Source organism: Schistocerca piceifrons, chromosome 2 (genome assembly GCF_021461385.2).
Source record: "Schistocerca piceifrons isolate TAMUIC-IGC-003096 chromosome 2, iqSchPice1.1, whole genome shotgun sequence".
NCBI classification, from domain to species: Eukaryota; Metazoa; Arthropoda; class Insecta; order Orthoptera; family Acrididae; genus Schistocerca; species Schistocerca piceifrons.
This window is the reverse complement of record NC_060139.1, coordinates 361,687,853-361,754,424: the sequence shown is the minus strand read 5'-3', so window position 1 is coordinate 361,754,424 and position 66,572 is coordinate 361,687,853. Positions and strand designations below refer to the sequence as shown.

The 66,572-nt window shown below is 43.6% G+C and overlaps 1 protein-coding gene across 1 annotated transcript; it reads right to left on the bottom strand.

Annotated features, from left to right (window-relative positions):
* Window positions 1-19,462: 19,462 nt before the first annotated feature.
* LOC124775388 lies at window positions 19,463-62,098 on the bottom strand. The gene is made up of 3 exons (XM_047250222.1): window positions 61,823-62,098; window positions 44,975-45,565; window positions 19,463-19,855 (listed from the first exon to the last, which is right to left on the bottom strand). The coding sequence occupies exons 1-3, from the start codon at window positions 62,096-62,098 to the stop codon at window positions 19,463-19,465; spliced, it is 1,260 nt and encodes a 419-aa protein (XP_047106178.1).
* Window positions 62,099-66,572: the final 4,474 nt, after the last annotated feature.

Here is a 66,572-nt window from a genome sequence, read left to right as displayed (position 1 = left end):
TATTGTTGCCAAAAAAATCTGCACTTCCACACAACTGCTAACTGAACAATGTACATACTTCGCATCTGGCTGAACAGTTTTTGTACACTGTTATAAACACCACTCATCGCACTAACCCCATCATAACGCTGACCCACACACCTTTTTAAATCAATAGAAAATAATCTAATCATCTGACTGACTAAATCTGCTGCGCCATGTTTGATGATTGCATAAAAGCCGAGAAATAATTCTTTTACTTCCGTATCGATCGGTTTTCCATTTTCCGGTCTGGTTATTACTGCACAGCTCAAAACAATGCTTAGCTGCTCCACCTTCTATATATTCTGCGCAGTATCCATTATGATAGCGAAAAACGATGATGCTCTAATTTGTTCCAGAAGCTGAATTTCAAGTTTTTTTCCATAAGCATTCAATCAGTTTTAATTGAATTGATGGACTCAGATACCTTGTAGATCCTAAAAACAAAACGGTGTGGTTTTAAAAATGTTTTGGAACGTAAGCAATTGGAAAAAATGAACAAAAAATAAAATACTGAAAGAATTTCTTAGAAGTGAAAATGATTACCTTTGAGCATATCCAAAACTTCCCGCAAAATGTGATAATACTGGGCGCCGAGCTCTATAATGGACAGAAAATTGCCGTGGCGTTATTTCTTCTGACTTAAGGTCTCTCGATGTCCTCTGAAAGACAATGAACTTTTTGCTAGAGTAAGTACGATGTCGAATAACTTTGTAAAATCCATTTTCCAAAATTATGCTTCTTTAAGAATTTGATTTTCAGCTTCCTTGCCTTTTTCCAAAGTTTGTACACAGCACACGCTTCCGTATGGGCATTTGAGAAACTATGTTCTTTAATTGTTTCTGATAAGTGCTTCCAGTCCCGATTACCCGTACACTATACATTATTCCTTTGAGACGCAAACAACCAGCAAGGTTGACAATAGGCAGCACCTAGAATTTTGGGTTAACACAGCCAAAAACGATTAACTGGTCTATACTTGGAAACTGAAAAATAGTACGATGTTGCAAAACAACTGTTGTTCTGGTGAGGATCTTCATGAAATGGCCCTGAAGGCATAGCCGCCCCAACTCAAGATTTAGACGTTTTTCTTTATCACACAATGTCTTGTTCGCGAAGTTTCTATAGTCATAGGAAGTTTTATTTACCTTGTCGAAGAGGGTGTAGGTCGATGGTTATTTCCCTGTTTCGTATACCACGCAGATATCGTGGACATGATCGGTGGTGTCGTCGTGGCTGGTGGTATTTTAAACCGCAAGTATTGTCGAAATCTTTTATAGGCTTCCCAAAAGAGACCGCATTATCTGAGCCATAATCAACAAAAATGTTTGGGCCCGAAGTACTTGTAGAAGGCTGAGTAAAAAGTCTGTCAATATTTGTTTACGCTCTTGTTTTTCATGACGTTGTTTTCGCCTAATCGCACTACTGGGTTTCTTTTTCTTTATCCACGATTTTAGTTCACTTCAACAAAAAATTTTTAAACTATAAAAACAGTCCTAATGTTTGGTTACCCGTATGTTCCCCAAGCTTAAGGGCCCCCTCGGCCTCCACGACTTCACTGACTTTATATTGTATGTTGTTAAGAATAAATCTGATGTAAACATTGCGCTGTATATACTTCCGCGTTTGCTGTTGGCCTGTAGTTAAAGTGGAGCTTGAAGCACGCCCTACCGAGTGCACTCAAGTAATCACAAGACAAATTGTGTTATAATGTCGTCGATTAGATAAAAAAATGTCAGAACCGCACAAATATTACCGGCACATTTTCGCTGACTGGCCAGCCGTTCCAGCAAACACATAGTTATGTGAATACCTGCAGATAATTTGTAGAAACGACGACCAACAGAGAAAGAACAAAACAGCAAATACTAATTGATTTTAAGCCAATGAATTAAAATACGGTAAAACTTCGGGAATACTCACTTTAACAGCCAGGTCGAAAGCATATCAGCTCAGAAAAAGAGCAGGTAAAAAAGTGAAGCCACTGAAAGCAGTACTTACCGTCATTAGCTCATCCTGTAATCTTTTAACTTCCTCGATGGAGAATTCTGGGACCGTGCGGATAAAGGCACTGACAGACGCGGGGAGAAAAGGTAGGTGCGCGCAATACGTATCGTTTTCGACGCTAGAAATGACGCGAGGCAGCAACAATGGTCCGTAATAATACATTGCAGACACTTCATATTCAAATGTGATCATACACTGCATTGTCAAACATACAGATAGTAATTCAGCGCCCCCCACTGTTAGTTCGCAAAGACTGGCAGTCATGGCAACTCAGATCAACAACACCCGAACGGTGACAGGGTCCACGTCTTAGCGGACTCTGTTATGATTATGTTCGGTGGGGGAAATTTTTGTGATTTCGGTTCGAGCCGTTCGAGGTTTTTTGGTCAGGGTCCAAAAAGTTAAAAGTCGAAAGTTCTTGATTCAACTAAGATATAATTTTTTCAAACGTCGTTCATGGAGGCCGAGGATCCCCTTGAGTTTGGGGCCCTGGGGCACAGCCCCACTTAGCCCTATGGTAGCTAGGCTCGTCGATGCTTCACAAGGAAATGACTATCTCTAGTTACACAAACACTGCGTTGGGACAAAATATCAAAGTCACGGAGGTGTGTGCTACAGAGTCCAAGTTTCGGCGTAGCCTAAGGATGACTCCTGGCAACTGCAGGTAGTGTCGGAAATGAAGAATCCAAGCAGAGAGACTGGTGTCGGACGACAGGTCACCTAAGGATTCCAGGAATGCTTCTAATTCAGGAACCGTGGCAACAGTCAGCATAAAGCCCAAAGAGCTTGTCCCTGGGGAACTGACTACTAGTAACTACGGGCAAGCCTAAATACTGTCGAGGTGCTAGAATATCGTGAGATCTATTTTAGAGCACATGATCCTGAGGGAGCTAGTAGGTGTGTACTGACTACGCCCTGCTGGAATGATGCCGTTGCCACCTGTCGGTGAGGCATGCCTTCGAAACTGCAGTGGAAATGTTCGCTGTTGTAGCCCCTGCGGCTTTTGACATAGGCCACCCGTCGTGCAGCAGTGCTATACAGGAGGGCTATGAGTTCTGACTAAGCATGATGACACATCTTGGTGTCCCAGGAGATTCTAGTACTTGTGCCCGTGTCCTGTGGAAGAGGAGAACACGTGGACTGCTGTCAACACTCATGAGACTAGGCGTCTGCTTGATAGACTTTCTGCAGTGGGAGCCATCAGGCAGTTTGACTTCGATCATCAACCTGCCCAAAAGGTGTGAGACGTGAGCAGACCTAAGGGTTGGCGACCCTGGGAAAAAAACTAATACCCAATCTGCATCCCAAACAATACAGTGGTGATGGCAAAGACATCAGGTGTGGGGTGGGAGAGTGGTAGGGTGGATGGGAGACAAATAATCGATGCAGCTAACCATGGAGTTTTTCATCCAGGCTGGATCAGTCCTGTGGAGAGGAGCAGTAAGAGGCAAGAAATAAACTGAACACTCTATTGAGATCATGATGTCAGTTTAGTTTTGTCAGTTGACTTTTAAAAATGTGGATGACCCTCTCCGCCAGCAGTAAGAGGCAAGAAATAAACTGAACACTCTATTGAGATCATGATGTCAGTTTAGTTTTGTCAGTTGACTTTTAAAAATGTGGATGACCCTCTCCGCCAGTCCATAGGAAGCAGGGTGAAATGTTGCCATACGTGCCAAACTTATGTTATTCTTCACAAAACAAATACAAAATTTTGCTGATGTGAAGTTAGGGCCATTATCTTCCACAATGGTTTCTGAGAACCCTTCATTTTAGGAGACATGAGATACGGGCCTGGATGGTTTTTGTTGATGATACTGAGTACATCCATGAAAAGTATGGAAACTGCTGTCGGTATCTATCACAACCAACCAAGACTAGCCCAGAAATGGTCTTGCTTAGTCTGCATGATTACAAGACCACAGGGACGCTGTGTCAGTCCAAGGAAAATACTGACAGGCTGGAGCCACCTGCTCGTTTGAACCTGTCATGCACATCGCAACCATGTATTATGTCTCTTTGTTGCTCTCTCTCCAGGAGACATGTTGACAGGCCAACTTTTTGGTGAGGACCAGGTCTGGGTTCTCCATCAACCAATGAGCAATGATTGCAGCATGAGTCAGTAAGCTGGCCACCACTGCCTCAGCTTCTGCAATAATATGAAAGCAGACTTTAGGAGATGCAATAAATTCACTGTCTTGTCCCACTAGGAGATGTGATAGGATGTCTGAGGTGGCACAGTGGACCGATAACGAATGTAATAGCGACATCACAAGAGGAACAGTGTTCACCTATGCAGGCAACAGATGGTCCTGGAACAGTGGTAACAGAAGCTTACGATCCATTAATTGTATAAATCGCTGCCCATATATGTAATCAGGAAATTTCTTCAATGCAAAAATTATACGAATAGCTACGGCTTTTTTCGATTTGACTGTTATTTCGCTGTGCCTCCATTAATACTCAACTCGTCGAGTCTGCGAGAAAAAAGGGCGCCAAAACGCAATCGGATGTATCTGTCATCCCTACTGGGAACTTGGAAAGGTTGCATGTCATGAGGGAGCGGGCAGAGTAGATCCTACCCAGTCTCAAAAAACCTTGTCGTATGTGGAAGACCATTGCCACTTAAAATTCTTGTGGAGGAGCTTATGTGGTGGTTCAGCACTAGCTGCTGCTTGACGAATGAGTTTTATGTAGTAGTTCAGTTGACCTAACACGGATTTGGGTTGTTTGGCATATCTCTAAGCTGGTGGGTTTTGTATAACCTCAGTTTAATGTGTAGTGTGACGTATCCTGATGTGGTGAAAACATGTCCCAGATATTCCGCTTGTGGCACGAAGAAACAGAGTTTTTTCATTTTAAATACACCGATTGGAACCCGCTGAACAAGGAGTCTAAACTGATTTACTGATCCTGTGCATTTTTGCTAGTGGTAATGATATCGTTTAAATAATTCGAAATCCCCAGTACGTATGACGTGAGGTCTTTGAAATAGCTTTGGAATGTGGCTATTTCTGGTGCACTGGCGATGCTGAAGAGCAGGAAATTACACCGAAAAGACCAAATGGTGTGTTGAGGCTTCGTCTAAGGGGAGTTGCAACTATCCTCCAGGAGGATTTTTGCAAAAACTTTGCTTCCGACAAGGCGCGCCATGATATCCTCCACTACAGGACTAGGGTATGCATAAACAACGGCCTGGAAATTGATAGTTGACTTAATATCACCACAAATCCTCAACGGTTCCTTCGGTTTTTCACTGACTGTAATGTGGGTCACACTTCTTTCTTCTTGTAGGCGTTACAGCTTGAGAAGAAGCTTTTCGTGCAGACCAAAAGGAATTTTCGTGTTTTAAACAACCTGGACGTCACCGAAGGCAGGAAAGAGAAGTATGGTTCAAAGCTGGTGCATGTGAGAAAACAGAGGCATATTTTGAACAAATATTCTGCAGGTACAAGCTCGGGACGAATAGTTGGAAGCAAGTCATTGAATCGTGAACTTCTAAATGAAGGACACTGAAAATATTCAGACCCAAAATTTCGTGACCTCCATCACACTGACGACGAGAATGCAGGCTGACAGGGACTCTGATTGGTACTGGACCCAAGCACTGGACTGATTCTTTACCTCAATGGTGGTGTTACTGCAAGCTTTTCAACTGCTTAGAAGAAGGTTGTACTGTGGTTGAAGGACCAGTAATAATATTAAAAACAACTGGATGGCATTCATGACCACTTCCATTAATAACCTATTGGGGCTGCACTACGTAATCAAAAGTATCCGGACACCTGGCTGAAAATGACTTACAAGTTCGTGGCGCCTTCCATCGGTAAAGCTGGAATTAAATATGGTGTTGGCCCACCCTTAGCCTTGATGACAACTTCCACTCTTGCAGGCATACGTTCAATCAGGTGCTGGAAGGTTTCTTGGGGAATGGCAGCCCATTCTTCACCGAGTGCTGCACTGAGGAGATGTATCGATGTCGGTTGGCATGAAGTCGGCGTGCCAAAACATCCCAAAGGTGTTCCGTATGATTTAGGTCAGGACTCTGTGCAGGCCAGTCCATTACAAGGACGTGATTGTCGTGTAACCACTCCGCCACAGGCCGTGCATTATGAACATGCTCGATCATGTTGAAAGATGCAATCGCCATCCCCGAATTGCTTTTCAACAGTGGGAAGCAAGAAGGTGCTTAAAACATCAGTGTAGGCCTGTTCTGTGATAGTGCCACGCAAAACAACAAAGGGTGCAAGCCCCCTCCATGAAAAACACTACCACACCATAACACCACCGTCTCCGAATTTTACTGTTGGCACTACACACGCTGGCAGATGACGTTCACCGGGCATTTGCCATACCACACCCTGCCATCGGATCGCCACATTGTGTACCTTGATTCGTCACTCCACACAACGTTTTTCCACTGTTCAATCGTCCAATGTTTACGCTCCTTACACCAAGCGAGACATCGTTTGGCATTTAACGGCGTGATGTGTGGCTTATGTGCAACCGCTCGACCATGTCCAAGTTTTCTCACTCCCGCCTAACTGTCATGGTACTTGCAGTGGATCCTATTGCAGTTTGTAATTCCTGTTTGGTGGTCTGGATAGATGCCTATTACACATTACGACCCTCTTCAACTGTCGGCTGTCGACAGTCTCTCTGAATCAACAGACGAGTCGGCCTGTACGTTTTTGTGCTGTCCGTGTCCCTTCACGTTTCTACCTCACTATCACATCGGAAACAGTGGACCTAGGGATGTTTAGGAGTGTGGAAATCTCGCGTACAGACGTATGAAACAAGTCACACCCAACCACCTGACCACGTTCGAAATCCGTCAGTTCCGCATTCTGCGCTCTTACGATGTCTAATAACTACTGTGGTCGCTGATATGGATTACCTGGCAGTAGGTGGCAGCACAATGCACCTAATAAGAAATAAGTTTGTTTTTGGGGGTGTAGAAAGGATGGACTGAACGTGGAGGACGCAAGTACCATTGATGAAGGCGTCATCCAAATCAGAATCCAAGGAGCCCAGTCTGGCACAATCAACTTTCACCTTCAAGGACGACCGGCACGCTTCAGCTTCGTGTTCTTTCCAAAGGCTGTGGATTTGGCCCTACGAAAGCAGCACTGCTGGGGCCGATGTGCTGCAAAACAAGTACCGTATGAAGGTAATTGATGGGGCACCATTTGACCACAGCATCTCTGCCAGAGAAGGGCTTGTCCAGCAAAGCAGGCTGGCTTGGAGGATGGAGCCCAGTATTGGTCCAGTGAGTTGGCTGGGCAGCAAAGAACTGCGATGGGTCCCACAGAGCTGCTGAGGACCTGGTAGTCTGGTCAGAATCCCAGATGAGGGGAAGGTGTGTATGTAAAGATGGACTATCCAGCTTGAAGAGGGCATTCTAGAGTCTTTCATCTGAATCATATCTCTAACTAGCGATTCCAGCAAGAATGTTTGCGTGGAGGATTAGAATACTGGAAACGACAAACTGTAGAAACGCCTTGCAAACGTGCCATCCACTCCGTGTACAACGGTCGCCTTTTTAAGGCAGCTAAAAAGCTGAAAGCAGGAGGCTGCCATGTGCACTTGGGCATCAAAATACTCCAATAAACAGGAATTTAATAGTTCATAAAGCAAAGTATGAGGTTCGACCTCAGGACTAAGATACTGCGAGAGGTAGGAGATTTCTGCTCCTGCGAAGGCAAAAAAAAAAAAAAAGAAAAAAAATGCCACTGGTCATCACCTAAGATACGATGGGTAATAAAGTGCTGCTTAAGGCGGGCAACAACTGCCTTTTTGTCAGACTCTTGGAACTGTGGGAGCTCCATCTGGGACCCATTTACTAACGAGTCGATGTGAGACAACAGCTTGAAGATTTCTGGTGGTATGGTGGTGATGGCAGCCAATTTCTCTAAACTTAGCTCCTGAGACTTTTGACGTAGGCCACCCGTGGTGTATCACTGTTGAGATGAAGGACTAACAGCCCTGATATAACAAACGATGCACTCAGAAGTGGTACGGTGAGTAACACTTCTGGGTACAGCATCAAGAAGGAGGCCTCCGTATGTGAAGTATGTTAACGTTCATACATTGTACTCATCATCGTCATGTGAGCACATTACCCGAAAAGATGCTATGGGGTGCCATGGTTACCTCTGGTTTACATAGGGAATAATTTTGAAAGTAGGCGTTACTTTTCCGATGTGTTGAGGCCAGTGACTGTGCCTTGTTTCGAAGTTCTCTGTTACTCTATATTTCAACAAGATAACAGAATACCATATATTGTCCTTGCTGTCGTTACTTACGCAGCTCAATAAGAGAGTGTCCGACTGTTGGTGTGGCCAACAGGTTCTGTAGGCTTCTTATCCCTTGAAAACAGTTGGTAGTGGTTTGTCAAGAGTCTGGAATGCCACTATTCGCCAGTCGATACAATTCATGAACTTTGCACAGAGTAGCATGGAAGCACGTATCCATGTCTGAAATCGAATCTCAGTTCGACAAGATGCTCAACTGGGTTAGAGCCATTGTCGCCGTCAGAGGTGGCAGCTCTGTTTACTAGATTTCGCATGTTGTGTATCGCCAAACCACCAACAAATTAACTATGTACTCTTTCTGTTATACTGCTTAGCAACTGTAAGTAAAATTCGTTATACGGTACGTCTCATGGTGATGCAATTCTAATGATTAGCAGTGTATTATAAAAGTTCTTTTGGAACCTTATTGTTCACTCAGATCAGATCTCAGTTACGATTTTTAAATCGAACCACCCTGTTCTTTAGCTTCAGAATACCCTTACTCAGCGAAAAATATTATTGATATAATTCTTTTGTAGGTCTGATAAGAAATACAGAATAATGAATTTATGTTTTCTGTTGTTCTTGATAGGGTTGACTAATGCATCACACGAATTGTAATTGTACTTCGGTTACTAAGCTTAGGAAAATATGTCGTTTTTTCATGTTTTAAGACTTGCTCCTCTTGGCGAAGACATATTATCAATATCTGTAAAGTGTCTAGGGTAATAATAAACTGAAATTAAATCATTTCTTGACTAAAAAGTTCAGTTCAGCTAACAAGTCCTGCGAAGTGAGGCCCAACGTGTTTTCCTAAGCCCAGTAACGGAAGCGTTATTCAGTCTGCTGAAAAACAACAGAAAACGTAAATATTTGTACATTTTAATTTTGTGCTTCTTATAAAACATACAAAATAATTATACAAATGATGCATCACAAACCACCAGTCCGATATTCATCGAACTTTATTAATGTGTTCATCAAATAACATGTACCAAATGATTAAACTTCTCATTCTGTTCGGAACTAGCGTCCATTATTAACATCAATGTGCTGTCTGGCCCCGAGATCACGAATAAATTCTTGTAGTTGTTTTTCTGTGTAAGCAAACAGCCTCCAATGTAATCTTGTGGAATTTCTTAACATAAATGAAACATAATATGATATTTTAGTTCATGAAAACTGATGGCTGCAGGCTCGCATAAAACTATGCGCTTACCCGCCACATCTACATCTGTACTCTATAAACCACTATGAAGTGCATGGTAAAGGCTATGTCCCATAGTATCAGTTATTAGAGTTACTTCACGTTCCATTTACGTATGGAATCCGCTGTAATTATTTAATGTTGTCCTCACGATCCCTAAGTGAGCGGTACGTAGGGACGTAGTACATTCTTAGAGTCATTATTTAGAGCCGTTTCTAGGAACATCGTATCTGCCAGTTTAGTTTATTGAGCAACTCCATGACACTCTCCAACGGGTCAAACAAACCCGTGACCATTAGTGCTGCCATTTTCTGTATATGTTCAACATCTCCTGTGAGTCCTATTTGGTACAGGTCACGCACACTTGAGCAATATTTTAGAATGGGTCCCACGAGTGATTTGTAAGCAGTCTCCTTTGTAGCCTGATTGCATTTCCCCAGTACTCTGTCAATAAAACCGAAATCTACCACCTGCTTTACCTACGAGTGAGTCTATGTGATCATTCCATTACCCATCCCCACGGAGTGTTAACACGCAAATATTTGTATGAATTGGTCGATTCCAACTCTGACTCCTTGATATAGTCGTAGGATAATATGTTTCTCCGTTTTTTGAAGTGCACAATTTGACATTTCTGAATATTTTAAAGTAAGACGCCAGTCTTTGGACCACTTTGAAATCTTATCAAGATCTGAGTGAATTTTTATGTAGCTCCTTTCAGACAGTGCTTCATTATAGATAGCTGCAAAAAGACTGAAACTACTATTAATATTGTCCGCAAGGTCATTAATATACACTGTGCTACACTTCTCTGGGACACAACCGAAGTTATTTCTACATCGATCGATGACTCTCCATCCAAGGTAACAAGCTGCGTCCTCCGTACCAAATAAATCCTCAGTCCACTCCCAAATTTATCTTCATACCCGATATTATAGTACTTTTGACAATAAACGTAGATGTGGTACAGAGACAATGCTTTTCGTAAATCAAGAAATATTGCTTGTACCTGCGTCCTCCGTACCAAATAAATCCTCAGTCCACTCCCAAATTTATCGCCATACCCGACATTATAGTACTTTTGACAATAAACGTAGATGTGGTACAGAGACAATGTTTTTCGAAAATCAAGAAATACTGCTTGTACCTAACTGTTTTGGTCCAAGGCTTTCAGTATGTCACGGGAGAAAACTGAGAGTTTGGTATCACATGGTCGATGTTTTCGGAATGGATGCTTGTTAACATGGAGAAGGCCATTCTTACAGAGATACTCCATTATGCTTGAGCTCAGAAATTTTCTAAGATCTACAACAAACTGATGTCAAGGATATAGGATGGTAGTTTAGTGGATCACTTCTACCATTCTTCTTGTAAACGGGCGTGACCTGTGCTTTTTTCCAAACACTGGGCACGGTTCTTTGTTCAGGGATCTACGGCAGATTAAAGTTATAAGAGGGGCTAACTCAGCTGCCGATTCAATACAGAATGTAATAGGGACTTACAACGAACTCTGAAGCTTTGTCCGATCTTAACGATTTCAGTTGTTTCTCAAGACCACTGACACTAACACATATTTCTCTCGTCTTTTCAGTGATACGAGGATTAAATTGGGGTAATTCTCTTTGCTTTATCTTCGTAACGGAACGTTTGAAAATAAAGTTAAGCATTTCAGCTTTTACTTTGCTACGCTCAGTTTCAGTTCCAGTCTCATCCATGAGTGGCTGGACACAAACCTTGGTGCCATTAACAGCCTTTACATACAACCAAAATTTCTTTCGGTTCTGTGACAGATCATTTGACAGTATTCTGCTACAGCAGTCATTGAAGGATTCATGCATTGTTCTCTTGACAATCAAACGCGTTTCATTCAGCATATCTCTGTCTATAGCCCTACGCTTTGTTTCTGACTTGTTATGCAGTACTATCTATTTCTTTAGCAGTTTATTTACAGTGACTGCTTGCCAATGAGGTTCCCTCCCGTTATGAGCTGTTCTTCTGAGTACACATCTACCCATCCAGTGCGTGGTCAACTATTCTTTTAAGACTGAGTCATAGTTCCTCCACATATTCCTGCTCTGTGCTGGAAGTCTCAAGTTGCCATTGAGACATGACACCACTGTACTTTTTAGTTGTCCTTCAATCTTTGATAATCATTGTTGCCAAAACCGCGTCGTGGTCACTAATACCAGTTTCGATCAGAACATCCTTAAAGACTATAGGCCTATTTGTTGCCATTAGTTCTAATACAAATTCATCATGAGTGGGATTCTGAATTATGTGTTCTACATAGTTTTCAGAGAAGGCATTTGAGAATGTTTCGCAGTATGCCTTGCCATGGCTACGACTAACAAAATTGCAATTTTCCCAATGGCTTGATGGATGGTTAAAGACCACACATCTCAAAAACCCTTGCGTGCCTTCCAGGGTAGCAGCCTCTGATGTGTAGTGCACATACGACTCGTTTAGGCGGACCCTATACTTCTCGTCTCTGTGGCTCAAGTCCAGGAAGTCGCAGCCTAGCTTGTCACAGAACCATCGAAGTATCGTGTTCAGTCCTTCCACTCGACTCAGATCCAAGGGCCACGATCAGTTCTGGGATGGCTAAGAAATCTGGCAACTAGACTGGTGAGTCAAGTATCCGTACATGCCTCGAGGGACTCGTGGTGTGAACTGCTGTATTATTCTACAGGAATATGACATTTAGTATCCTGGTTTATCTTTTTTTCACAAACTGGTGAGCATTAAGCCTACTTACAGCAATCACCGAATCAATCTCGTTGCCATATCAAATCGTTCCCCACACCGCGTATCCAGGAGTTGGACAGGTATGAGTCTTGAGAATCACTGATTGCTATAATCTTTCACCAGACTGTCTGTGAACACGCTGGCGTGGATCATACCACCACAAACAGAAGCGAGACACTCTCTACAGCATGAAAGAATCTGAGGCCCATGGTATGATGTCAGCTGAAAACGAAGCACGGCAACCCGAGATCTCAACCCAACTTCAAGTAATCTGCTTCCGACAGTTTGTGGTGACTCCCTGTGTGTAACCTCCGCCTAGATTTCGACTGTTGGCATACATTTATTCGTCAAAGACAATCAAACGATCTGTTCATTATGTAGCCCTTCTGAGAGGACTGGTGTCACGCAGATATGCCGAGCCTATCTCGTCACCACTCGTTCTGCACTCACTGCTCTACGACCAACCGCAGTAGCCACAATGTAGTAATAGGGGCAAACGTTCGGAAGAAATCCGCCATCCCTACTAAGTGGGCAACTGCCGTCGCATTCCCAAGGAGTGCGCAGATATAAATCGCTTTTATTCGACTCTGGTCAATATTAAACCCCACTGAAGATATTGTAAGTCCCAGAAAGGAGATCTATGGCTGGGCAGAATTCACCTTAGGCGGTTTGACATTAACCTGGACTTCATGAAGGACTTCCTTAATATAGCCCAATTGCTATTCGACTAAAGATAGAAAAATTATCCAAGTAGTGATAAATGCAAGTCAACTTCAAATAAGAAAAAAAGCATTACCTAAAAGATGGGACAATCCTGCAGCTCTAGTCGAGCGTCCGAAGGGAACGCGATTGTAATCAAACAGGTTCCAGTCAGTCACAAAGGTGGCTATTGGTTTTGACTCCTCTACTAACGGTATTTGGTAACAACCCTAGTTAAGATCAAAAGTGGTGAACATCTTAGCTCTTTGAAACCACGAAGATCAGACCTGAAAATCTGTTAATGGTATGGACTGCAAGACTATGTTTTGTTGAGTGTGTGGCAATCTGCCTCAGTCCAAGCCCCACCCTGAGGTCGTAGAACCAGAAAAGTGGGAGACGAGTATGGAGATTTAGATAGTCTAATTACTCTTTTCTTCAGCAGTTCATTCACAGCGTCCTTTAATTGGTTCATACGCGGTGGAAATAGACGATACGGGGTGTCTAACTGGAACAGTTCTACTTTATACTTCCTGCACTTTACCAGCCCTAGCCGTTTGGTGAGAACAACCTTAAATTCTTCGGACAGCGCCTCCAACTGTTACCGCTGTTCGGGGCTCAAGTCACTTAGTTCGTAATCATATAGGGTTCTAGCATCACTATTACTAAGCACCTCGTACACACCGACTTGTGCAATGTGCTTACAAAATTCAGTGCCGGCATGAGGCTCAAAATCAAAGGAAAAGTTCTTCTCATACTAATTACGAACGAACCCAGCATGGCGAACATAATCCGTGCCCAAAATCATTCGTACGTATAGCCCTTCCGGGACCTTGAACTTAAATGCTCACGTAAATTTATTAATACGTAACCTAACCCCTGATCCCCCAAAAACGACATTTCACTCAAATTAACCACCTTACATGATTCCTTTTTTATGGACAGAGATATAAATTTACAAAAATTACTGGAAGACGGGTAGAGATATCAAGTAGGTGTGGTCGTTTACCGCTGACACCATATCACAGACAGCATAAACTTTTATGGTATAGAGCCGAAGCCAGCTGGGACACTGAGTGACATTCTATGGTGTTCTCGCTACAGTTTTTAGCAGTCAGATCGGCGGGAACGTATCTGCAGACGACCAGGTGAAAGGTAACAGGCAGAAGCGATTTTCGGGACCCATACCTCTCCAGTTCCTGGAATTATGGTGTGTGGAGCTATTGGGTGTGCCAACATGAATGATTTCGTAATTGCTGAAGGGAGACTAAATACGCATCAGTATGTTGCAAGAATATGGCATATATTACCTTCATAGCCATACTACAGCAGGGTAATGCAAGTCTTCCACCCTGAGTCCCCTGATTTGTTACCCATTAAGCATCTCCGAAATGTGTTGGGAAGATGTATACTTTCATAGTAGCTTCTAGAATTGACACAGTACGTTTCAGGCAAGAAAGCCTTCAAGATTACATTGTGAGACTATGATACCATGCCATCACGAATATAAGGGTGTATTTGTGTCTTATGTTGATGATGAACATCACATGAAAGAAATGGAAGTTTAATAATTCAATGACCACTATGTAAAAAAGGCTGCATAAATTTAAATAAATATCGGACTGATGCTTTGTTGTGTAATATATTTCATTTCGTAAGTGTACATAGTCATTAAACCTCCATTACACTCAATAAACAGGTAATTTTTATGTTTCATTGCTCTCATGCGTTCTTATCCTCTCCACTGGACTAAATGAAAGAGGCAAACCACTGCTTTTGTGATGGCTACTCAAACTTTGATATTCGTAAAGAGAGAAAACAACGTAGTTTTTTGTTTACTTCTTGCCAATTCAGTGTGATATGTGTACCATAATTTCTTCTGTGCATTCCTTGAATGGGTTTAAAAAGTTATAGGTAGCCAATAAAGTCAGTTGTTACAACCCACTGTTTAATATACAAAAAAATTGCCTGACGAATAAGTAATATTGACTGAATCTAAAATAATACAGGAACTAAATAGTGAGATCTTCAATACAGACCTTCATAGCGTTGTGAAAGAGCAATATATTCGGTCTTTATAGCACTGTGAAAGAGGAGTATATTCGCTGAAGGTTTATTGTTCAGTGATGAGACAAGCTTTTGTAAGAAAATACAGGATGTAAGTACTGGTTCTTGTGTTTACCGCTGTCTCTGTGTTCGACAAGTACCTCGTGAGAGCATTATAATTATTTATGTCTCAGGAAGAGAAAGCTGTACAGAAATCCATCAAACAACAACTGTTATCTCCCTGTCTCTCAGATTAGGTTTCTGCAACGACTGCAGAGCACATTTCCAGGAAGGTGCATCAGTTATAGGTGCACAGTATTTTATATCCTGACATTTACTTTGCGGAAACTGATCAAGAATGCTAAATGAATCGGTTCCCTTTCTCACAGCAACTGAACTTATTGAACCAATGTGTTTGTACTGAGCTTATATCTAGAATACCGAGAGAGGCGACATAAGAAGAAACGGATTACCGTTTCGATACCTCGTAAATTACCTGTGTACTTCCGACCAGTACTTTTAATGAAGAAGTGTTTCCAAGTGCTTTGTTTATGGCGGTTCAGTAAGGAATCAACGGTCTTTATTATTCTATAGATTATTCTATTTTTGAATGATGGTACAGTATTCAGATGTGTCTATGATCTTAAAATTTCCTGTAATTGATAACCCAACTCGTACCATCAACTAACAGATCTCTCGTCACGGATATATATTACCACGAATACTAAAGAATGTTGTTAATCGCGCAGGAAGATCGCTTTGATACACATACATCAAAAGAAGTTTCGAATCGTCCCGTTTCCCAGAACTTCTGAAGATGGACGTTGACTGTGGATATTGTATCACAGACACAGTCCCTTTGACTGTTCAGAGATGTCACTGAACCCGAGCAAAGATGTAAACAGCTATGCATGAGCAGCGCCTATTAGACGGAGGAGGTCCGACAGCCGATCAGTTCCAGTCATTCCACCAGGAAGGAAGTACTTGGCTCGTGTTGTCTGTAGCTCAACCATGCCTAGACGCTCCATACCGCGGTTCGATCGCGTCCGCATTGTTACTTTGTGCCAGGAATGGCTTTCAACAAGGGAAGTGTCCAGGCGTCTCGGAGTGAACCAAAGCGATGTTGTTCGGACATGGAGGAGCTACAGAGAGACAGGAACTATGACATGCCTCGCTCAGGCCTCCAAAGGGCTACTACTGCAGTGGATGACCACTATTTACGGATTAGGGCGCGGAGGAACCCTGACAGCAGCGCCACCATGTTGAATAACGTTTTTCATGCTGCCACACGTTGTGTTACATCTCAAACTGTGCGCAGTAGGCTGCATGATGCGCAACTTCACTCCCGACGTCCACGGCGAGATCCATCTTTGCAACCACGACACCATGCAGCGCGGTACAGATGGGCCCAACAACATGCCGAATGGACCGCTCACGATTGGCATCACGTTCTCTTCACCGAGGAGCGTCGCTTGTGCCTTCAACCAGACAATCGTCGGAGACGTGTTTGGAGGCAACTGCGTCAGTGTGAACGCCTTAGACGCACTGTCCACCGAGTGCAGCAAGGTGGAGGTTCCCTGCTGTTTTGGGGTGGCATTATGTGGGGCCGCTGGTGGTCATGGAAGGTGCCATAACGGCTGTACGATACGTGAATGCCATCCTCTGACCGATAGTGCAACCATATCGGTAGCATATTGGCGAGGCATTCGACTTCATGGACGACAATTCGCGCCCCCATCGTGTACATCTTGTGAATGACTTCCTTCAGGATAACGAGACTGCTCGACTAGAGTGGCCAGCATGTTCTCCAGACATGAACCCTGTCTAACATCCCTGGGATAGATTGAAATGAGCTGTTTATGGACGACGTGACTCACCAACCACTCTGAGGAATCTACGCCAAATCGCCGTTGAGCAGTGGGACAATCTGGATCAACAGTGCCTTGATGAATTTCTGGATGGCATGCCACGACGAATACAGGCACGCATCAATGCAAGGGTATTAGAGGTACCGGTGTGTACAGCAGTCTGGACCACTGCCTCTGAAGGTCTCGCTGTATGGTGGTACAACATGCAATGTGTGGTTTCCATGAGCAGTAAAATGATCGGAAACGATGCTTATGTTGATTTCTATTCCAATTTTCTGTACAGGTTCCGGAACTCTCGGAACCGACGTGATGCAAAACTTTTTTCGATATGTGTAGTAGTGTCAGAAATTCTCTGGGGACTCCGCCTTTTTGTACTGACAGACAAATAAGTGCATTTTCCGATGATAAAGTACAGTACGTACATCCACGTATTACGACAGACTTTTGCAAAATTCCACAGCAAACTGCTGGTTACAGCGAGGACGTCTGATAACTGCAGCTCATTAGAAAAAATAACAGTGACTCCGCACGAATTTATCTGAATGTTTCTGTTATCAGTACAGTTAAACTGGAAACGCGAATAGCCCAAGATAAGACCCTTGGCAGCACGAAAACATGTGACGACTATAACGGAGGCTAACATGTAAGATAGTGGGGAAACGATTCCTCGAAGGAATCGTCGGTGATAAATGTCAATGCTGTTTACAGTGATCATGAAAATCCCGCAAAACATATGTACTGTGAGTCATCATGCAGCAGGCATAAGGAAGTATGTGGTGTAAGGAAAAGCAGCAATGAGGAAAAAGACGAATTCAACCTTACAGTTTACGATTAAACTGTTCTAGGATATAATTATATCTTTTGCGTGTGTGTTTCGTTTACAATCCGATCTGTTCGCTTTATGATCTTTGAGATAAGCAAACTGTCCGTCAATGATGTCTTCAGTAGACACGTTGTGAGAATCCAACACTGCTACTATGTCCGAAGATGACGCCAATATGGAGAGCGATGCCAGCGTTTTCGTCGGTGTATCATTTACAACGATTCTGAAAGTTGTTGTTGGCAGTGGTTTAGATACATTTAGGCCAGCTGTATGCTCAACTTTGTATGAACTGCTCCGTGTATTTGTGTCCTCAGTAATAAATTTATTTGTTCCTCAGGAATTAACAATTCATAACAACTGCATTCAACAACAATGACCTCGCACTCAGCAACTCACATTTTTTTACGTGTGCTGAAAGATACTTACTTACATTCACTTGCACGTACGAAATGTGAAGTGGTTCAACTTCATTACTTACGTAAGAAACTTTTTTTACTGTAGCTGTATCCATCCAGGAACGATTCCCTGCGCTTAATGACATTTCAATGTACTCTTAAATTCGCTCAGCTGATAAGCGCTGGATCAGTAGTTCCAAAGGAACCAAATGTTTGGGGGTACATAACAATGTGAATAAAAGATATTCATTCAGTAATCTATCTCTTTATTATTCATTACAATAGTCAGTTTGACCAATATCCAATGTCATGCTGCACTATTTACCTGGCTGCTGAAGTACTTTCTCAGCAGATATGAAAGGCTGCAACATAGTGACACTGGGCAAATTGATACTGAAGATGAGGTACAACTCGTCATTCCACAGCAGCACCACTAATAAATAGCATCAACTTAACCGAAATTCCCGGAAAGTAAGATGTGTCCTACATTTTTTTTTGTTTGGTGTTGTTCCATAATTTGTCGTACATCACACAGTGCACGCAGCTCAACAATCTATTTGCGCACTGCTTCTTGAAATTTACGTTATGTGAAAAAGTAATGAACACATGAGTACAGAACTCGACAGCGAGAGTTGATAAATTTAACAAGTGAGTAAATACTGTGGAAACAGCTACTCTCGACACGCCATAGCAAAGATACTTCCTTAAAATATTTTAGTTGTAATGAGGTCCACAGCCAACACAGATTTTCTGAATTAGAAAAACCTGTTGCACTGGCGGTTATAAGCTGAATTAAAACATCCTTTTCTTTTTAATTCACTTCTACTGCGCAGTTTCGTCTTTGTAGTCTATTTCAAATGGTTGTATTGTATGAACCACGAAGTGGATGTACTTGTTTCAGAGTAGAAGTATTCGGTAAGCCATAAAATGGTAAAAACGTAGAGAATTTCTTAGAATTTACAATCGTAGAGGTGACACCAAATTGATCAGCTGTAACAAAGTACACAATTTAGAAGCGTAAGAGTGTAGAATATATACATGAATTGTACTGTACTACTACTTGAAAATGAGTACATATCCAAAACTGCTCAATAGCGGTGAATACAAAATAAAACGATGTATTAACCCACTTAACTATAGCCAGTGGGACGGATTGCTGTCATGTGGGGAAAAACAACCTTTATTCTGTGACACGCTGAACCGAGCTTATTACGCTCGCAGTTTAAGGTTATATTAAGAATTACTTCATTCCGAATGAGTGCAATCGCTATAGTACCGTGCCAAATTTTGGTGCGATAAGTATAAAAGCTATTATGCTATATCAATCGTACTGTGGTATCGCACCATATAGTTGCCATTATTCACAGGAGCCCCTTACTCTCGAAGTGGCGGATGGTGTACTGTATGTAGGCCCGGCAGTGTTCGTTGTCATAGATACCGTACAACGTGTCCGGCTGAAAATTGAGTTCCCGCAATGCTCGCTGGTATTTCTCTCCTATGTGTTCCGAGGAGACCACGACACCGCAGAATGTGGAAGTGTACAGGGCGAAGGGGTTCAGGTCCTCCATGTCCCTGAGCAGTTCGTCCAGCGGGTAGGCGTCCGCAGCAGCTGCCATCCCAAGCGCGCGCAGCGACGCCTGAAGCTGTGAGTGGTAGGTCTCTAGCAGCGAAGGCAGGCGCTCGTGCACGTCCACACCAGCATTTGCGGACAGGAAGTACACCAGGTCGCGTGCAGGGCTGGACACGTGCACCAGCTGTGGATGTCGAAGAGCAACACAACAAAGTGAATCCCACTGAATAGTGGAGTGACGGCTTAAAGCGCTCTACCTGCTACTCAGCTGTATAGCTGAATAAAGTAAGACACCAAGCTCACCAGAAAGAGTACACAGGTCGTTTTGGGTAGTTGTAGATAGTGCAGAACCGGCACCTTTTAACGCCGGAAGTGCATATCCTCATATTTCCATCTATTGTACTATAAATTTTTTCCTTATTTTGTTACCAGAAGATAAGACATTTCTGTGTCTTTATATATTGTAGTTGTTTTACAATTTGTATATATATATATATATATATATATATATATATATATATATATGCATTTATGTCGATGTACAATTGGTTTGTTTTGTAAATATTATTTGCATTTTTACGATGGGTCTCGACTAGGGAAAACTATGCTATCGAACGATTACATAGATAGGTCGTGTGGAGAACCAAAGTGTTTAGGATCTTTGGGAGCGTTAACTCGGCCGCGTGGAGCGCGGGCAGAGCAGAGGCTGGCTGGAGTAGGTCGGTGGAGCAAGTGTGTTGAGTGACGCTCCCGCGAGTTGCTGCGCTTTCGGGGTTTGACAGCATGTCATTGCGCTCGACTTGCTATGATAGTTTCTGGCACGGTGTCGCGGACGGGAAACATTAGCTGGTACACATCAAGAGCCCGTTTCGCCTGGTGACCGTGTCGAGAAGAAGGCGCACCAACATCCAGCTTCTGCAACAGCGACGGCCGGCAATAAGTGATTGTCGCCACCTCCTCGATCGTTGACTTCAAACCTTCAATCAACCAACAAGGAAGACTGAAAGTACGTTAAGTTTTAGAACTGTATGGCAGACCTCAGCTTTTCAAACTGTTCCATTTGCATCACTAAAATACAGCAACTTAGCATGACCCTTTGCTGCTCATTGTCCCAATTGCATTACCAAGCAGGGTCCGTTCCTTTTCCGAAATGTACCCGAGTGTCGTTGAAATTCAAACGCCAGCATTAAAGTAATATCATTCCATTTCACTGCTTTAATTTCAAAGTTCAGTTAAAGTATTCATAGCTGGCTACAATAAACAAACAGAACTATATTTAGATTACACAAGGACAAATTAAGAGTACGAGTTTTGTTACCATATTTTAGCTTACCTGTGACTGGAGCTCAGCTTGGTACGTACTAAATTTTACTATTGTTAATTGTTCATAATCATTTAATTCAAGTTCAAATTTAAATCTCTTATTTCTAAATTGCGTAGATTCAAGTTGCTTTTGAGATGATTGTTGAGGTAGCCCAAGACTAACCTTATTTTATTTGATTTCGTAGTGCTTCAGAAACAAAGTTCACTATTAATTTCAGTCACTAAATTAACTTTCAGTTTTCTGGTTTTATTAATTCTTTTGCTAAATTAAGTCAGAGTGTAGCGTAATTTATTACCTCTGACAAACATTCAGTTTCCACACAACACGTGTCAACCTTCAGTTGCCACCCTTTTAGTGCTAATTATATCTGCATTAGCCTTTCTTTTTTAGTTATCATAGTAGTTGTCCATAGAACTGGCGACTGTAATTTTCCCCAAATCTCAAATATCTAATTAACGCCAGTTAATTGTTAACGTAACGACGGCACATATATTTTCTTTATTAACTTTACCCTTTTTCAAAATTAATTTCCACCAATTTCATTTGCATTTTTCCTTTCATTTAGATGTAACCCTTCCTCCCTCTTTACCAACAGATTAACTTCGTTGACGATTGCTTTTCCCAAATTTCGATTAGGTACATGCGGTTTAATTTTTCGCTGTCATTAAGGTCGGTAAGAGAGCGGTAGCTTACAACCTCCACGTCTAACGCCAGTCATGGCAGTGAAGTGCTGTGCATGTTTAATCTGATGAATGGTATCAGTGTAGTAAGATGAAAGGATGTCGAGACGTTACAGAATGATACAAAGAAGCTTACATTTTTGGATGTGCCCGTGATCACACTGTGAATCAAATGTCACAATTTATTGCTGTATTTGTTGTATGTCCGATTTGGCTATAAGGAATCGTATGTCATTTATGGTGATGTCCAATGGTGCATGAACAGTGGTCGTAAAAAATCCTGACCGTCAGGAACAAGAGGCGGTTGTAACTCCTTGTTGTGTATTGTCAGTTTCGTACCCGACAGGAATTGCTGATGCCAATGACTGCAGGTCGATCCCTGCCAGTTTCTGAACGAACCTTGCGAAGGTAACTCCATTCAGTGGACATCTGAAGTCAGGAACATCGCAAAAGCCCATTGCTCACATCACCACATAAAGCTGCACGAGTTCAGTTGGCCAAACAACACAGAAACTGGACAGTATTGGACTGAAAATGTGTATGTGGGCCGACGAACCTCGATTTTGTCTCTTTTAAAATGATGCGAGGCGTTATTGAACTAACGACCCAGTAAACGGTTTAAGCTCGAGTGTGTGGAAGGTGCTACTCAGGCTGGAGGTGGTTCTGTGACTCTCGAGGGTGGTTTAAGTACAATGACTTGGCTCGTCCACTCAGGTTCTCTAAATTTTAGCCAGGATATTTATTCTAACACTCTTAGTGACAAAGTGTTCCTCTGCCTTCGACAGATTCATGATGAGTTTGCTGTGTAAGCTCCCGTCCTCCCAGATTAGAACAACTATGTTCACTGGGCTACAAACATACGTTCCTGGCTCAATAGACTCTCCAGCATCCTATCACACCTCGAATGGGACACCCACTGTTAATCCCATTCATATTACTGAGAATATCTGGATCAGCGGGTGAAATATAGCAATCAACGTCCCCACAGCTTGGCAGGTATATGGGATTAAATCACCAATGACTGGCCTCAGCTGGATATGGCATACATGAAGAATCTTGTGGACCCCCTTACTGCCAAACCATGACCGTCATCAAACCTAGAAGCCTTGTTACACAATATTTGCTGGTATCTCCTCGGGGGGTGCAAACTGATGTCGGGTATACTTACTTGTTTCACAGAAAGTTCATTGCAAATCGCTCATTTCATACCTTGCTGGTCCTGGAAGCTCCATTTGACTATTATACTCCATGTTTGGGAATTTAATTTGAGCTACGGTCGCAGGTTCGAATCCTGCCTCGGGCAAGGATGTGTGTGATGTCCCTAGGTTAGTTAGGTTTAAGTAGTTCTAAGTTCTAGGGGACTGATGACCTCAGATGTTAAGTCCCATAGTGCTCAGAATCATTTTTAGGTTGCGTCTTTGCAACTAATGTAAAGCAGTCTGTTTTTTTGCCATAAGCATTTCGCTTCTTGTATTTATGATGTATCTTGAGTAACCTGAAAATATATAAATGGCTTATATAGTGCAGGGTGTCCCACGAAAGACGCCCGGGAGGGTTGAGCGGGTCGCGTGGCGCGCTTGCCGACTGTTGCCGCTGCCTCTGCCGGTTGTCGCTATGCATAGTTCTCCAACACCAATAATTGGCTCATGCTCCCTAAACTTTGCGACTGAGAGTACCGCTTTTTGCTTTTGAGTTTTTTGGCAGGTTTAGTCGCTTCAGGTATTGTTGCTAGACGTCATTATCGTAACTGCGCCCAGGGCTTTCAGTGCCCTTATGTCGCTGGGCCTGGTCCTCACACAGAAACATCGTGCGCGTGTGTTCTACACTGTACGACTGAATGTTCGGATGTTTTGTTTTGAGCTTCCTGTCGAGTTTCCTTTCAGTATGGTATACACGAAGGATCAACGAGTGTTTCTTGCGTTGAACTATACAAAAACAGAATCGAAGAAACACAACCATTATATACAGTATGTGTGCTGCATCTCCTCCCTTATTTCTAATATGTTATTCTACAAGTAAAACTAAAGAAAAAAGTCAGATAAACATAGGTCCGCACATGTTTAGTTATGGAGTTACGGCTAATAAAAGATTTCACCTGAAATTTAGGAACTTCGCTAATATGAAGCCATCCCAAAACTGTACGAGGTTACAGTAAAGCACAATTACCATTTATTTTGTTGTTCTTGATGGGGTGAATCTAATAAAACATGTCACAGATGTGTATCTGAAGTAGTTTTCCAGAACATCCAGAGAAGCAAAGACTTAATTTGGTAAATTTTTTAATTTATTAAGTACTTGGCCCAATTTATTTTTAAATTCCAGACAACTGCACAAAGTTTTTAACAGAAGTTGTAGAGAATTTAATTTTGAAAAATTAGGGTAACAATGTTAACTGAAACTGTATGAATCTGTCAGATAATCTGCTTTTATTAATACCATAGCACACATGAATTCATGTTAAACTGTAAAAATAAAGCTCAGTGTTAAGGAAGTTGTACCGTGTACATACAATTTCACAATACATTCACAATAAATGTTCAAAAATGTCTCCATCGAGTTCAATGCATTTAGTTGCACGTGTATGAACAGATTTTGTTGCTCGTTTTAGTTTCACATGGTTGTTCTTAATTTCGTCTATTGAACTCATAATGCGAGAAAGTAATGCCTCACGTGTATTGACTTTGTCCTCATAAACTACGTTTTCATCCATCCCCATACACAAAAATGCATTGGTGTTAAATCTGGCGATCTGGGTGGCCACAGACATGTAGTACCCGACCAATCCATTTCTGGGGAAAATGTTCATTTAAATGTGTAATAACGGCGTTGGAGAATGTGGAGGCGCACCGTCATGTTGAAAATACATTTGCAATCGCGTAGCAAATGGAACATCTTTGAGCAAGCAGGGCATTTCTTCTGGAAGGAATTGAAAGAACGTCTCACCAGTTAAACGTCCTGGGAACATGAATAATCCAATAAAATTGTTTATACCATCTCGAGTAAACTGTGCCTCATCTGTAAATAAAATGTATTTGTTTAACTACTGAATAGTATTTAACCAGTGTCACAACTCCAAGAGAAGGGCAGGATCTCCGTATATAAATGATGCACTTTTTGTTTATGGTAAGAATACACATTATTGTACGCCGTACCTTAGATTGTGAAAGCCTAATCGCTGAGAGACACGTCGTGTACTGGTACCCTGGTTACGTTGAACAGCATCCATAGTATTCTCTACATCGTCTTCGCGTATCGAGATCTTGTGCTGATAATTAACGCTAGGTAAAGAACCTGTATTCCATAACACTCGAAATACTCCGCTACTGGTTCGTGCATTCAAAATCCTCCGAGTTGGGTAACGTACGCGATGTTCTTTAGCTGCAGCCATAGCATTACCATCACATTTGCCCTAAAAAAACACTACATCGGGGTATTCCTCTGACGTGAATTTGAAAGGCATCCCTATTTAATAAATAATCTATAAACTACAACAGTTACTATGTGGTTTCACTTAAATACACTGTTGTTATTATGTTCTTTCACTGAACAATACAGAAAACTAACTCGTTTCAAGCTTAGGAAACGACTGAAACAACTCACTAACGGTTGACAACAATGAAATAAACGTTTATACATTCTTAATGGAAAGTAAACAAATTTACTTGTATAATAATCTTTGCTTCTCTGGATGTTCTGGAAAACTACTGCGGATACATGTCTGGGACATGTTTTATTAGATTCACCAGACCAATAATAACAAAATAAATGGAAATCGTGCTTTACTTTAACCTCATACAGTTTTGCGATGGCTTCATATTAGTGAAGTTGCTAAATTTCAGACAAAATCTTTTATTACCCATAGCTCCGTAACTAAACATTTGCACACCTATGCTTATCCGAACTTTTTTCTTTAGTTTTACTTGTAGAATAACATATTAAAATATTTGCATAATTTCATGAATCACCCTGTATATATTTTTTAAAATTTTGTACTTATTACACTTTTGCAGCACTCTTTCTATCAGATGTTGCATATGACATGTTGTGTGCATATGACATGTTGTGGCCTGATATACATATATATATATATATGAAGGCATTATACAGGGTAAAAAATGACATTAATCATGGAATGGAAACACACAGCAACAGAAAGTACCAGCGTAACTTCACTTTGTTACAGGAAATGTTCAAAATGTCCTCCGTTAGCGAGGATACAAGCATCCACCCTCCGTCGCATGGAATCCCTGATGCAGGCAGCCCTGTAGAATGGCGTATTGTATCACAGCCGTCCACAATACGAGCACGAAGAGTCTCTACATTTCATACCGGGATTGCGTAGACAAGAGCTTTCAAATGCCCCCATAAATGAAAGTCAAGAGGGTTGAGGTCAGAAGAGCGTGGAGGCCATGGAATTGGTTCGCCTCTACCAATCCATCGGTCACCGAATCTGTTGTTGAGAAGCGTACGAACACTTCGGTTGAAATGTGCAGGAGCTCCATCGTGCATGAACCACATGTTGTGTCGTACTTGTAAAGGCACATGTTCTAGCAGCACAGGTAGAGTATCCCGTATGAAATCATGATAACGTGCTCCATTGAGCGTAGGTGGAAGAACATGGGGCCCAATCAAGACATCACCAACAATGCCTGCCCAAACGTTCACAGAAAATCTGTGTTGATGACGTGTTTGCACAATTGCGTGCGGATTCTCGTCAGCCCACACATGTTGGTTGTGAAAATTTACAATTTGATCACGTTGGAATTAAGCTTCATCCGTAAAGAGAACATTTGCACTGAAATGAGGATTGACACATTGTTGGATGAACCATTCGCAGAAGTGTACCTGTGGAGGCCAATCAGCTGCTGATAGTGCCTGCACACGGTGTACGGAAACAACTGGTTCTCCCGTAGCACTCTCCATATAGTGACGTGGTCAACGTTACCTTGTACAGTTGCAACTTCTCTGACGCAGACATTAGGGTTATCGTCAACTGCACGAAAAATTGCCTCGTCCATTGCAGGTGTCCTCGTCGTTCTAGGTCTTCCCCAGTCGCGAGTCATAGGCTGGAATGTTCCGTGCTCCCTAAGACGCCGATCAATTGCTTCGAACGTCTTCCTGTCGGGACACCTGTGTCGATACAAACGTACCGCGCCACGGCTATTGCCCCGTGCTAATCCATACATCAAATGGGCATCTGCCACCTCCGCATTTGTAAACATTGCACTGACTGCAAAACCACGTTCGTGATGAACACTAACCTGTTGATGCAACGTACTGATGTGCTTGATGCGGTGAATCGAAGAAGTACAGTACATATTGACGAAACTAAAATGAGCTCTAACATGGAAATTAAGCGTTTCCGGACACACGTCCACATAACATCTTTTCTTTATTTGTGTGTGAGGAATGTTTCCTGAAAGTTTGGCCGTACCTTTTTGTAACACCCTGTATAGTATAAGATGTCCCACGAAACACGCCCGGGAGGGATCCGCAGGTCGCGTGGCGCGTTTGCCGGCTGTTGCCGCTGCGCCCGCCAGATGTCGTTATGCATAGTTCTCCTACACCAGTACTTTCGCGTGCCCCCTAAGCTGTGTGACTGAGTGTACTGTTGCTTTCTTTTGAGTTTTTTTCTAGTTTAATAGCTTCTAATATAGTTGCTAGACGTCATTATTGTAACTGCGCCCAGTCCAGAGCTTTCCCTGCCCGTATGTCGCTGGCTCGGTCCTGTTACAGACCGTGCACGTTGGGGAAATTGATCTGAGATGCTTTTTTTCTGATGAAGCACATCTGCATTTGTCATGATACGTAAATTCTCAGAACAACTGACGTTGGAGCTCCGAAAATCCTCATGAATTACATCAACAACCTCTGCATGGTGTGAAAACAGGAGTGTGGTGTGCAATTAGGGCAAGACGAATGAGTGTTCGGGTGTTTTGTTTAGAGTTTTCTGTCGAGTTTCCATTCGGTATGGTACACACGAAGGCTCAACGAGTGTCTCTTGTGTTGAACTATATGTCGAATGTCGGCTTGAATTCCCCTGAGTGCATGTCACCAATGATTCGACGATACGCAGATCAGTGAAGAAATTTCAAGAGACTGGATATGTGTTACACAAACGAAGGCCTAGAGAACCTAGTATTTTAACCAAAAATAAATTGGACGAGATAGGGGAGGCTTTGGAAAGAAATCCGAGAAAATATAGGCACCGTTTGGCACTTCAGGCTGAGTCAAGAGCATCTGCTCACAGAGCTGTGCACAAAGTGAAATTGAAACGATATAAAATAACGGTAGTGCGTCAACTGAGGAACTCGGATAGTGTTGCTCGATGTCGTTATTTCAACCGGCTGTTACAGTCTGTGCACGTTGGGCAAACTGATCTGAGATGCTTTTTTTCTGATGAAGCACGGCTGCAATTGGCATGATACGTAAATTCTAAGAACAATCTACGTTAGAGCTCTGAAAATCCTGATGAATTACATCAACAACCTCTGCATGATGTGAAAACAAGAGTGTGGTGTGCAATTAGAGCAAGACGAATTATTGGACCTATCTTTTTCCATGAATCACAACGCTAGCCCGACTGAGCTGCCACCACCTGGGGAAGACAATCCTGTATTTCTGATTAATAAATGTTTGATTGTGAATAATGTTTTCTTGATGCTCTCGAGCGTGGACATATCCTCCGCATCACACCCTGTTCTGCACAATCCTGCCAACTATTGGGGTCTTGGACTGGGCGCCTCTATCTTTCATTTCTCGTTGTGTAAGTTATGTCAATACTGTATTCTTTGTAACTGCTCAGAAATAAGGGAGGAGGTGCAGCACACATTTAGTAACTTCTTGTAAGTGGCCCATGGCAGATAAATATTTTCCTAAATTTTAATTTATATACATATATATCTTTTTTAAAATTTTATACTTATCACACTTTTGCAACACTGTTTCTATCCGATGTTGCAAATGATATGTTGTCCGTTAAAGGACATAAAGGAACATAGAATTATAGGACCAGCCACTTAACATTTCCATCAAAGCACAGACAACAATACCAATCGCAATAAGAACATAAATAAAATCGATCATACTGAACAACAAAACATCTTCTAACAGTGCATGGAAATGAAGGCCTTCACGACCGGATGACATAGCTGCTGGTAAACCTTTTGAGATGTAAAGTCGCGGTCCAAGAAACTCTTCTGTTCCCGATGTATCGTTCACGTCTGCTCTAGACATCCTCAGAGATGCTTCTCCGCTGAGACTTGCCGACTGACCGGTCGGACGTCCGAGAGCGACATAAACACTTTAGGAGACGGGGCGTGGTCAAAGTAACACGTGATGAGCAGATATAATCCTTGTCAGAGATAAAACTTAGCTATAGATTGTCGTCTTGTCAGAAAATAAGGTCTAGAGATTCTGCAGAGCTACTGATAATATGTCGCTAAGTTTCACTGCCTCCTCTTCCCTGTTTATCCTGATCCTCATAAATTACAATGGAAATAGTCGTGGATAGTAATTTGACGTTGTAGATAAAATTTCTGTTTCAAAGAACTTCACTTCGCGGTTTCCTGGCTGTAGAGCGTGACCTGCTACAGCTGATTTCTCTATTTTTCCTAGTCGGCAAAGACTTTTGTGTTCTTTTAGCCGTGTATTTACTCTCCTCTTGGTAGTTTAAATATAAAATTTACCTCACGTTCACGGAATACCTCTTTGTTGAAGAGTGAAGCTATGTGTCCTAGACTGTATGGTGTACCCAAAATTGCCGGCCAGGGTGGCCAAGCGGTTAAAGGCGCTACAGTCTGGAACCGCGCGACCGCTACGGTCGCAGATTCGAATCCTGCCTCGGGCATGGATGTGTGTGATGTCCTTAGGTTAGTTAGGTTTAAGTAGTTCTAAGTTCTAGGGGACTGATGACCTTAGAAGTTAAGTCCCATAGTGCTCAGAGCCATTTGAACCATTTGTACCCAAAATTCATAAAATATATTTTCCTTTGAGATCGAGAGTTAATGCCATCAATTCTCCCAGGGATGACATAGCAAGCTATCTGGCAACTAGTTTACAACGATATACTGGGAAAACTGACTCATATATAAAAGTCTCGCGTCATTTTATTGAGGACCTTGAAGGGCTAATTCTGGCTCCTGAAGATATTCTTGTAAGTTTGACATAATGTCCTTATTCACTATGGTTCCAGGTAACGAAGTTGATTTGATTGCTCTTTTTAGATATTGCCTTACTTCGAGTCAGTTCCAGTGGGACAATGAATTTTATGAGCAGCTTGATGGTGTAGCAATGGGTAACCCATTAGGGTCTGTGACGGCTAATTTCTATATGGACAAATTCGAACAATCGGCTCTGGATAAAGCAAACAATAAACTATCTCGCTGATACCGGCTTGTAGATGACGCATTTGTGGTTTGGTCCCATGGTAGAAAAGCTTTGGTCGAATTCTTTGATCATCTAAATAAAATTAATCCAAAACTCCAGCTCACCATGGAAATAGAAAATGATAACAGAATATCTTTCTTGGATGTTTTAGTGGTGAGACAGTCCGATGGAAATTTGGAACATTAAGTTTTTCGGAAAGTAACACATACGGACAGATATTTATATAAAAAACTCCAATCACCATCCACAACAAAAGAGAGGTGTCATTAAAAGTCTTGTCGATAGAGACGAATGGATATGCACATCGAAACACCTGGACGGTGAAATAAAACATCTAAAGCAGGCTTTCGAGAAAAATGGCTACTCAGGGAAAGAGGTAAAGAGAATTTTGCGACCAAGCAACAGAAGACCGAAGGTCAAGCATGAACCACAATGACGGAAAAATACAGTTTCTGTCCCTTTTATTAAAAAAGTAAAGAATCAAATTGGTAACATTTTACAGAAACATGACATCAGACATGTCTTTAGACCACCAAAGAAAATAAGTCAAGCACGTCGATCTGTGAAGGATAAACGCCTTCCTCTGGCGACATGCGGTGTATACAAAATTCCGTGTACGTGTGGTAAAGTTTATACTCGAACTATCAAGAGGGGCGTAAATACACGTCTAAAAGAACACAAAAGTCTTTGCTGACTAGGAAAAATAGAAAAAAAATCAGTTGTAGCAGAGTATGCTCTTCAGTCAGGAAACCACGAAGTGAAGTTTTCTGAAACAGAAATTTTATCTGCAACGACAAATTATTATCCACGATTATTAGAAAAGCCATTGAAATTTATAAACATCAGCGTAATTTTAATAGGAAAGAGGAGGTAGTGAAACTTAGCGACATATGGACAGTAGCTCTGCAGAATCACTAGACAAATTTTATTCTTTGACAAGACGACAATCGATAGTTAAGTTTTATCTCTGACAAGAATTATCTCTGCTCATCACGTGTTAGTTTGACCACACTCCGTTTCCTAAAGTATTTATGTCGCTCTCAGACGTCCGGCCGGTCAGTCGGCAAGACATTGGAGAAACGTCTCCGAGGATGTCCAGTGCAGACGTGGACGAAACGTCAGGAACAGAGGAGTTCCTTGGACCGCGACTTTACATCCCGTAAGGTTTACCAGCAGCTACTGCAAGGAAACTTCTTAATTCAGCTGGCAATCACAGGAAAGAAAAACACAGCGAAAACCAAACGAACCACAGCAACCAAACTTAATTTAAATCATTAAAACTTATAGTAGCCACATGCTTAGTCACCAGAAAAGTAGCATCATAAAAGACAGCCACTGCAGTGACATGGTATGTTTAGAGTGACATCTTGTGGACATTATAGGAGCACATCAATTGAAATACTCTACGTGAATCACGGGCAAGTGTGTGTGTGATGTGCATACACATTTTAGTTTGTAGCATCTTATGTACCGAAGGCTGGCTGAGGATCATGCCTGAAGGCCAGAAAGAAAATAAAATAAAATTAAGAAAACCACACTCAAAGAAAATTTGTAGCATGTGGCGTCACTCCTGTTGTAAAACTTAGTATGCACTGATTCATTGTTGAAACACATTGTCGCGTTTGTGTCTTCTGAGTCGTGGAAAGCAGAAAGCTGAATCTTGAATCATCTGCTATTCAGCAAAAACATTTCTGTATGTAAACGAAGCAAAGCTGCACCCCTTGCTAAAGTGTTCTTGTGTCAACAGATGTGTTTTCCTCTACAGGCAATGCGCTTCCGTTTTCTCTTTAGTTTTCTGCTTGTTTTTGTCACTAACTCTTTCGTTGCGGTTATTTTGGGTTTGGGATGGACACGCTTCTGTTTGTTTTGTTTATCGAGAGTTCGTACTCGAAGTTGTGTTTGCTCTGTTTTGGCTATTTCCTGTGGCACATGGAGTGTCAAATTGGCCTTTGCCTGTTGTGGTTCAAGAGCTCCCTCCTCATTGGTAGGTGCGATGTCCTGCACTGCTGCCGTGACTGCTTCTGCTGATTCCGATTTCTCTTGCGTTTCCTGCCTCAGTGATGTCACTAACTCTTCCATCGTGTTTGTTTTTGGTTTGGGACAGACACATTTCTATTAGTGTACAGCCAGCCGGAGTAGCCGAGCGGTTACAGGCGCTACAGTCTGGAACCGCACGACCGCTACGGCCGCAGGTTCGAATCCTGCCTCGGGCATGGATGTGTGTGATGTCCTTAGGTTAGTTAGGTTTAAGTAGTTCTAAGTTCTAGGGGACTGATGACCACAGCAGTTAAGTCCCATAGTGCTCAGAGCCATTTTTATTAGTGTACAAGCAGTGCTTCCCTTGTTCTGTTTATCAAGAGTTTGAAGTTGTGTCTCGTTTGTTTTGGTGCCTTGCTGGTTGGAACACGTGCGGCTTCAAGTTGGCTTCTACCTGTTGCGGCTCGAGAGCTGCTAGCGTGTTGGTCAGTGGGATGTACCGCTCTGCTGCCTCGACTGCTTCTACTGTAGTTTTTGAAATGCTAGTTTCATGTACCTCTTGGAACTGTTTTCCCCAGGGTCTATTCTAAATCTTCTAAGTCGTCGTCTGTACTGCTCCCACCACACTTTCGACGCCTCTCTTAATTTTAGCGGCTACACATCAGATATAGGAAGTGGTTCGTCTGCTTCTTGTTTTGAGAGTAACGGAGGAAAACCTGCAGCTGGTAGTTTTGGCTCCTGTTGTAATACCACGGTAGTGCTTGACCCTTCTGTAACCGTCACTTGTTTCTCCATCACGAGCTCAGCTAATCTCATAATTCCGTGTTTGCTGTAACGAATCTGTTAAAACGAAAACTGTTCTTTTGCAGTTCGTTCTTTGATGGTCAGTTGCATCACAGCATAACAGAATGTTCCCATCTGTCCACTGCAAGTAACGTGCACCTTGTATCCACAAACAGTTACATGAGAGGCATATTCTCTCTGACATCCATTTCAACTGATCTGACACCTCTAAAACACTGCAGTTTATGTTGACTAGACCAACGTTCGTGACTACTGTGTTTCACTTCTCCATACCTACTTGAAAGATCTTTTAGATAAAAGTTCTCAACTTCAGGAGGTTGGTTAAAGTCTCGTACATTTTTGTTATCCATATCAGAGTTTGAAATTATGACAGCACTCACCGAAGCGTGGCGGAATTCACCTTCCCCTCCATATATGAGCCGATTTCTTTCCAGAAACACGGGGTTTAAGAGCTCTCCAAAAAAGCAGTGGAGAGCCGTGTCATAGTAAACAGTGTCATCATGATCTGATGCAATCCTGATTACTTACACGATCCTGTCATGCACTTCTGGTAAACTTGATTGAGCATTTCGCTTTGTTTATTTTGAAACCGAGTGTGCATTTCCTGTGAAACATTCTTAACATCGTCATGTCTAATGAGCAGCTGAAACCGCTCACACGGAAGAACAAAAAACGTTGTACCAAAAAGACAACGAGTAAACAATATACAGGTACACAGAACACAAGGTAAACAACTACCATTCGCGGCTTGCAAACGCTATGTCGGAGCGGATGTGTAATACGTTTTGAGCTGAATGGCTACAAAGTGTAACTATCAGGCCCAGTACGGGTTTTGTTACTCTCTCGAGCAGCTACTGTAACACTAAGCGGCAATTGATACCATTTTCGCAGTGATGAGGAACTTCAGTTCATCATAATTCAGCCAATTTCGATGAAATGTTTATAAATTATATATATAAACCTTGCTCGTGAAATAGTGTAACTTATATACACAGTTTACAAAACAGATGACAATAACACCTCCCAACATAAAAACAAACTACTAAACATCAGAAAGTATGCGCCGGTGAAGTGCAATGTTGTAAAAATTGAGCATCTATGTGTGGAAGAAAGTTAGGATGATAATGATGATGATGATGATGAGGTCCCATACTCCGAGGAGCGTAGGGAACGATGCCGACTACGCAAGGTCCTAGCGGAGGTGGTTTTCCATTGCCTTCCTCCGACCGTAATGGGGATGGATGATGATGATGAAGATGACACAACAACACCTAGTCATCTCGAGGCAGGGAAAATCCCTGACCCCGCCAGGAATCGATCCCGAGACCCCGTGGGCGGGAAACGAGAACGCTACCGCAAGACCACGAGCTGCGGATGAACGTTAGGAACGCAGTATATAGAAAAAAAAAAACCGGAGGAATCACTGTAATTTAATATTGTTAATAGTTATAATGTGGAACAAAAGTATTGTTTACGAACCTGACAAACAGATTTGTAAGAAAAACCAAATTGTTACAGTGAGCACTGAAGATCCTTTGAAACAAGCGATACGCGTTAAACTAGAAAGACATACAAAAGCAATCCAGCCTGTACAGATCCATCTTCACTATTACTGTAGTTACATGTGAGCCATTAAAAAAGCACGTATTGTAGTTTTTAGGCCTAAACTATAAAGCCAACTACGACATTTGCATAACACTTTTGCAGAAATAAAATGAGAGCCGTTGAAGAGGACACGTAACTATCGAAACATGTTTGGATTAAGAATAGAAAAAAATATATATATTGTGTTTCACAGAAGGCAGAATTTTAAAAACAGAAATTCAGAAACAATGTTTTTCTGATGCAAATCTTCTATATTCCATTGCCTGTCTCGTAGTTCATAAATTCTACAAATAACTTGTCATCCTACTACTGCCGAGGACTACAAATACACAATAGCACGTGCATTGGTGCTGAACCGGGGATATTTGTTTGGCATCCTTGTTCTACAAAAAATTATTATCAGCTGAATTCAGGCAATGAGTGATGGATAAATGACTGTAGTTCCTGAAAAATTGTGCACCATTGTCTTGGGCTACATTGTAGACGTCCTTAGAATGCCAAGGACATGTGGCACGCTTGATTGTGAGCTCTTCGCCACATAGGGGCATAAAGACTAGCCAGCCCTCTGGTGCCGCTCAACAACAGAAGTACATTATTGTACATCACTCTCTCTAGCCGCTCCCCCTCAACGAAGACACAAATACGACTTTACAGATTCACTCTTCACAGCCATTTACACTGAATAGTTACCTTGCATACAAAATTCATACTTAAAAGAAAAAATGTTAATATGGCGTGGAGAGAAAGGAATTTTACAGTTGTGCAGCTAAACTTTGGAATTTGCAAGCCAGTCACACCACACCAAGAAGAGTTGTTTGGCGACAGCTACATCTACATAGATACTCCGCAAGCCACCGTACGATGCGTGGCGGAGGGTACTCTGTACCACCACTAATAACGATTAGTTCCACCTGCAAATAGAGAGAGGGAAGAAGAACGACTGTCTATATGCCTCTATATGAGCCCTAATTTCTCGTTTCTTATCTTCGCGCTCCTTACGCGGAGTGATTGTTGGAGGCATCAGAATCGTTTGACAGTCAGCTTGAAATGGCGGTTCTCTAAATTTTCCTCAACAGTGTTTCTCGAAAAGAACTTTGCCTTCCCTCCAGAGATTGCCATTTGTGTTGCCGAAGAATCTCCGCAGCACTTACGTGTCGTTCGGATCTACCGGTAAAAAATCTAAAGCCCGCCTCTGAATTACTTCAACGTATTCCTTCAATCGGACCTGGTACGGATCCCAAACACTCTAGCAGTACTCAAGAACAGGTCGCACCAGCATCCTACATGCGGTCTCCGTTACAGGTGGACCACTCTTTCCTAAAATTCTCCCAATAAACCGAAGTCAACGATTCGCCTTCTCTACCACAGGTTTCACATGCTCGTTCCATTTCATACCGCTTTGCAGCGTTATAACCAGATATTAAAACGACTTGGCTGCGTCAAGCAGGACACTACTAATACCGTATCCGAACATTACACGTTTGTTCTTCCTACTCACCGGCATTACCTTACATTTTTCCACATTTAGGGCTAGCTGCCATTCATCACACCAACTAGAATTTTTTTCTAAGTCGCCTTGTATCTTCCTGCAGGTACTCAACTTCGGCACCTTACCGTATGCCACAGCATCATCAGCAAACAACCGCAGATTGCTGCCCACCCTATCCGCCATATAATTTAGGTACGTAGAGGACAACAGCCGTCATGTCACACTTCCCTGAGGCATTCCTGACCGTAACTTTGACTAACGCACGCCGTCGATCTATTTCCTAATAAGCCTTCCGAGCCTTACATATCTGTGAATTTATTCCACGTGCTTGTGCCTTTGATAACAGCTTGCGATGCTAAAGTTGTAACCAGAATTGTGTCTCTCACACGGCAAGACATCGAGTAATGGCTTAGAGAGTGCGAATTCCTTCAAATGGGGTTATCTGTCTTCAAATGGCACATTGGCAGACGACAACTTGAACATCAAAAGCGACATCAAATTTCAATGTTGGGTTGTGACACAATTTTAGTTCGCCAACTATCTTACATGCTAACACAATCACCAAATATTTATGTTCTTTTGCATAAAGTAACGCTCTGCATAAAAACTGAAAAATCTGTAATAATCAGCCTTTTTGGCATTTTTATGTATCAAGTCAATAAAAAATGTCTTCAGTTTATCCTCTAAGAACACAACATTCACAATTACTTGAATGCAAAATCTATACAATTTAATGGAATGTTAAGCATTTTATGAGTGTTTACAATTCTACTAATCAGAAGGTAATTAAATATGAGTCAACCTGCTACTCACGTCAAACTGTTTATAGGATCTGTGTTGCATAACTAGATTGAAGTTTAGGATAAGTGCATAAAGTCGTATGGTAACAAATATGAATACAATCCAAGCGCTTGTAATAATAATGCAGCTATATATAAGAAAGTTTAGTATAATCAGAACGTTATATTCATTCACAGAATGTGTTGCATGCAAATGTTACTAATTTAGTAGCAAAATGTTAACTGAACTCCATTATAAACGAACTCTGAGCAAAGCGAAATTACTGTAGAGCCACGTGTAAAGTACAAAAGAACAAGTGGCTGGTTGCAAAGTTTTTTAACTACGTTAATCCTTTCTGTTACATGGAAAAAGGAAGAAATGTTATGGTTTAACGTGCCATCAAGAATGATATGACTACAAATGGAGCAAAAATCCATACAACGATTGGAAATGAAATCAACCTATCTTTTTCAAAGGAATCATCCCAACATTCATCTTAACAAGTTTAGAGAAATCGCAGAAAACCTAATTCACGCTTCTCATAGAGAGAGAATTGAAATCTTCTGCTAAAACAGAGTTCAGTGTGTCCTGTACAAGAATGTTTAACTATAGTAATGTAACACACGTGAGAATGTGAAAAAATTCTTAATGTTTGATTAACGACTTATAAGAAACTGAACAATACTCAAATTGAGATAAGCATCTGAGAAACAGCCTCTGTGACGTTGATCACGTGTGACAAGTTAAAACTGTGCACCAGGCTTGAGTCGAACGAGGATGTCCACCTTAAGCATCTGGAACATTACCAATTACGAAAGAAATCATTCTCAGCAGCAACCTTGATGTTGTTGATAAGTTAAAGAGTTCAACAGCGTGCCCTTACTCTTAGAGGTGCTGGTTTCACAGCGCCGCGGGGGAACCCCCGTAATTCTTGGAAGGATAGGGAAGCAGCTTCTGTCATCTGAAGCCCTGAGTTGGTACATTACCCCTGGCCATATCCGAATGGCCTCTCTGGAGCGTATGCTTATAATGGAAAAGGAGATGCACCCGAAGCCTGGTTCGGCATGCAGTGTTAACTTGAAGCATACAATCAATACATCACATAATTTGCACGGAATAAAAGATTTCTTTCTCAGTCTGTATGACAATTTTCGTCATTAACAGAGGCAGCAGCAACTTTCATTGAATAGATTTCAGAGAAAGCGTTGGGAAATATGAGAACTGTGTGAATGGTCTTGAAATGAAAATATGACTTCTATTACTCATTATTAAGCTATCTGTGGCTAAGGAAGGAGTTCAGTGTGCAGCAACAAATATTTTTGATCATTTTCGCAGTAACATAAAATGCCTGACAGGTAGGAAACCCAGTTATAAATCTAATCTGAAGTCGTTTCTCCTTGACAACTCCTCCTATTCCATGGACGACTTTCTATTTAAAAATTGGTAACTTGGAAAAAATAGAACTAGTTTTTAAGTGTAATTGCATGACTAGGACTAAAAAATAATGTGTTCACTAACATTAACACTAATTAAGTACATAAATCCTGAAAGTGGACTCGTTCCACATAATTTTGTTGAAAGAATCATTCAAATGAACCATAGAACATGTAATTAACTAAAAAACTAGTACTCACATTGTTGAATATAATGGAGTAATAAATGGAGGATCTATTATCAAGCATCATATATGTGAGCAATGCGCAGGATTATGTAACTATAGTTTTAATTATAGCAATATAACGCCCAAAAGCAGACGAGAAGAACAGACACTGGCTTCACTCAAAAATGTAAAGTGACTATTGGTATTCGTGTGGAGAGACATGAAGCAGGAGAATTACAGATCAGTAAATATAGCAAATAACAGACTAAAATAGACTGGAAAATTCCTAAGGAAGTGTATTTAATTTGTTATGGATGTTGCTTACAACAACTTTCATTCTACCATTTATGTCTTCAATCATATCTAAGGAAAAATCGAATTAATAAGTAACATACAAAATAAAAAGACTTATGAAGTGGGGAAAGGTTTCCTTAGTCCCCACAAGAACGCCACAAATATATTCTATAATCTTCGACGAAATATGCTGCACTGAGTGTGTTTATTCCTCATGAAACTCCAACAGTGTGCCTTTCAAGTTAGAAAACACAACGCTTGTTACGATATTCATTTTCACAGTGTGATTTTTTTCATTCATAAGGAATCATCGCCTACAGAACGTACGGCTGCCTTGCAGATGGGCGCTGTTCCCGTTTTCATTGCTTGGCCAAAAGTTTAGTCAGTAATTAATATCAGAGTTTTCACGTTTATAGGAATTACTTTGAGAAACTGCCTATGACTGGAACGGGCAACTACAGGCAGATACTGGAACAAGCACCAGTAGGCAGACTTCCTGGGTCATTATTCATGTGCCACTAGGCACTTCCGGAGGATACACACAGCAAATGTAATTAATGTGTTGCTGTGCAATTAATATGGATCTGAAGATATTTCAAATTTGAATGAAATGGGTAATCATTATAAAAATAAATGGGATTATAGTCATCAATAAAAATATTAGAGTAATAATACACTACTGGCCATTAAAATTGCTACACCAAGCAGAAATGCAGATGATAAACGGGTATTCATTGGACAAATATATAATAGTAGAACTGACATGTGATTACACTTTCACGCAATTTTGGTGCATAGATCCTGAGAAATCAGTATCCAAAACAACCACCTCTGGCCATTATAACAGCCTTGATACGCCTGGGCGTTGAGTCAAACAGAGCTTGGATGGCGTGTACAGGTACAGCTGCCCATGCAGCTTCAACACGATACCACAGTTCATCAGGAGTGGCGTATTGTGACGAGCCAGTTGCTCGGCCACCATTGACCAGACGTTTTCAGTTGGTGAGAGATCTGGAGAATGTGCTGGCCAGGGCAGCAGTCGAACATTTTCTGTATCCAGAAAGGCCCGTACGGGACCTGCTACATGCGGTGGTGTATTATAATGCTGAAATGTAGGGTTTCGCAGGGATCGAATGAAGGGCAGGGCCACAGGTTGTAACACATCTGGAATGTAAAGTCCACTGTTCAAAGTGCCGTTAATGCGTACAAGAGGTGACCGAGACGTGTAACCAACGGCACTCCATACGATCACACCGGGTGATACGCCAGTATGGCGATGACGAATACACGCTTCTGATGTGCGTTCACCGCGATGTCGGCAAACACGGATGCGACCATAATGATGCTGTAAACAGAACCTAGATTCATCCGAAAAAATGACGTTTTGCCATTCGTGCACCCAGTTATGTCGTAGAGTACGCCATCGCAGGCGTTCCTGTCTGTGGTGCAGCGTGAAGGGTAACCGCAGCCATGGTCTCGGATCTGATAGCCCATGCTGCTGCAAACGCCGTCGAACTGTTCGTGCAGATGGTTGTCGTCTTGCAAACGTCCCCATCTGTAGACTCAGGGATCGAGTCGTGGCTGCACGATCCGTTACAGCCATGCGCATAAGATGCCTGTCATCTCGACTGCTAGTGATACGAGGCCGTGGGATCCAGCACGACGTTCCGTTTTACCCTCCTGAACCCACCGATTCCATATTCTGCTAACAGTCATTGGATCTCGACCAACGTGAGCAGCAATGTCGCGATACGATAAACCGCAATCGCGATATGCTACAATCCGACCTTTATCAAAGTCAGAAACGTGATGGTACGCATTTCTCCTCCTCACACGAGGCATCACAACAACGTTTCACCAGGCAACGCCGGTCAACTGCTGTTTGTGTATGAGAAATCGGTTGGAAACTTTCCTCATGTCAGCACGTTGTAGGTGTCGCCACCGGCGCCAACCTTGTGTGAATGCTCTGAAATGCTAATCATTTGCATATCACAGCATCTTCTTCCTGTCGGATAATTTCGCGTCTGTAGGGCGTCATCTTCGTGGTATAGCAATTTTAATGGCCAGTAGTGTAACTTGCCACGGTATATATCTACTTGACATCATCTCAGACTTTCACTCCTGGGTCATGCTGATTGTATGTAGCCGTTACTCACAAAGAAAATGATGACATGTGCTCAAACACATTCGCCAAGTAGCTCTGCTGGCCGCGTGCTGAGCAAGAATGAGGTTTCCAAAGGTAGGACAATCTTTCACTTGGTTAATTATTGGAAATATTGATGCATTTTTGTGACCGCTGTACTCCATTTAGACGGGGAGGCTCAGTGTGGTCTGTAATATTATCATCTTACTTATGCATCAGTTTTATGACCTTCTGACTTGTTGTGCATCTTTGTGTTTTACCGGAGTAATGACTGCTCCATTGAATTTCGAATGTACATCCACATAAATTCAGTTTCTTCTACTAATACTCGGCTATATACCGTTTAGAGATCTTCAGAGTTAGTCAAAAGACTGAGAACTCGCTCCGTCCTTTTAAACTAGCGGACCACGCCACTGCACCTGCGACCACAGATACACAGGCGCCATAGATGTTGATAGGCGGCAAGGAAGCACCAAGGAGGTTAAAACAAGTGAAACCACCGCCACCATATTGGAGTGTTCATAACATTTGGTGTCGAGTGAGTAGTCATACTGCCTTGCAGTGATACTTTGTACTGTATCAAAATACATACTCAGAAATGACTGCGCATTAGTTGTACCAAAGCTAAGAGGTAAAGTGTCAGTATTTAACCGAGAAACTCAGTTCCTGACCTCAAAAAGATGGTGCCCCTGACTTCAATCGATGGCTGTGCTCGGCATAAGTAGTGAAATCTCTTCTTTTTGTAAGCTCCTTGGGCAGTACAGTGTGCATGAATTATATCTGTGGCTGCTCAGTCGATCCACGTTGCGATGTCGATGTATCACTTTGAGTGGCACTGTCGTGTCGTCTTTGTAAGTTTATTACAGAAGGCGTCGGATTCCATGTGCAGCTCAGAGTAATACATTGGCATCCCAGCATTCAGCGAGTAAGCAGCCTCAGTTATGATTCAAGCACACTGTACTTCTTTGCCTCCGATCAACGTCTCTGGCGCCTGTGTAGCTGTGGCAGCAAACGCAGTGGCTCGACCCGTAAGTTTAAAACGATCGATTGCTGCAGCGTCAGTCTGTCGGCTCATTCTAAAAATGGCTGAACGATATACAGCCGCATTATTAGAAGAAGAAACTCAACTTACGCGACTGCACACCCGAATTTCTGACTTTCTATTTGTCATATGATCAAAACTCTGTTATGTATGAAGTGATGCATAACTTTTCTATAATTTGTGAGCATTGTCTCTAAGACATCTCGAGTTTCAGAGCACAGACTGCACTAATATCACGGCAATTTGGAGATTTTACCTACAATCGTATTCTATGCACAGCATCTGTGAATGGAGTCGAGAAGACATAACAAAATGATCGGCTTATATGAAGATGCACACTGAAGCGCCAAAGAAACTGCGATACACATGCGTATTCAAGCACAGAGAAACGTAAACGGGCAGAAAATGGCGCTGTGGTCGGCAACGTCTATATAAGACAACAAGTGTCTGGCAGAGTTGTTAGATTGGCTACTGTTGCTGAAATGGTGGGTTATCAAGATTTAAGTGAGTTTGAACGTGGTGCTATAGTCAGCGCACGAGCTATGGGACACAGCATCTCCGAGGTAACGATGAAGTGGAGATTTTCCCGTACAACGATTTCACGAGTGTACCGTGAATATTAGGAATCCTGTACAACATCAAATCCCCGACACCTCTGCGGCCGGAAGAAGATCCTCCAAGAACGGCACCAACAACGACGGAAAAGAATCATTCAACGTGACAGAAGTGCAACGCTTCCGAAAATTGCTGCAGATTTCAATGCTGGGCCATCAACAATTGTCAGCGTGCGAACCGTTCAACGAAACATCATCGATATGGACTTTCGAAGATGAAGGCCACTCGTATACCCTTGACGACTGCACGACACGAAGCTTTACGCCTCCCTTAGGCCCATCAACACCGACATTGGATTGCTGATGACTGGAAACATGTTGGCTCGTCAGACGACTCTCGTTTCAAATTGTATCGAGTGGATGGACGTGTACGGGTATGGAGACAACCTCATGCTTTCATGGACCCTGCATGTCAGCATGGGAATGTTCAAGCTGGTGGAAGCTCTAATGGTGTGCGGCGTGTGCCGTTGGAGTGATATGGGACCCCTGATTTCGTCTAGATACGACTCTGACAGGCGGCACGTACATAAGCATCCTGTCTGATCACCTGCATCCGTTCATGTCCATTGTGTACTCCGAAGGACTTGGGAAGGATAATGCGACACCCCACACGTCCAGTATTGCTGCACAGTGACTCCAGGAACACTCTTCTGAGTTTTAAACACTTCCTCTGGCCACCAAACTTCCCACACATGAACAGTGTCGAGGTTATCGGGGATGCCTTGCAATGTGCTGTTCAGAAGAGACCTACATCTACATCTATATTTATACTCCGCAAGCCACCCAACGGTGTGTGGCGGAGGGCACTTTACGTGCCACTGTCATTACCTCCTATTCCTGTTCCAGTCGCGTATGGTTCGCGGGAAGAACGACTGCCGGAAAGCCTCCGTGCGCGCTCGAATCTCTCTAATTTTACATTCGTGAACTCCTCGGGAGGTATAAGTAGGGGGAAGCAATATATTCGATACCTCATCTAGAAACGCACCCTCTCGAAACCTGGACAGCAAGCTACACCTCGATGCAGACCGCCTCTCTTGCAGAGTCTGCCACTTGAGTTTGCTAAACATCTCCGCGACGCTATCACGCTTACAGAATAACCCTGTGACGAAACGCGCCGCTCTTCTTTGGATCTTCTCTATCTCCTCTGTCAACCCGACCTGGTATGGATTCCACACTGAAGCAATACTAAAATAGGTCGAACGAGTGTTTCGTAAGCCACCTGCTTTGTTGATGGACTACATTTTCTAAGGCCTCTCCCAATGAATCTCAACCTGGTACCCGCCTTACCAACAATTAATTTTATATGGTCATTCCACTTCGCCGGCCGCGGTGGTCTAGCGGTTCTAGGCGCTCAGTCCGGAACCGCGCGACTGCTACGGTCGCAGGTTCGAATCCGGCCTCGGGCATGGATGTGTGTGATGTCCTTAGGTTAGTTAGGTTTAAGTAGTTCTAAGTTCTAGGGGACTGATGACCACAGATGTTAAGTCCCATAGTGCTCAGAGCCATTTGAACCATTCCACTTCAAATCGTTCCGTACGCATACTCCCAGATATTTTACAGAAGTAACTGCTACCAGTGTTTGTTCCGCTATCATATAATCAAACAATAAAGGATCCTTCTTTCTATGTATTCGCAATACATTACATTTGTCTATGTTAAGGGTCAGTTGCCACTCCCTGCACCAAGTGCCTATCCGCTGCAGATCTTCCTGCATTTCGCTGCAAATTTTCTAATGCTGCAACTTCTCTGTATACTACAGCATCATCCGCGAAAAGCCGCATGTAACTTCCGACACTATCTACTAGGTCATTTATATATATTGTGAAAAGCAATGGTCCCATAACACTCCCCTGTGGCATGCCAGAGGTTACTTTAACGTCTGTAGACGTGTCTCCATTGAGAAGAACATGCTGTGTTCTGTTTGCTACATCTCTTCAGTCCAGCCACACAGCTTGTCTGATATTTCGTAGGCTCTTACTTTATCAGGCGACAGTGCGGAACTGTATCGAACGCCTTCCGGAAATCAAAGAAAATGGCATCTACCTGGGAGCCTGTATCTAATATTTTCTGGGTCTCATGAACAAATAAAGCGAGTTGGGTCTCACACGATCGCTGTTTACGGAATCCATGTCGAATCCTACAGAGTAGATTCTGGGTTTCCAGAAATTATATGATACGCGAGCAAAAAACATGTTCTAAAATTCTACAACAGATCGACCTTCATCCCTTCGTACTCTTTCGGATTTATGGACAGCCCTGCAGGATCCATGGTGTCAGTTCCCTCCAGTACTACTTCAGACATTAGTCGTGTCCATCTCACATCGAACTGCGCCACTTCTGCGTGCTCGCAGGGACCCTACACGATATTAGGCAGGTGTACCAGTTTCTTTGGCTCTTCAGTGTAAATTCCATATGAAACATATATCACATGAGGTATTGTTTATTTCAGTAAGAAAAATTGCTTTTGTATCTCGTAATTTAACATCTGCATAGGCCAAGGACATATAAAGTAGACAAGAAGACACATAGAATAAACATGTTACTGAGTAGTCAATACACGTACCTGAAAATCTACTAACCGTACATCAGCAACCTCCCCTGTTGAGTACTTGAACATCATGTTGTTCTTCCAGCAGTCGCCATGAACCAGCACCTTAAGCTTAGTATCTTGCACTTTTTTCTTCAACGCCTCGGTCATTAAAGGCAACAATGTATCTGCGAGTCCCGCAAACTTGTCCGCGTAGTGCTCATAGCCGGGAACCCTTTTCACGAAATCGGCGATAGCAGAAAAATTACATTGCATCATTGGCCGCAATATAAACTGCATGCCGTCGCCAGAAAAGAAATCCATATCGAGTTGAGTACCGTAATCGGGGCGCTTGCTGAGCACGTGGGCTGTGCCGGCGTGGAGGCGCGCGTAAGCTCGCATCACCAACTCGCAGTGCTGGTAGTCGAGAAGTCGACCATCGTCTGCCAGTCGATAGCCGGCCGCCACCAGGTCGTCCAGCACGAGGAAGCCCCTGGGTTTGGCTCCGTGGTGCAGGCACGTGGCCGCCAGTGGCCGGAAAGACGCGCCCTCCACCCGCCGCAGAGCCTCGTGGGCTGTGGGTATCACCTCGGCCAGCACCAGCGCCTCCAACTTGAATATGTCCCACTGTGGAACAAGATAGAGTGGGCCTTACCTCATGTTTTTTTACACTTAGTCTGGACAGTACGAGGTGTCATAGACATAGCATATTGAATTTGAGGAGAGTCTGCAAAGTACTGTAGTAATTACATTTATAGCTACCTCCTAGGCCATGATAAGGTTTCACAGGGGCCGATAACACTGACTGACTGTGGGGCTCCTGCTCAGCACTACATACTCATTTTTTAAACCTATTATTTTACAGGTCGTATAGTATGTGTAAGTGTTCTTTCATTTTTTTATCTTATTTCCAGTTTTTGACTTGAATGTTCTCCTGCAATATTCAAGTAAAATTAATTGTGGCGTACGTGTCAGGTAGAATTATCCCTTCACCATAGGTGATTTGTTCCTGTGAAACCTGCTGACAAACAAGCCAGTATGCAACACTGTGATTAGCCAGAAGAGAGCGTGAGAGGGAACTTACATGTTGGCTGATGGCTGTCGCCTACAACCAGGAGTATTTCTGGCGCCGACTTTCAGCTGTCAATGATGTGAAATTTCTCCTATCCTCTTTCTGAGTCGTACTTTGTTCCAATACTAAAAGTAACATCTTTTCATCACCATTCATCACCATGTTGACTGGCTAATGGCCTCACAGGTTGACCTGGGTACACCAAGACGTATTCCATGAAAAGAATATTCTGAGTTGAATTTTAATTAACTCTTTTGCTCAGGCAACTCTCTTAAGATACACACATCCTTTGCTATCCTGGCCAGAAGTCACATCGCTCTTGTACTTCATTTCACTCCCTTGTAAGATATGAAGGTATTATATTAACATTTTATTTCACCGGTTTAAGCACTAACAGACGCTACACACTTCCGTTTTGAACTTTTACATGAACAACATATTGAACATTAATCAAAGCACTAAAACTAATTGCCACAGTTGACATCTCATTAGCTCCACTGACATAACAAAGGAAACCAGGATAGGAAACTGACATAACAAAGGAAACCACTGGTGATGAATAATAAGACACTCTGTCACAAAACTAAAATAAAATTTTTGTTTCAGCAACTGTTTTGGTCTGTGTATACATTGGAATTGACCAACTACTCACGGTCTTTTACTCTTCTTTGCACTAAGCGGGAAAAGAAAGGTATTCACTGTTTCATATTTTTACTATCGCAAGAGCATTGCTCTACTGGTGCTAAAATACCTGCCATGTGTGTTTTCCCGCCACACCTACACTACTGGCCATTAAAATTGCTACATCAAGAAGAAATGCAGATGATAAACGGGTATTCATTGGACGAATATTTTATACTAGAGCTGACATTCTCACGCAATTTCGGTGCATAGACCCTGATAAATCAGTGCCCAGAACAACCACCTCTGGCCGTAATAACGGCCTTGATACGCTTGGGCATTGACTCAAACAGAGCTTGGATGGCGTGTACAGGTACAGCTGCCCATGCAGCTTCAACACGATACCACAGTTCGTCAAGAGTAGTGACTGGCGTATTGTGACGAGCCAGTTGCTCGGCCACCATTGACCAGACATTATCAATTGGTGAGAGATCTGGAGAATGTTCTGGCCAGCGCAGCAGTCGAACATTTTCCGTATCCAGAAAGGCCCCTAGATGACCTGCAACATGCGGTCGTGCATTATCCTGCTGAAATGTAGGGTTTCGCAGTGATCGAATGAACGGTAGAGCCACAGGTCGTAACACATCTGAAATGTAACGTCCACTGTTCAGAGTGCCGTCAATGAGAACAAGAGGTGACCGGGACGTGTAACCAATGGCACCCCATACCATCGCACCGGGTGATACGCCAGTATGCCGATGACGAATACACGCTTGCAATGTGCATTCACCGCGATGTCACCAAACACGGATGCGACCATCATGATGCTGTAAACAGAACCTGGATTCATCCGAAAAAATTACGTTTTGCCATTCGTGCACCCAGGTTCGTCGTTGAGTACACCATCGCAGGCGCTCCTATCTGTGATGCAACGTCAAGGGTAACCGCAGCCATGGTCTCCGAGCTGATAGTCCATGCTGCTGCAAACGTCGTCGAACTGTTCGTGCAGATGGTTGTCTTGAAAACGTCCCCATCTGTTGACTTAGGGATCGAGACGTGGCTGGACGATCCGTTACAACCATGCGGATAAGATGCCTGTCATCTCGACAGCTAGTGATACGAGGCCGTTGGGATCCAGCACGGCGTTCCGTATTACCCTCCTGAACCCACCGATTCCATATTCTGCTAACAGTCATTGGATCTCGACCAACGCGAGCAGCAATGTCGCAATACGACAAACCGCAATCGCGATAGGCTACAATCCAACGTTTATAAGAATCGGAAACGTGATGGTACGTATTTCTCCTCCTTACACTAGGCATCACAACAACGTTTCACCAGGCAACGCCGGTTAACTGTGTATGAGAAATCGGTCGGAAACTTCACTCATGTCAGCACGTTGTAGGTGTCGCCACCGGCGCCAACCTTATATGAATGCTCTGAAATGCTAATCATTTGCATATTACAGCATCTTCTTCCTGTCGGTTAAATTTCGCGTCTGTAGCACGTCATCCTCGTGGTGAAGCAATTTCAATGGCCAGTAGTGTAGCTATCAGTATGGGCCGCTTCTCGCATTTGTGGTCATAGCTTTTCGTCGTTGTATCACTGAGGCGTGAAGTCATGCATTCAGAGGTTGTTGTAACAGGCTTTCCGTTGTGCTGTCATGGGCAGTATATACTGTTTCAGGTTTTTACTATCGTCAGAATTATAGGTAACAAAAATTGACAGTTACCCGCAGTTGCAGGTCCTGACTTGCTCAAAATGTCATGGTATTAATTATTACAGAGTTTTGGAAAATTCTGGTTGTCGATCTGTTTCCTTAAGCGTTGCGAGAGAATATCAGAGTTATATACTGTTTAGCATTCTTCTACGTAACTGAAGTGCTTCAAGATTTTGTCCGGTTGTTTGATCGCTATTACTCATTCTCGTGAAATTTTTTTGCTTGTTTGGCGAGGTTTCCAGAGTGAGGTGCCATTCCAATCGGGATTTTGACGTTTGACATACGAGGGTTGCCCAGAAAGTAAAGCACCGCATTTTTTTCTTCAACAATTCTTGATTGAACATAATGAGTATTACACACACGAAAGAACAGTGTTTTATCTACACAGCCTATTTTTCCACGTAATATCCATCCCGTTCTATGGCCTTGCTCCAGTGCGAAACAAGGGCGTGTATGCCCTATCGGTACCAATCCTTTTTCTGGTGACGGAGTCAGTGCTTCACAATGTGAATCATCTCCTCATCGTCCTTATAATGTCTTCCAAGAATGGCATCCTTTAATGGCCCAAACAAGTGGAAGTCCGAGTGGGCTAGGTGAGAGCTGTAGGATGGATGAGGTAACACTGTCCAAACCTTTTTTAGCGATGTGTTGAGCAGTTCTCAGACTTGCGTGTGGCCGAGCGTAATTGTGTTGCAGCAAAACATCTCCTGGGTTACTGTGCCGCCGAAGTCGCCAGAAGTGCTTCTTGAGTTTTGTTAATGTGGTGACATATGCTTCTGAATTAATGGTACCGGCTCTTGGCATAGAGTCAATGATAATCACACCTTCACAATCCCAGAACACAGTGATCATGACCTTACCGGCGGAAGCATTTGCTTTGAATTTTTTCTCTTGTAGGGAGTGGAGATGGTGCCATCCCATCGACTGTCGTTTTGTTTCGGGCTCATAATGGTGAACCCAGGTTTCATCACCTGTCACAATCCGGGACTAGAAGGCCACCCCCTGGGCTTCAAAACGTTGCAGCAAATCAAGACAAATGTTTTTACTGTGCGATTTGTGATCCACCGTTAGACACCGCAGGACCCATCTTGCACACACTTTTGAATATCCAAGAGTGCGCATAATAGAATCCACACTTCCTTTGATAATTGACAGATGCCGCGCCAACTGCTGAGTCGCAATGCGTCCGTTCAGGCGAACAACATCAGATCGCTGCAACATGTCAGGTGTGACAGTCGTGGATGTTCTCCCCGACCGCTGAAAATCGTGGAGCTCCGCCGAACCGCCTTCTGATGACCTCACCCTCCGTGCCCAGGGCCTTACTGTACTTCTGTCGACAGCAGATGCTCCATAGACTTTGCACACGCCTTTGTGAATATTCCCCGCAGTTTCTTTCTCTGCAGTGAGAAATTCAATGTAACGTACATCACCTACAGACGGCATTTTCGAACTGTCCTTCAGCTACGCTATCTGTCGGAAGTGGCGGAAACTTGGCGCGCTCATTCAGGAGACTTCAAATAATATACAGGGTGTTACAAAAAGATACGGCCAAACTTTCAGGAAACACTCCTCACACACAAAGAAAGAAAATATGTTATGTGGACATGTGTCCGGAAACGCTTACTTTCCATGTTAGAGCTCATTTTATTACTTCTCTTCAAATGACATTAATCATGTAATGGAAACACACAGCAACAGAACGTACCAGCGTAACTTCAAATACTTTGTTACAGGAAATGTTCAAAATGTCTTCCGTTAGCGAGGATACATGCTCCCACCCTCCGTCGCTTGGAATCCCTGATGCGCTGATGCAGCCCTGGAGAATGGCGTACTGTATCACAGCCGTCCACAATACGAGCACGAAGAGTCTCTACATTTGGTACCGGGGTTGCGTAGACAAGAGCTTTCAAATGCCCCCATAAATGAAAGTCAAGAGGGTTGAGGTCACGAGAGCGTGGAGGCCATGGAACTGGTCCGCCTCTACCAATCCATCGGTCACCGAATCTGTTGTTGAGAAGCGTACGAACACTTCGACTCAAATGTGCAGGATCTCCATCGTGCATGAACCACATGTTGTGTCGTACTTGTAAAGGCACATGTTCTAGCAGCACAGGTAGAGTATCCCGTATGAAATCATGGCGGTGAATCGAGGAAGTACAGTACATACTGACGAAACTAAAATGAGCTCTAACATGGAAATTAAGCGTTTCCGGACACATGTCCACATAACATCTTTTCTTTATTTGTGTGTGAGGAATGTTTCCTGAAAGTTTGGCCATACCTTTTTGTAACACCCTGCATACGTAACGTTTCGCATTCGTAGCATTGTTCTCGGCTGAGAAAAAAATGCGGTGCATTACTTCTGGACAAACCTCGTACATGCGAAACTTTTAGAAGCTTACCTCAATGAAGTTTATTCTCCGTGTTTAGTACTGTCGGCTGAACATTGGGATCTGAGCTGCGGAAAGCAATTTGAAATCTTGTATTCGATTTCCGTAATTGCGGTTACAGCATTTGCGTAGAGCGTTCGGCCACGTGCAACGAAATCAGCACAGTTTTAGATCCTGTGCAGTAAGCGCCTGGAAGTGTATGTGCTTTAGAATTGTTTCTCTCCACTGTCACATTGATTGGTAACTTATTTTGAAATACGAACGTACAGTCTAGCCCCGGACGTGTTCTCTTAGCTTCAGATCAGAGTTTGTTTTCTGCAGCAGGCACCGACAAGCTGTTGTCAGTTTGGGCTCGTAGTGAGCTGGTTTGGCGTATGTGTTCGTGGCATATCGTGTATCGCGTTTTCGCGAAAATGTTGTAGCTCCGTTGTGAGTGATTTCAGTGTGAAGTGTGATCAGTGATACGTACACATGTGTCGTTTGTGTTGCAATGCACCAAATACATGAAATATTAGTTTGTCTGCCTGGTGTCTTATATTAGCTGATGTGTTTTGAGATCCTTGTGGCATCTCATTCCGAATCTCAGTGGAATGACACGAGTAATGAATTTATTGATGGAGAATAAGTTCAGCAGAAAGTCCCGCGTATTTACTGTGTGGAATTTTGAACAACTAAATTGAAACTTTCGGTAGTACTGGTCGTCAGGGGGTTAGGAAATTTGTGGTAAGCTCTTATGGGACCAAACTGCTGAGGTCATTGGTTCCTAAGCGTACAAACCACTTAATCTAACTTTAACTTACGCTACGGTAAAGACACACACTCATTCCCGGGGAAGGACTCGAACCTCCGACGGGGGGAGCCGCGCGGACCGTGACACGGCTCCTCAGGCCGCTCGGCTACGTCAGGGGGTTACTCTGTGGTGTTGTTAGACGATATGTTATTTACGAGAGACGTTTCCCACAGGCTAATAAATTTAACTGGTCACGTTTTATTAATTCGTTGTGATCTTGTTAATCGATCGGTTGTTAAATGAAGTGTCGTCAGAGTTGCTTAGTCACATCTCTGTTTCACAGTAAGAGTACTTCGGCCCACCCGGTTGGCCGTGCGGTCTAACGCACGGCTTTCCGGAGTGGGAAGGAGCGCCTGGTCCCCGGCCCGAATCCGCCCGGCGGACTTGTGTCGAGGTCCCGTGAGCCGGCCAGTCTGTGGATGGTTTTTAGGCGGTTTTCCATCTGACACGGCGAATGCGGGCTGGTTCCCCTTGTTCCGCCTCAGCTACACTATGTCGGCGATTGCTGCGCAAACAAGTTCTCCACGTACGCGTACACTACCATTACTCTACCACGCAAACATAGGGGTTACACCACTCGTCTGGTATGAGACGTTCCGTGGGGGGGGGGGGGGGGGGGGGGCGGGGTCCACCGGGGTCCGAACCGCACAATAACCCTGGGTTCGGTGTGGGGCGGCGGAGGGGTGAAGTGGACTGCAGTAGCCGTCGTGGGGTTGTGGACCACTGCGGCTGCGGCGGGGACGGAACATCTCCGTCGTTTCTAGGCCCCCGGTTAACATACAATACAATACAGTACAATACAAGAGTACTTCCATTTATGTGACACTCTCAGCAGCTGAGGGGTGCGCGCCGTTGATGCTAGCGGCACGTGCTGGTCCAGATGGTTGGGTTCTCACATCTGGCCCCACCCCACCCCAGTTTGGCACTGGATTTGAAGATTCTGTTTTTAATTAAATTTCAGTTGAAAAATTAAATATAAGATGGGAAAATAAACGTGTATCAGCTCATCAGCCTTAGTCGCAGACAACCCAGTGCTCCACTCCCCAACCACGTTCCTGACCAAATGTCAAGAAAGACTGTAAATCTTGGACGCATGATATCTGCCGGTGTTCCAAAATAGGATGCATGCACTACCACGACTCATCCGTTATTTTTTCCCTAAGGGCCGTTTTCAGCACGTCCATTTAAATCCCAATGGGCCTTTTCCCGATTCGAATCGATATCGACATATCCTTTCAGTTATTGACAAAGTAATACGCCTGGTCGAGGTCACACCAATTCTGCCAATGAAGTTCTCGTTTCCGTTGCCCTGTCCCAACAACAAACCAAGGCAGGCAATTCAATTTTCTTGGATTATGTGGAACATGAATTACACATCATTCAAGAGCAAAAATAAATCATGCATTCAGACAGGTTACACCTGATGATGTCCACCTGTGGCTCTGCGTGTGCAGCCAACCACGGCGGGGAAGGTGGCGCACTCCTGCGCGAAGTTGAGCAGCATCAACCTCCACCCACCTGTGCTCCGCACTCCCAGGAGGTGGGAGGGGGTCTGTGACAGCTTAGCGGGGATCAAGGGTTTCAATGCAATGAGGAAATTCTGCATCTACATCTACATCTACATCTACATGATTACTCTGCAATTCACATTTAAGTGCTTGGCAGAGGGTTCATCGGATCACAATCATACTATCTCTCTACCATTCCACTCCCGAACAGCGCGCGGGAAAAACGAACACCTAAACCTTTCTGTTCGAGCTCTGATTTCTCTTATTTTATTTTGATGATCATGTAGGTTGGGCTCAACAAAATATTTTCGCATTCGGAAGAGAAAGTTGGTGACTGAAATTTCGTAAATAGATCTCGCCGCGACGAAAAACGTCTTTGCTTTAATGACTTCCATCCCAACTCCCGTATTATATGTGCCACACTCTCTCCCATACTACGTGATAATACAAAACGAGCTGCCCTTTTTTGCACCCTTTCGATGTCCTCCGTCAATCCCACCTGGTAAGGATCCCACACCGCGCAGCAATATTCTAACAGAGGACGAACGAGTGTAGTGTAAGCTGTCTCTTTAGTGGACTTGTTGCATCTTCTAAGTGTTCTGCCAATGAAACGCAACCTTTGGCTCGCCTTTCCCACAATATTATCTATGTGGTCTTTCCAATTGAAGTTGTTAGTAATTTTAACACCCAGGTACTTAGTTGAATTGACAGCCTTGAGAATTGTACTATTTATCGAGTAATCGAATTCCAACGGATTTCTTTTGGAACTCATGTGGATCATCTCACACTTTTCGTTATTTAGCGTCAACTGTCACCTGCCACAACATACAGCAATCTTTTCTAAATTACTTTGCAACTGATACTGTCTTCGGATGACCTTACTAGACGGTAAATTACAGCATCATCTGCGGACACCCCAAGAGAACCGCTCAGATTTTCTGTGGACGGCGCTCCAGCTCCGCTGTAGCAACAGTACCTAGCTCAGTCAGCTCGAGACTTGTGTTTTGTATGTGCCTACATCTGTTAATAAAGTGCAGATATTTGATATTTACGGCCTCCATCACTCCATCTGCAGTATCCTTACCCACGTCTACTCTTAAAAATAAAAGAAAATGTGATTGGTAAAAGTAAGCTTTGAGTTTCAGTTTGTAGAAGAAAGATGCAAAGCGTTTCGAAACTGGTTACGTGTGATGATGAATAACTCAACTGGTAAGAGATATCCCGCGAAATCCATGGCTCTGAGTTAGTCTTGGTTCAGGACACGTTGTTTATCTGGCAGGAATTTTCATTTAAATTTGCCTGTTCTTATGCTACTTGATTGCAAGACCAAAGACTGTCTGCTTCGTATGTCACATTGGTTTACATGCTGTGAGTCTTCCGAATACTCTGCTCAGGAACAATGAGCTCGTTTGCGTCACTTTGCCGGTCGGAGTGGCGGTGCGGTTCTAGGCGCTACAGTCTGGAGCCGAGCGACCGCTCCGGCCGCAGGTTCGAATCCTGCCTCGGGCATGGATTGCGTGATGTCCTTAGGTCAGTTAGGTTTAATTAGTTCTAAATTCTAGGCGACTGATGACCTCAGAAGTTAAGTCGCATAGTGCTCAGAGCCATTTTTTTGCGTCACTTTCTTCAGACGTGGTGTGAAATGCATGTCTGAGGTGGCCTAAAAATTAATCGCTCTTAAGGTGTAGACGATGTTTCCGTAATGATGACACTAACTCTGAAGAATGATGAAGAACGCCAAAAGCGTCAGTCCGACTTGGGCGGAATTCATCGGCAACAACAAGAAAAAATTCACATTTACCGTTGGTTTACACAATTTTAACTGCGGTAATGTTGGGTAATTGCGTGGCCTTAGATTAAATTAGTTGAAGAAATGCAACAGCCAGCCAACGTTTTAGCTGTTTCTGTTCAAATCGTTCAAATGGCTCTGAGCACTATGGGACTTAACTTCTGAGGTCATCAGTCCCCTAGAACCTAACTAGCCTAAGGACACCATACACATCCATGTCCGACGCAAGATTCGAACCTGCGACCGCAGCGGTCGCGCGGTTCCAGACTGTAGCGCCTAGAACCGCTCCGCCTCCCCGGCCGGCGCTGTTTCTCTATTTCCTCAAGTAATACCGTTGGTCTTATGACCACGATAAAAATCTAAGGGGTCATCGTCGTCGTCGTACGTACAGGAATTAGATATGTGCATGTTCTTTCTTCACAGAGTTTACGTTACTGTAGCCTTCGTCGACCAATGTCTTTTCTTATTTCGGGTTGTAGGGCAGAAATATCTCTGGTAGTCTTTCAGCTCTTATTCTACTCATATGTTGTTTCCATCCAAATCTGTGTGTTCATTTATTTCCTCATTGACAGTATATGCATTGACAAGCTTTATTAAATCTCTGTGTCGCCATTCGCCCTCCTCAAGAATCTCATCTCTGCTGCTTGTATTTTGCTGCCATCTCTCATTTTATTCATCCAACTCTCGCTTACATAAAATAGTAATGGAGTCGCCATAGTTTAATACACTTTAATTTTTGTGTGTTGTCGATGTCTGTAGTTAAGTGTTGTATATATTGCTCCACATGCTCCATGAAATATAGATATAGAATTTTATCTATGTTATTATCGTAACCCTAAATCGTTTTGCAGCCCAGATATTTCAAATGTGACAGCTGTTTACTTACTTAGTAGTTAATTACTATTTTCGACTGTATTACCTTACGTCTTATGTAGTGAACATTTACGATTGTATTCTATACGCATTTGATACAGTCGATGTACTCCTAATTGGAAGTCGTCTTTCCTTTCTTGGGTTATTACTTTATCGTCTACAAATATTAATGCACTTAGATTAGCTTATTTATCTAATTTAATCCCTAGATAATTATCTTATTTACAGGTTTTAAGGACATTGTCAATACAAAAGTTAAAAAGACTAGCTGAAAGAGGACACTGCTGTCTCAGTCTTTACTGATTTTTATCTCATTTGTCCTTTTCTCTTCTTCGTTTGCTACTATTTACGTTTTAAGCCATGTTTTTGACATACCGTATTTTATGAGTGTAGGTGGGCGGCGACTGTTATTAATTGCTACACATAATTACCAGATGGGTCTATATATTTTTGCAACCATTCTATTTATCTCTGTAACACGTAAAAGGTTGTTCAAAGTGGCGTCCTACAGCTTCTATGACATCATGACATTGTCACTCGCATTTCTGTTGCACCTGTTAGTGGAATTCGCTAGCCCCATACTTAAAACTGTTCACTGATACTACACGCACCGTGCGTGTGTTTGACCAGCAGTTATTCCTCGCCAGGAGATGCTGCTATCGCCTGGACGGCTTTATATCGATAGTATGTCGGTGGTAATAGCGTTCTGTCTGATCGGTGTAGTTCCTGCTGTACAGTAATTGAATGGATATTCTACTCGACTAACATACGTATATCTTAATTTTACTCAGCCGTCAATTGGTGTCATCATATTTCTGTGGGCTAGCCATTTACGCAAAATATAAAACAATATATTTACATTTAGAAGTTTATATGGGTTAGTTATAAATTTTTAGCTGTCACCTAAAAGAAATTACGATACGTAATTAATTTTTCAATTATTTGTAGGTACGTGACTGCAGTCTGAGACGTTCTTACTCGTCCGTCGTCTCGAAACTTTCGTAGCGTCTGGTAAAGTCCTGTCGCGGCGACGGCCAGAGTTGATGAACTACACTCGTGCTCATAAATTTAGGATAACTGCAGAATGTGGTGTCAAACGACGTGGCACTACACAAAACTGGCGCTAATAGCATAGGCACATAGGGAACACACACGACACAGATATGTAAGTCCACGGTATTGGTGATAAGTTGAGAAAACCGTCCCGAAACACATGTGCTACAAAACGTCACTGTTTCCTGCGCATGTACCCCGATATCAATATGGGATATGATCACCATGCACACGTACACACGCCGCACAACGGGTTGGCATACTCTGGATCAGGTGGTCGAGTAGCTGCTGGGGTATAGCTTCCCATTCTTGCAACAGTGCCTGTCGGAGCTCTTGAAGTGTCGTAGGGATTTGAAGAAGTGCAGCGATACGTCGACCGAGAGCATCCCAGACGTGCTCGATGGGGTTTAGGTCTGGAGAACAGGCAGGCCACTCCATTTGCCTGACATCTTGTGTTTCGAGGTACACCTCCACGATGGCAGTTAAGTGGGGCCGTGCGTTATCATCCATCAGGAAGAAGGTGGGACTCACTGCACCCCTGAAAAGGCGGACATACTGGTGCGAAATGACGTTCCGATACACCTGACCTGTTACAGTTCGTCTGTCAAAGACATGCAGGGGTGTACGTGCACCAATCATAATCCCACCTCACACCATCAAACCACGACCTCCATACAGGTCCCTTTCAAGGACATTCAGGGGTTGGTATCCGGTTCCTGGTTCACGCCAGATGAAAACCTGGCGAGAATCACTGTTCAGACTATACCTGGACTCGTCCGTGAACATAACTTGGATCACTATTCCAACGACCATGTACTACGTTCTTGACACCAGGCTTTACGGGCTCTCCTGTGACCAGGGGTCAGTAGAATGCACCTTGCAGGTCTCCGGGCGAATAAACCATGTCTGTTCAGTCGTCTGTAGACTGTGTGTCTGGAGACAACTGTTCCAGTGGCTGTGATAAGGTCCCGAGCAAGCTGTGATAAGGTCCCGAGTACCTGCAGTACTCCGTGGCAGTCTGCGGGCACTGATGGTGAGATATCGGTCTTCTTGTGGTGATGTACACTGTGGACGTCACGTAGTGTATCGCTTGGACACGTTTCCTGTCTGCTGGTATCGTTGCCATAATCTTGAGATCGTGCTACGACCTGCTGTGTTTGATCAGTCTCCAGTTGCCCTTGTATTCTACCCTTCATAACGTCATCAATATGTGTTATTTTCAACACAGTCACCATTAGCACGTCTGAAAACGTCTGCACACTTACTCGCTGCACCGTACTCTGACATGCACCAACACACCTCTGCGTATGTGGAATGCTGCCGGCGCCACCATGCGACGACCGCAGGTCAAATGCACCGCATGGTCATACCCCGAGGTGATTTAAACCCGCAGACAGCCCACCAGAGCGTCGTTTCACCATGTATCAGCATTATCCTTAAGAGCAAGGGAGTAGTAGCACCATGCGGAGCGCGAGCCAACTCTCGCGATGTATATCTAAGAAGACTTTCTCTCAAACGTTTGTTGGTGGAGCTGGATAATTTCTCGGTTCTGATACATCCACGCTATAAAGCCAAATAATGGCCGCCAGCCTGCTTAGACACGCGAGATAGGATTAAAACAGTCACTTCCACTACACCACTATTCAGTGTCCTGACGCCATCTCATTATCTTCAAAACCTCCCAAGCCTGACCACTAGATTAGGTAACAAGCACCGCAATCAGTCACTACACCATCACCAGCCGGTATCTCCCACCTCTTCTGTAAACATCAAAGGAATACAGTCTGGAGTCGAAGAGGCTAAGGACATAGATGAGAACTCCGCACTTCAAGTTTCTATTGAAGCAAAACTCTGTTATCTTCTAAAAACACTCGCCAAGTCCCCTTCGTCCATTAGATAACACCTCCAGCTAGCCAGTTGCACCACGTTCTGTCAGGCAGCCTGTCCTTAAACAGTCAGTGTACGCTAAACAGCAATATCCATCGCGACGCCAGGCAACAGACTGACGGTGAGACGTTCCCAAGCGCGTCAAAGGGAACGCACATTCAGTCACTTTCTAAATCTTCTATACACGAAAAAAACGTTTCTGGCCCCTGCCTACGAACTTCCGACATACGCCTTCTCATCACCTCCACCCAGACGGCCCAAATCGCCTCCTGCACCCTACCCGGACCACCGACTTACTCCTCGATTTCACGGGGCTGACCACAGTCCCACAGCATTCTTTTCACATGCAGACGTTTTGGAAAATAAGACTCCAGAACAGAAAGTGGAGATTACGGTTGACCATTTCTTGCTAACGTTCGTAATCCTCTTTTAAGGTGCTGTTGCCTGCTGACACTCTCAGGAGTTCGTTTCTCGTATGGTACCAGGAAATAAAAGCCATTCTGTGGGAAAACATTCGCCACTGAGGACCACCCAGTCGGGACGGAACATCACCCGTTAGCTAGATTAGAACAATCCATGCCCTTTATCTCCAGGCTGTAGAACAGAGCTGCATTCCCGCAGACACTCGGAAGCCGACGCTGTCGCTCACAATAGGGACCACCACTCGCCGACAGTCGCGGCCTAGAAATGATCCGTTACTAGTTCTCGCACAGACTGGAACCCCTTAATACGTCGCTAAACATGGCGCAGCCCCTTGATACACTAGAGTATTGTGCGGTAATTCGTTCACAGTGGTTAGGTGGCTTACAGTGTGGTTAAACAAATCTGTATGACGAAGAACAAAGTAATAAGCCATCTCTCTGCAAAAAAACAGGAATCGTAAGAGTAGTGGCGGCAATGGTGATCCCAACATCGGCGTATCACAATCGAAGAGATAATGGAGACCGCTAAAATCAGTCGTAGATCAGTTTTCAACATCTTGCACGTCAGTTTGGAAATGATAAGTTCGCTGCCTACTGAGTTCCGAGACAGTTCACACCCATGGGAAAAGTCTCCAAACCGAGGTAGCAGCAGAAATATTACAGCAACGTTTGGCCAGTCCAGATGACCTCTTTGACCACCTGGTCACCATGGACGAGGCCCCCAAATAAAGGCGTAAAGCAAACAGTGGAAACATGTTGACTCACCAAAACCAAAACCAAAAAAGACAGAGAGACAACCATCATCAGGCAATGTGCTACTGAATTTATTTAGGACTGCTGTGGTGTGGCGCTAACAGGTGTTCTCGTAAGAGGAAAACCGTCACTGGAGAATACTATCAAAATACACTACTGGCCATTAAAATTGCTACACCACGAAAATGACATGCTACCGACGCGAAATTTAACCGACAGGAAGAAGATGCTGTGATATGCAAATGATTAGCTTTTCTGAGCATTCACACAAGGTTGGCGCCGGCGGCGACACCTACAACGTGCTGACATGAGGAAAGTTTCCAACCGATTTCTCATACACAAACAGCAGTTGACCGGCATTGCCTGGTGAAACGTTGTTCTGATGACTCGTGTAAGGAGGAGAAATGCGTACCATCACGTTTCCGAGTTTGACAAATGTCGGATTGTAGCCTATCGCGCTTGCGGTTTATCGTATCGCGACATTGCTACTCGCGTTGGTCGAGATCCGATGACTGTTAGCAGAATATGGAATCGGTGGGATCAGGAGGGTAATACGGAACGCCGTGCTGGATCCCAACGGACTCGTATCACTAGCAGTCGAGATGACAGACATCTTATCCACATGGCTGTAACGGATCGTGCAGCCACGTCTCGATCCCTGAGTCAACAGATGGGGACGTTTGCATGACAACAACCATCTGCACGAACAATTCGACCACGTTTGCAGCAGCATGGACTATCAGCTCGGAGACCATGGTTGCGGTTACCTTTGACGCTGCATCACAGACAGGAGCGCTTGCGATAGTGTACTCAACGACGAACCTGGGTGCACGAATGGCAAAACGTAATTTTTTTCGGATGAATCCAGGTTATGTTTACAGCATCATGATGGTCGCATCTGTGTTTGGTGACATCGCGGTGAACGCACATTGGAAGCGTGTATTCGTCATCGGCATACTGGTGTATCACCCGGCGTGATGGTATGGGGTGCCATTGGTTACACGTCTCGGTCACCTCTTGTTCGCATTGACAGCACTTGAACAGTGGACGTTACATTTCAGATGTGTTATGACCCGTGGCTCGGTCCCTGCGAAACCCTACATTTCAGCAGGATAATCCACGACCGCGTGTTGCAGGTCCTGTACGGACCTTTCTGGATACAGAAAATGTTCGACTGCTGCCCTGGCCAGCACATTCTCCAGATCTCTCACCAATTGGAAACGTCTGGTCAGTGGTGGCCGAGCAACTGGCTCGTCACAATACGCCAGTCACTACTCTTGATGAACTGTGGTATCGTGTTGAGGCTGCATGGGCAGCTGTACCTGTACACGCCATCCAAGCTCTGTTTGACTCAATGCCCAGGCGTATCAAGGCCGTTATTACGGCCAGAGGTGGTTGTTCTGGGTACTGATTTCTCACGATCTATGCACCCAAATTGCGTGTAAATGTATAATATATTTGTCCAATGAATACCCGTTTATCATGTGCATTTCTTCTTGATGTAGCAATTTTAGTGGCCAGTAGTGTACGTTGGTGAGATAATTGGAGACTGACAAAATTAAGAGTTATGGGAAGTTGTCAGAGGGAGTGATTAAGCTGCATGGAAAGTCACTGCTCATTTTGTACAGCACATATTGCTTCTTTGGGCTGTCCGATTTTGCCTCACTCCCCCCCCCCCCCCCCCCCCTCTCCCAATATTCTCCAGACATGGCACCCAGTGACTTCTTCTTCTTTTCTGAGACGAAGAAACCATTGCTTGTGAGGCTTTTGCAGGAGGACAGCCAGGTGATTATCCTGAACTGCCAAAACGTAGACTTCGCTACTACATCATTCATAGTTGGTAAAAATATCTCGCACTGAAGGCTGAATGTGTTGAAAAAGACTAACACCATCGCAAAATTTTAAGGTCGTAGCTTGATTCTTTCAAGGTGATAAATGAAACTTTATGTCTAACCTTCCTAGAAGGTTTAGTCATTGACCACCACCAGCTTGGCGCTGCATCTCACCTTCACCTCCCCCTTCTGCCTCTCCTCCGCCGTGATAACGTCTGCCTTCACGACCAACGGCAGCTGCTGAGTCGCCTCTTCCTCGTCCTTCCTGAAGGCGACCCTCACCCTGGACATCTGGCTGCCGTAGCCGGCGCCAGCCTTGTTCGCCGGCTCCACCGCGATGGACTCCACGGTGATGGTTCCACAGGACAAATGTCTCTTCAGGGCCGCCTCCATCATGGCGTGGTCGATATAATCTGTCACTTCCGGACCATTGCTTCCTGGCGCATTCATAGTCCTGTTAACAAATGGAGAAGTTCTGTTTGTGGGAGGATCACTATGTCAAGAAACACAGAAAGGAAAGGGTATAATAGATTTGTATCTCTACAGTTTCTCAGAGCGCTCAGCGTGGAACTCTGTTCACCTTTTCTGTCTTGAAAACGATTTTAAAGAAAGATTTTACACACTTTTGCTTCACAGGTGGTTATGTTACTTTCGTGGGCATTAAGATATTCGTCACACTTAGTGAATGTCCTTTGACAGAAGCGAGTTTTAGTTGCAGACAATGATAAAAAACAACAGGCAGCCTCATCAGGACTGTGAACTGGATGAGTTTCAAGTTTGACTTATATGGACTCTGTGTGCTGAAGGTGAGGCTGACTTTCTGTCTGTATGGACTACGACACTACAAGACGATCTCCAGTGCTTCTTCCTGTGTGTGTCTTTCTAGAAACTACCTTAAAGCTTTTGGTAGGCCTATCATTGTGCACCACTAAGCTGTGAGTGTCATCTGTTGGTCCATAGACACAGGTTCGTTATGAAAAATTTCGAGGAGAAAGTTGCCACCACTTTTTTACGATTTTCATGAAGCATTTCATTTTTGTTCCTGTATATTCATTGGGAGACAGCCACATGGTCAACTAACTCTGTTTCTTGAACTAATCCGTCATTTCAAAAAAATTCAAAAAAATTGGGCATTAAAAACTTAAAAAAGAGCGGATTTTTCTGAATTTTTAATCTGGAAAGTAAAACGTTATCTAGCCTGAGTATGACTATAATAATTTTAATGAAATTATTTTCGATATTGAGTCGGTAATTTACGAGAACTATTTTAACTTAGAACTTAATCTGACATGAACTAGATGTTACCTAACACACTGGGCATATTTCTCGGAAACGACTGTACTCTAATACGAGCATGATTTCACTGTCTCAGAGTTATGTTCTTAAAACTTAACCGATAATTATACGCAGCAGATATTTTGTGCATCTGTCGCCTATCTTGTGGACTTCTACGGTCAAAAACTTTGCGGTGAAAGAAAATATATTCCAATTTCTGATAGCGCCATATCTGTCGCAAATATGTGTAATTTGGTGATGTATCGACGCAACGATGAAGAAAATTATTGGCTGGGCTTGAAGAAATCGCTAAACAATTGAAAGCAAAGTTACCGAAGTCAGTGGGATCTCCAGTTATAAATATTAACATAAGTATATATGACCAGTGGTTGAAGGGATGCAATATGTGAGTACATATTACCGAAGTACGAACCACACAAGGTCATACATCAGCCGTAGCTACAAAAAGTCGTAAGAAGGCACATGGAAGGAAACTATAAGATATTGTAAAGAAAGAACACGAGAAACAACGTTGTCCACACGAGCTTCAAGAAACACTGAATTATTAACTGATTGTGAAACCAGTTCCAATTTAAGTATAGGACTTGCAAACTCCGAATAATTGCATTTTCACAACCAAATTATGGCAAAATTGTATCTTTAGTTTTAATCAGTAACCTGTCACAAGGTATATAGGTGGTCAAGAAAGATACCAGGCCCACGAAACGAACGTTGGGTCCGCGATAATAGCCTCAAGTCGTTCCCGTGAGGTGACTAGTGTAAGTCTTTAGCAACGGCGTATACGTATCGCAAGAACATACAACATTTACATCCTTCTCTTAAACGAGAGGGGGGACGGAGGGGGTGCACTGAAGGCCATACGTGAAATACTCCAGAGCTCGCATCGCAGCCTATCTAACACACTCCGTTCAATCGTTCTCTCTACTGCGGCCACCAAAAGAGTGAATGCCTGTTCACACAAAGCGTTTACCTGCATTTTCCGCACCAGAAGCTGCCGCACGTTCTCTGACCAAACTCACGGAGTAAGCTTCAAGTTCAAACGCCAATTCACACTAGACGTCAAGGCGACATCACCGTCAAACGGTGGAGGTTTCACTCTAGACGGGACGTCAACACGACGTCAGTACGCTTAGTCCAGTACGGAACGGTGAAAGTGAGATACGACACATCATTTGTGACACAAAACGTCGGAGTACAAAGCCACAGTTAAGGAACTGCCAATAACGAAGTTTATTAATGGCCAAAGCAAACTTCATAGCGGAGGTCCTCGATCAGTTATTTGTGTGATAAGTTGCTGAGAAGTGAAACAACATTTCGAAACATCGATATTTATTTGGTATCGACTGCGATCTTATTCACTACATGATTTTTTTTTCTACGTAGCGGATAATATTCTTTTCTCCTTCAATAGAGTTGACTTTTCTATTTAATATAATTTTATTTGCTTGTTTATACACAGTGTACGTGTCAGCTCCGTTCACTGGAAAAACCTGCGTCATTGAATATTTGCAATTTGTCACGAAAACAAAAGAAAATAATAAAAATAGATTAAGAAAACACAAAGGCACAAAATCCACTTCTATCATAAGTATGCACAGCGATGATTGCAGACAACGGCACAGTCCCCCCCTCCCCCCCCCTCGACACCCCCCCCCCCCCTCCCCCAACACATGCCAAATTCCCGTGCCGTTCATGGCCTGAATCAATGTCGTCATTTGGAACGCATTGTGGAATGTTTTGACGTCACGTTAAGTTCCATTCCGCCAAGTGTGAGTCTATTTTAATGCATGTGTGGCTAGAGCCGAAAGCCCTTCAGGCGTGTCGAAAGTATAAGAAAATTGTGCTTTGTCACAGTTCGTCTCTGCCGAAGTAGCAACGGGGGTAAGAGTTATTGCATATACAGCCATTTTTCAACAGTTCGAGCAGTTTTGCATTGTGCTGATGTGACCACTTACATTTAAAACTACACTCCTGGAAATTGAAATAAGAACACCGTGAATTCATTGCCCCAGGAAGGGGGAACTTTATTGACACATTCCTGGGGTCAGATACATCACATGATCACACTGACAGAACCACAGGCACATAGACACAGGCAACAGAGCATAAACAATGTCGGCACTAGTACAGTGTATATCCACCTTTCGCAGCAATGCAGGCTGCTATTCTCCCATGGAGACGATCGTAGAGATGCTGGATGTAGTCCTGTGGAACGGCTTGCCATGCCATTTCCACCTGGCGCCTCAGTTGGACCAGCGTTCGTGCTGGACGTGCAGACCGCGTGAGACGACGCTTCATCCAGTCCCAAACATGCTCAATGGGGGACAGATCCGGAGATCTTGCTGGCCAGGGTAGTTGACTTACACCTTCTAGAGCACGTTGGGTGGTACGGGATACATGCGGACGTGCATTGTCCTGTTGGAACAGCAAGTTCCCTTGCCGGTCTAGGAATGGTAGAACGATGGGTTCGATGACGGTTTGGATGTACCGTGCACTATTCAGTGTCCCCTCGACGATCACCAGTGGTGTACGGCCAGTGTAGGAGATCGCTCCCCACACCATGATGCCGGGTGTTGGCCCTGTGTGCCTCGGTCGTATGCAGTCCTGATTGTGGCGCTCACCTGCACGGCGCCAAACACGCATACGACCATCATTGGCACCAAGGCAGAAGCGACTCTCATCGCTGAAGACGACACGTCTCCATTCGCCCCTCCATTCACGCCTGTCGCGACACCACTGGAGGCGGGCTGCACGACGTTGGGGCGTGAGCGGAAGACGGCCTAACGGTGTGCGGGACCGTAGCCCAGCTTCATGGGGACGGTTGCGAATGGTCCTCTCCGATACCCCAGGAGCAACAGTGTCCCTAATTTGCTGGGAAGTGGCGGTGCGGTCCCCTACGGCACTGCGTAGGATCCTACGGTCTTGGCGTGCATCCGTGCGTCGCTGCGGTCCGGTCCCAGGTCGACGGGCACGTGCACCTTCCGCCGACCACTGGCGACAACATCGATGTACTGTGGAAACCTCACGCCCCACGTGTTGAGCAATTCGGCGGTACGTCCACCCGGCCTCCCGCATGCCCACTATACGCCCTCGCTCAAAGTCCGTCAACTGCACATACGGTTCACGTCCACGCTGTCGCGGCATGCTACCAGTGTTAAAGACTGCGATGGAGCTCCGTATGCCACGGCAAACTGGCTGACACTGACGGCGGCGGTGCACAAATGCTGCGCAGCTAGCACCATTCGACGGCCAACACCGCGGTTCCTGGTGTGCCCGCTGTGCCGTGCGTGTGATCATTGCTTGTACAGCCCTCTCGCAGTGTCCGGAGCAAGTATGGTGGGTCTGACACACCGGTGTCAATGTGTTCTTTTTTCCATTTCCAGGAGTGTATTTGAGCAATTTTGCATCGTGTTCTTGTGATCACTTAAATTTAAAAGTATTTTGCTGTGCCTGGAAACAACTCGGATCATTTTGCAAATACACTCCTGGAAATTGAAATAAGAACACCGTGAATTCATTGTCCCAGGAAGGGGAAACTTTATTGACACATTCCTGGGGTCAGATACATCACATGATCACACTGACAGAACCACTGGCACATAGACACAGGCAACAGAGCATGTACAAT

What these genes read in the sequence shown, in the direction of transcription:
- LOC124775388 (XM_047250222.1), bottom strand. Translation starts at nt 62,098, where the DNA reads ATGAATGCGCCAGGAAGCAATGGTCCGGAAGTGACAGATTATATCGAC. An exon ending in GGCAGAAGGGGGAGGTGAAG is followed by an intron (nt 45,566 to 61,822) that starts GTGAGATGCAGC and finishes CTTGTTCCACAG; the next exon opens with TGGGACATATTCAAGTTGGA. An exon ending in TACGGTTAGTAGATTTTCAG is followed by an intron (nt 19,856 to 44,974) that starts GTACGTGTATTG and finishes CGACATCCACAG; the next exon opens with CTGGTGCACGTGTCCAGCCC.